The sequence below is a fragment of the Vigna umbellata genome, chromosome 6, assembly GCF_029865625.1.
Source record: "Vigna umbellata cultivar VRB3 chromosome 6, Vumbellata_1.0, whole genome shotgun sequence".
Lineage (NCBI taxonomy): Eukaryota > Viridiplantae > Streptophyta > Magnoliopsida > Fabales > Fabaceae > Vigna > Vigna umbellata.
Window position 1 is genome coordinate 25,463,611 of NC_142170.1, and position 72,089 is coordinate 25,535,699.

The following is a 72,089-nucleotide window of genomic DNA, read 5'->3' on the forward strand; positions in this document are numbered from 1 at the left end:
TATTGAAACTAAAATGAATTGACTAGAATAATATAAGTAAATAATTAAATAAATTTAACAAAATCTTAATTCTACTATTCATTTTAATTATATTACTAGAATTTATTCATTTTAATTTAACAAAATCTTAATTCTTCATTTCTCAAAGTAAATTTAACCAAAAAAATGAAACTCGTTCATAGAAGGTTCATTTTGGGCCATCCTATAAATGCTGGTCCAATGCTCTTGTTGTTATACTCCGTTAGACCCATCTGGTTTTTTAATTAAGAGTAAGTATGATAAATTTTTAATAAAAATTATAAAAATGTCAGATAAATATTATAATGATTAATAAATTTATCTATAGATTAAAATATAAAATTACTTTATAATATCTATATATCGACTATATTGTTTTAATTAAAATTATTTTGTAGCTGATTCTAATAGGCTTTTTTTGTGGCTTGTATAATCAGTATATTTCCTTTCTGTTATTTCTCCAACTCCTAGTTTTAGGCACACTCCAACTCCTAGTTTTAGGCACACTTTCTTGACATTGTTTCGTTTTTTTCAGAATAAAATTGAATACCCTTTAGGTATGATAAACTTTACGTGTTTAACTTTAACTCTATTTTTGACTTAACAGTCGTCTATCATTGTGTCTCGATATTTTGACTTAGTTGTTTTTCTGTTTCTTAAAATCCTAAGTGTTTTCCTAAGGTTTTCTTATGTTGGAGATTTTGGTTGAGTCTTATATTTCTTCCTGTGGTATTTCCAGATTATTATTTCGTTTAATGTTATTTGGTTAAACTTCAAAACATAAGAGCGTTTAGGCATATAAACAATTTTGTCTTAACAATCTCCTCCTTTTTTATGAACTTTCGCTTTCGTTTTCATTTTTTATGGGCTATAAAATGGTTGAACTTGTTGACTTTGTTTGTTGTTCACACACCATATACATCCAAACTTAGGGTAAAATCAATTGTATATTCAAAACAACTCCAAATGACCTAGAAATTTGTTCAAAGCACCAAAATATCATGAGAAGTTCCTACACAAAATTTTAGATCAAAATTCAAAGTCTAAGTATATGGAATATTTTTGCAAAGTTTGAAAAAAAAGAAAGAAAAAAACAAAATAAATTGACAAAAAATAAAATACAGTTTTTTTTATAATCTAGAAGGAACCACGCTCTACCATAGTCTTGGAATGTTTTTTCATCCCAAATTGATATATAATAATGTCAAATTTGCCAACCAGAAAAAAAGTTATGGTCGTTTAAGATCTACAGCAACAACTCACTTTCCAAATAATTTTTGAACTTCAGATGAAGCCATAGTAAGTACTCTTGGGATTTTTTCCCTAAAATAGGGGTTCCGTGGTAAAAAATTTTTAACCAAAAATAACTACTATAACTATCAAAACAAAAAATTACAAATAAATAGTCAATATACACTACTCATTATAACATCATTCACTTGTGATAACTTTATTTTATAGTTTATAGTTCATACCAATTTGAAAATGAGTTCTGAATATATTAAATGCCAAAACTAAGCTACATTTGCTAGTTTTCTACTTTTCGGGTTTGATAAAACTATAAAAATGGATAATTGTTTATTAGAAAAAAACAGAGGAGGGACGTTGAAAAATTATATTTTTTAACATTAACTAATGTCGGAAAATGACAATTTTTTATGTCAATTGACGTCTTTTTTTACTTCCAATGTCAATCAACATCTTCCATTATAACATCGGTATTTTTTTAATGTTAAAAATCGAAAATAACATACGTTAAAACTTTTTTTTAATAATGAAAGAAATTACATTTGCTAAGAATAATAGTATGAACATTTTAAAGTAGTTTGCTTCCGCGATTAAGGATTTTCTTTTTTGTAAAGATTTAGTAAATTAAAGCTTTTAATAATCAAAATCGTAAGAAAATATATCAGAATACATAATATACTTGCTTCATGTTAAAAAATTTCAAATCCCAATGAAATAACATCCTGCATAAAAGGAAAGACATGTAAAAAAAGATAAAATTATGTCTATATGAAATGCAATTTCATGAAAGACCACAAGAGAAAGATTCATTCGGTGTTCTGAAGGTGGAGGTTGGTGCATATATGCGCTTTCAAATTGTGCATTTTGTAAGGATATTGAAAAACTGCTTGAAGGATGAAAGTTGATCAAGTGACCTCTGATCTCTTGCATAGATTGTGTTTGAAAATAAAAGACATGGTACTCTAGATGGTTTGACCAAAGAGAGGCAACCCATTGATAGTGTTGATCACCTAAATAATTTCTTGATCCCACAAACCATAATATGTAACAAGGGAATGCTAATTTCAGTGTGTCTTACATTAGGGGAAGTAATTGAAGAACTAGCAGCCGAAACATTGAAATGTGGATTAAGGATAAAATTGGAGTATCTATGTTAAAATTTGGTTGGTATCTATCGCGATGTGTCATTCTTTGCATTATCCCACAAATAAAAATAATTAGAAAAAATAACAATGAACTTTGTAGCCATAATCATCCTCATTAATCAACTAAAACTGAAAAAAAGGAGAACAAACACTAATAGATAAATAACGTATAAGGTCACGCGTTCAACGTTTAACCATTTAATAACCAACTTTAAAAATGACATGTGACATTTTTGTAAATAAATGCAATTATTAGACGTCGTTTAGAACTTTAATTTGACGTCAATTTGTTATAAGACGTCAAATATTGAGAAGTCTGACGTCCTATTGGAAAAATTTTACAAAAATGTTTGGCCCGAAGGTGAAAATATACTTATGTATGTCGTCAAAAGGTTATAAAACGTCAAATGCCCTAGCGTTAGACGTCAAAAGGTTAGTGTATTCAATAAAAATTTGAGCTTTTCTCTGCTCAAACTTTTCTCGAACGAAGTTTGACGGTCATTACATGTAATATTTCTTTCATTTGATACAAATGTTTGTTAATTAACTACTTTAGGTATGATTTTCGTTTGTTTTGACCGATTATTTTCATGTTCTTGCCCTTCATAGTCGCATTTTGCTTTCTCTCTCACGGGTCACAACACTTTAATTCGATGAACCCACCTTTTGAAAGTTAGTTTTCGTTTTCGTTTTGAAGAACTTCTTTGCACTAGTAAAAAAACTGGTTTTAAACTCACGTTATAGGCACCGGTTTAGGTGAAACCGAAGCTTATTAAAATACGGTGACATTTTTGTAGTTTAAGCAAACTTATACGTCTCGGTTTAAAATCAACCAAAGCATATAAGACATATTACCTCGGTTAAAGAACCGACCGAAGCCTAAAAGCCCACATGTCCCCTGACAGTCTTTGAAATTTGAATTCTGTGCAGAGCCTATGGCTTCGGTTCGTTCAGAACCAGTACGAAATAGTGTTTATGCCTCGGTTTAAATGGAAACCGAGGTATATATGTTAGAAAAAGCTGACAAAATAGTATTTCCTGAGGCGTGTAGAGTCACTGTCCTTAAGGACTTATCCGCGGTGTGTTGCGCAAGTCCCCCAGGATACAACAGGAACTTCTCAGAATGTTTGAGGATCTCAGAACTAGCAAGGAACTCTAAACAGAGTATAAGAAAAACCCAGAATATTTTTAGAAGAGAGAAAGAGCTAAAGAAAGAAATTCAGAGAAGAAAAGAATAAGAGAGACTGAATTTTGGTGTGTCTTGAAATGAAGGAAGAGTTCTCTATTTATAGAGCTAGGAAAGAATCAAATAATTAAAAGAAATTAAAAACCATAAATAATTTAATTAAAATAAATTTGCACGTTTGAAAGAATATGAACGTTGCCATCCAACGTTCCAAACATTAAAGCTTACCATTTAATGTTTTTAACCACACATTAACTTTTGCAATAATATAATATTAATATATTATAACAATCCCCCACATATTGCAAAAGAAGTTGAAAGAAAATAGTCTTTGACTCAAATAGTTCAAACACTAAAAGAGAATAAGAAACTTTTATTCTGGGTATCATAGGATGTAATGCATCAGAGCTGGTATAGCAAGCTATATGAACCAGTCTTAGATTTAGAAACTTAACACACAATGTAGTTGGTATAGCAAGCTATATGAACCAAAGACATTTGACGTGTGTTAGAGGTTTATCAATCACAATACACCCCCACAATCCTTACTGTTATCGCTGTGTTGCGCTTACTAGGCCATGCGCGTGCCCGGTATTCATGAATGCTTTAGAGATCATGTCTAGATCTCATGCAAGCGGCCCCACTTGACACTCATATAGGTGATTTCATCAAGTGTATGCTGCAAATCATACACCACCCATAAGGGATATGAAAATCATTAAAACTTTGTTTAAGACAAAATTCTATCATCGTATAGAATTTTAATGACAAAGTTTATCCTCTCATAATGCAGTCTCTAGCACTTTCACACACACACCATAGGAATGGACATAATTGATTAAAATCAATTTAGTGCTATCAGAACTAACAAGTGACTTGTTTTTACCCATATGAACCTTATTCACGGGATCTCCAATCACAAAGGTTGGGTTACCATCACTTGTTTGTTTGCAAGTGGCTTAAGTCCCATTCCCCTCGATGTTTCTAATATCATTTGTCTTCCCATGGGTTTTGTCAGAGGATCTGCTAGATTCCGTTCTGACTTCACATAATCAATGGAAATAGTTCCACTCTTTAGCAGCTGCTTCACCAAATTGTGTCTCAATTGAATATGTCTATTCTTTCCATTGTAATTTTTGTTTTTAGCTATAGCTATTGCCGATTGGCAATCACAGTGTATTGACACAGATGTGGTTGGTTTCATTCCTAGTGGAATGTTTGCTAAGAAGTTTTTCAACCACTCAGCCTCACTACCAGCCATCTCAAGAGCGACAAACTCATATTCCATTGTTGATCTTGCAATAATTGTTTGTCTGGCTGATCTCCATGTAATCGTACCACCCCCAAGTGTGAATACATAACCACTAGTGGATTTTGTCTCATCTGAATCAAAGATCCAATTAGCATCACTGTACCCTTCTAGTACAGCGGGAAATCCACTATATTCAATGGCATAATCCATTGAACCTCTTAAGTATCTCATAAGCCTAGCAAGTGCATCCCAATGTTCCTGATTTGGACATTGAGTGTACCTACTTAGTCTACCTACTGCATAAGCAATATCAGGTCTAGAAAAGCTCATCAAGTGCAGTAAGCTCCCAATTATCTGGGCATACTGAGGCTGAGATAATGATTCTCCTCTATTTTTCATTAATTTAGAGTTAGCATCATAAGGGGTACTCACTGGTTTTAAGTCATAAAACCCAAACTTCTTAAGAAGTTTCTCAATGTATTGTTCTTGAGATAGTAATATACTATCTCCCTTCCTTATGATTCTAATACCTAAAATCACATTGGCTTCACCCATGTCTTTCATTTCAAATTTTGATCCTAGAAACAATTTAGTTCTAGCGACAATCTCATTGCATGTACCAAAGATTAACATGTCATCCACATACAAGCATATAATGACACAATCATCATTTTCAAACTTAGAGTACACACATTTATCAGCATCATTAGGTGAAAACCCATCACAAAGCAACACATTATCAAGTTTTTCATGCCATTGTTTTGGTGCTTGTTTCAACCCATATAAGGATTTTAAGAGTTTGCATACTTTATCCTCTTGACCAGGTACAACACACCCTTCAGGTTGAGTCATATAAATTTCCTCCTCTAAATCACCATTCAAAAAGGCTGTTTTAACATCCATCTGATGTATCACTAGTTTATGGATAGCTGCTAGGGCTAACAACACTCGAACAGAGGAAATCCTAGTCACTGGAGCAAAAGTATCAAAGTAATCTATGTTGGGTTTTTGAGTAAAACCTTTTGCTACTAATCTTGCCTTATATTTCTCTATGGATCCATCAGGGTGATACTTTTTCTTAAAGATCCACTTACAACCAATGGGTTTTGCTCCTTTAGGCAAATCTACTAAAGTCCAAGTATTGTTTTTCTGAATTGATTCAATTTCAGTCCTAATGGCCTTATCCCACTGTTTTACACCAGGAGCACTAGTAGCTTCTATAAAGCTTATTGGATCATTATCAACAAGATAAGTATAAAAGTCATCTCCAAAGGAAGTTTCCTTTCTCTGCCTTTTGCTTCTTCTCAAATCCTCATTTATGGTATTACTATTATCATTATCATCAACAGGTTGAGACATCTCACTAACCTTTAAGGGAAACACGTATTCAAAAAATTCAGCATTTTTTGTCTCCATTATAGAATTTCTCTCAAGTATGTTACTTTTAACAACTAGAAACCTATATGCAGCACTATGTTCAGCATAACCTAAGAACATACAATCAGAGGTTTTAGATCCTATTTTCCTTTTCTTAGGATCAGGTAACATCACCTTAGCTAAGCACCCCCACACCCTTAAATATTTAAGGTTAGGTTGGTAACCTTTCCACAACTCATAAGGAGTTTTACCGGTTTTCTTATGGGGTATTCTATTTTGTAAAAAACATGCAGTAAGCAAGGCTTCTCCCCAAAGGTTATCAGGTGCACCAGAACTAACAAGCATAGCATTCATCATTTCCTTAAGGGTTCTATTTTTCCTCTCAGCTACTCCATTAGACTCAGGTGAATATGGTGGGGTCACTTCATGTATTATTCCTTCTTTAACACAATAGTCATTAAAAAGCACATACTCACCACCTCTATCTGATCTAATCCTTTTAATTTTCTTATTCAACTGATTTTCTACTCCTGCCTTATAGGTTAAAAAAACATCAAAGGCTTCATCTTTATGTTTGATTAAGTAAACTTTGGTATATCTAGAATAATCATCTATAAAGGTCACAAAATAATTTTTACCTCCTCTAGACATGATTTGTTTCATATCAGCTAGATCAGTATGAATTAACTCTAATAGCTCAGTTTGGCGTTCTACAGAAAAACATGTTTTCTTTGTTAATTTAGATTCTACACATATATCACATTTTATACTCAATTTATCATGCATATTAATCAATCCTAGTCGTTGTAATTTCAAAACATACGAAGAATTCACATGTCCTAATCTAGCATGCCATATATCATACGAGTCAACAATATAAGCAGAAGAACTTGATTCATTAATATTTTCAGAAACATTTAGAATGAAGAGTCCTTGATCACAATATCCCTTCCCCACGAACACATTATTTTTTGTCATGATGATCTTGTCCGACTCAAATGACACTTTAACCCCCACCTTTCCCAATAGTGCTACAGAGATTAAATTAACTCTGATTGATGGCACATGTAGCACATCACTCAAGGCTAGAGTCTTTCCAGATGTGAGCTTGAGAAGAACTTTTCCTTTTCCTAGAACAGGAGTGGTCCTGGAATCACCGAGGTAGACGTGTTCTTCTCCATCCCCTACACTAGTGTAAGAGGTAAAAGCACTTTTGTTTGCACAAATATGCCTAGTAGCACCAGAGTCTACTACCCACTTGCTCATCAGATTCACTTGAGAAACGACCGCAGCAATAATGTCATCTCCTTCGGCTATATTGGCCCTAGGAGGATTGTCGTTTCTCGCTCTACGCCTGCACTGTGGTGCATGATGGCCTGGCTTCCCACATACGAAGCAATTTCCTTTCTTTTTAAAGGTGGGTTTAGATTCATGGGGACGAGATTTAAGAAAATTATTTTTCTTTTTGTGATCAGGTTTGTATTCGTACCTTTTTGGAGCAGGTTTTACTTCTACCATATTTGCTTTCGCAGATAAAGCTTTGGCCCTTGTAGTAGCAGACTCCTTCCTGTTGGTATCTTCAATTATTATGTGTGTAATGAGTTCTGGTAGAGACATTTGCTTGTGTCTGTGTTTCAACTGTTGTTTGTAATCTGTCCAGGATGGAGGCAATTTCTCGATCAGAAGTTCTGAAACAAATTCATCCGGTAGTAGAATGTTTTCTGCTTTGATGTCTTCAAGCAACTTGTGGTATTCATTGATTTGAGTTTTTATGTCCTTGTCTTCAATCATTTCCCAACGGTAGTAATTTCCTATGACGAATCTTTGTCTGACGACATCTTCGGCAGTGTATTTGAGAATCAACGAGTCCCAAATGTCCTTTGCTTCCTTGTAGGAACAGTACACATCGAACAAATCATTAGAAAGTGCACTAAGCAGAGTGTGTCGGCATACCTTGTTCGCGTAAGTCCACTCTTCAACTAGTTTTGAGTTTGAAGGAATAGTGGAGTCGGGCTTCGGAGATGAAAGAGCAGCAACAACTCCATACATGTCTAAAAGGGTGGAAACGTGTTCTTGCCAGCGTCGGAAGTTCTGTCCAGAGAAAATCTCGATTTTTGACACGTCCGGAAGAGATTTTGCGAAGACTGTCTGGGTTCCGGAAGCAATGGTTTGGCTCTCTGAAGGGATGTTGTTGATGTCAGCCATAAGTCCTTAAGATTGTTAGAAAAAGCTGACAAAATAGTATTTCCTGAGGCGTGTAGAGTCACTGTCCTTAAGGACTTATCCGCGGTGTGTTGCGCAAGTCCCCCAGGATACAACAGGAACTTCTCAGAATGTCTGAGGATCTCAGAACTAGCAAGGAACTCTAAACAGAGTATAAGAAAAACCCAGAATATTTTTAGAAGAGAGAAAGAGCTAAAGAAAGAAATTCAGAGAAGAAAAGAATAAGAGAGACTGAATTTTGGTATGTCTTGAAATGAAGGAAGAGTTCTCTATTTATAGAGCTAGGAAAGAATCAAATAATTAAAAGAAATTAAAAACCATAAATAATTTAATTAAAATAAATTTGCACGTTTGAAAGAATATGAACGTTGCCACCCAACGTTCCAAACATTAAAGCTTACCATTTAATGTTTTTAACCACACATTAACTTTTGCAATAATATAATATTAATATATTATAACAATATAATCATTTTATATTTTTTTTTTCATTTTTTTCTGAGGACTATATGCCTCGGTCAGGTGTAGAACCGAGACCTATATGCATGTATTGTTTCGGGAGAGAGAGAACCGAGTCATATGTGCACGTATCTTAACCAAAAAAACGTAACCTTTCATTTCCTTCTTCCTCCAGATCTGACTCCCACCCTCGCTCCCTCGCTCTCCCTCCTTTTCTTCTTCCTCCCCACCCTCGCTCCCTCGCTCTTGATGGTTTCGGAGGGGGTATTTTTCGAAGAGTATAGCGCAGCGGAATTAAAAACTCAGAGAGCGGAAAGCGTATTCGATCACAATTAAACTTAATTTGGTCCTTTTAGTAAAAATAATTTTCTTTCAAAAAATTAATCAAACAGTTGATATACGTAAAATAAAATGAGTGTAGGGAATAAGAAGATCAACACAGAATTTTTATCCTGGTTCGAATCAAAAGATTCTACGTCCAGTCGTTAATCACTATAAATAGTGATTAACCTTTTTCACTAAAAAATTGTTTAACAGATTACAAGATAATGAACAAGAATAAAATGAATAGAACCACTCTACCAACTTGAAGAGAACCGCTTCAGCAATCGACCAACGATTCACAAGCTTCTCCTTTCACAAGACCAGGCAGAGCACCTTGCTAACTTGAAGAGAGTCTGCTCCGACTATCGACACACACGATACGCGAGCCTCTCCTTTCACAAGACCAAGCAAGGGAACAATGAACAAAAAGCTCTCTAAGAACGTTCCTCTGACACACAGTGTTTTAAGCTTTCTCAGTTCAAAAACGTTGCTTTCTAATTTCTCCAAAACAAAATATATAGCCAAGTACACTGAGTGCCAAAGGTCAGCTCCCAACTGCCATGAATAATCGATTATTGTAAGTGATAATCGATTATTCAAGTCCGTTATAGGTTTTCAAAAATGTGATAATCAATTATATGAAGTGATAATCGATTATTCAAGTATGACTTGTGATAATCGATTATTGCTTAATCATAATCGATTATTGCAGTTAAAAATGCAAGTTTACAAGGTTTACAAGAATTTCCTACTACATTTAATTTCTACAAATTGCTTTTAACTAATTCTAATATCTTCTTCAACTAAAACTTCTTGTAGCATCATCAAAACAAATTTCTTCAAGATTTACCAATACTCCTTTTTGGTAACAATCTTCCCCTTTTTGATGATGATCAAAAATTCAATTTTAAAAGCAAGTTTGGCTTACCTGCAAAACATACAAGCTAACAAACAACAACAAGGTTAGCAATACCTGTAATAATTTATACTTCTCCCCTTGTATTATTCTTCTCCCCCTTTTTTATCAGAAGCAAAAAGAATAATGTAATAACCTCCCCCTTAATATGAGCTCCCCCTCAAAAATAGAATATATGCAAAAAATAAAAGCTCATTATATTAAGAACAGAAAGGAATTACATGAAATTCATTAAGAAACTAAATACCATAAAGAAAATAACATAACAATCAAACTTAGATTTTTATGGTCGTTTATAGCCGTTATGGGATGCTCCAACGGCTCTGTTTTTGAAATTGTCAGCGCGATAATCGATTATGGCTCATGATAATCGATTATCAGTTCAATAATTACTGCCCAGAATTGCATCATAATCGATTATGCATAATGATAATCGATTATCTGCTCAAGATTTTCCAGAATTGAAATTTATGCATGAATAATCGATTATGACTTGGTGATAATCGATTATGAAGCGTTAAGTTTACGAAAAATGCAAAAATTTGCATAGATTTTGATTCTAAGATATGTCTAACACTCCTAACTCTCTTCTAAGTTCATAAAGTAAAGATACCCCCTTAAATATGCAATTCAAATTTAGTTTTTAGCATACTCAATTAACCCACGAAATCAACAACCACTTTTCAAACAATTAAGATATCAATGATTAAGCAACCAATTTATAAACTAAAATGAATGCAACAGTAGCTTAAATGGAAATGATCACAGCTGCTACAGGTTTGACATGAAAGCATTTCAGCTAGCACAATCAGTTAAAAAAGTTAACTTTGACAACACAATTTACAACTTTCAAAACAACAACTATGATTCATGCACTCTCATATCCCAATTTGTTCAACTTCATATATTCAACTATGCATATCAAAACAACATATGCAAAAATTCAACCACAAGAGCTGATTCAGGTGCTATCTTTCAACATTTTTTAAACAAAATAATTTACAACAAAATTATGCAAATTTGATAAGTTCATTTTCTGCACCCAGGCTCTCAATGTATATTATCATAGCTCATTCATTATGCATTTGAACTTAAAAACAAATCTCCACAGAACCAACTTTGAAATAGAAATGACAATTTAATTTTCACATATCTTAATCATCAAAAAATTGCTAATGAAAATTTGTCAGCCAACTCATTTAAATGACTTTTTCATAGTTTTTGATGCTTGACAGAGATTACACCAAAGGTAACTTCAAAGTACTCATGAAATTGAATACTAAGCCAGTTAAACACAAATTCTATAGATAATTATCAACAAAGCACTGAAATAACAATGCACATGGCTTTACATGACATGAATGAAATTCAGCACATGAATATCTTAAATAGATGAATTTCACTTGATCAAAATGTGTAAACAGACAAGAACACACCACAGGATGAATGAAATAGTGATGAACATATCATTTGCCTAACCAGAAATGAATATAACAGTAATTAAATAATGAAAAATCAAGTAAAAACAAGATGCAACAACACAGTTTAAACAACACTTAGCTCAAATACTTGGTGCTTGAATGAAGGCTTTTGGATACCACTTGATGGAGTTACATCCTGGTTTGTAGCATCACTTCAAAGAGCATAATACCATAGAGCTCTCTTATCCTTTTGAAAACTTAACCTGCAAAGTAAAAACAATAGAGTTTTGGTCCCCATAATCTCATTTGGGTCCTTTGAGGTTAGAGACAATTTACTTTATAACAGGAATCCAAGCATATTTTCCATTTGGAACATCAAAATGTTTAATTCTACATTTGTTAGAAGTATGTCCCTTTTTCATACAATAAAAACAACAAACATCATGCACCTTGTTTTTCACAAAAGTCCCTTTCTCAACCCAAACTCTACGAGTTCTCTTAACTTTAGACTTTTTATGAAATGCATGTTTATATTTCTAAGATTGCTCTTCCTAAAAACATTTTGAACATGTGAGATAGGCTTGATTTCTTTAGAAAGTAAATTTTCCAATATGTCAATGTCAAACATGTGACTTTTACAAGATAAACACTCAACAGGTTTTTCATTTGAATTAGATTCAGACAATTTTGTTTCAAGATTACTAACTTTGTTTCTTAATATGACTTCCTCATCTAATGTATTATCATACTTAATTTGCAATTGTTTAAATTCCTTTTTCAAATTTTTATGAGCAACATTCAATTTTTCAGATTCATCAAGCAATTCAAGAAAAGCCTTTTGTAAATCAAATTCACTAGATTCATAGCTAGAATTACTTACTTGGCTTTCAACATCATCAAAATTAGCTGTCAAACACAAGTTTACTTCTTCAACAGAATCACTTGAACTAGAGGTGGTTGATGCATTATCCTCCCAAGCAATGTGAACCTTCTTCTTCTTGTGAATTTTCTTTTCTTTTCATTCTTTACTTCTTTTGTTGCTTGAACAATAAGCTTTCACATGGCCTCTTTCACCACATCCATAACATTTGAAGCTTGAAGAGGAACCTTGATAGTCCTTCTTTTCCTTCAAGATTTTGCTTTTAGATGATTTATCGTTGGCCATCAAGCATAGATTTTCTTGCTCATTAGAATCGCTTGAGCTTGAGGAGTTTGATGTAGAGCATGAGTTCGAACAAGTCAACTTAGCCACATTCGATACTTCATCATGAGTGACTCTTAAAAATTTCCACATTTCCTGAGCACTTTTATAAACAGATACTTTGAAAAAATTATCAATGGTTAGTGCAGATAAAATTATATTCCGAGCCTTAATATCAAATTGGGCTCGTCTATTTTCCTCAACAGTCCAGTTAAAATAAGGTTTTTCAGTCTCTACACCATCAACAGTATTCATAGGAATATAAGGGCCATTTTGTACAGCTTCCCAAATACCTCTATCAACAGACCCCATAAAAATCTCCATTCTAACTTTCCAAAAGGCATAGTTATCACCAGTAAACAATGGAGGTCTGTTAATGGAAGCACCCTCAGCATATACATGGTTTTGATTGTGACCTGCCATTTTCGCAAATTTTGAAAAACTATCAAAGCAAGCTCTGATACCAATTGATGGTTTCGGAGGGGGTATTTTTCGAAGAGTATAGCGCAGCGGAATTAAAAACTCAGAGAGCGGAAAGCGTATTCGATCACAATTAAACTTAATTTGGTCCTTTTAGTAAAAATAATTTTCTTTCAGAAAATTAATCAAACAGTTGATATACGTAAAATAAAATGAGTGTAGGGAATAAGAAGATCAACACAGAATTTTTATCCTGGTTCGAATCAAAAGATTCTACGTCCAGTCGTTAATCACTATAAATAGTGATTAACCTTTTTCACTAAAAAATTGTTTAACAGATTACAAGATAATGAACAAGAATAAAATGAATAGAACCACTCTACCAACTTGAAGAGAACCGCTTCAGCAATCGACCAACGATTCACAAGCTTCTCCTTTCATAAGACCAGGCAGAGCACCTTGCTAACTTGAAGAGAGTCTGCTCCGACTATCGACACACACGATACGCGAGCCTCTCCTTTCACAAGACCAAGCAAGGGAACAATGAACAAAAAGCTCTCTAAGAACGTTCCTCTGACACACAGTGCTCTAAGCTTTCTCAGTTCAAAAACGTTGCTTTCTAATTTCTCCAAAACAAAATATATAGCCAAGTACACTGAGTGCCAAAGGTCAGCTCCCAACTGCCATGAATAATCGATTATTGTAAGTGATAATCGATTATTCAAGTCCGTTATAGGTTTTCAAAAATGTGATAATCGATTATATGAAGTGATAATCGATTATTCAAGTATGACTTGTGATAATCGATTATTGCTTAATCATAATCGATTATTGCAGTTAAAAATGCAAGTTTACAAGGTTTACAAGAATTTCCTACTACATTTAATTTCTACAAATTGCTTTTAACTAATTCTAATATCTTCTTCAACTAAAACTTCTTGTAGCATCATCAAAACAAATTTCTTCAAGATTTACCAATACTCCTTATTGGTAACAGCTCTCCCTCCTTTCCTTCTTCCTCCAGATCTGACTCCCTCCCTCGCGTCGTCCAGTCTCGTTCTCGACCATTCCACCGGCGGCATCATCTACTCCGACTACGGCCTCGTCCCCGACCGCGCCACCAGCGACATCGCCTTCTCCGACTGCGGCCTTGTCCCAGACCACTCCATCGGGGACATCCTCTGCTCCGAGTGCGGCCTCGTCCTCGAGTCCCACTCCATGGACGAGATCTCCGACGGGCGACAACGACCCCAACGTCCTTGAGTCTAGATCCTGTCGCGACGATGACGGTTACGACACCCACACAGCCAGCACAGCCAGCACAGCCGCGAGATCGATGGTTTCCGGCGAGAGAGAAACGATGGTGGACGCGGCGACGGCGAGGACGCGGCGGCAGCGACAATTCCTCGATCTCCCTCACCATCTCTGTTTTCTCTCCTACCGTTTGAGTTTCTGTGATTTGAGTTTGGTTTCTTCGATTTGAGTTTGGCTTATGCGATTTGAGTTTGGTTGTTGCAATTTGAGTTCCGTTTCTCCGATTTTTGAGTTTCTGGGTTCTGTGTGCAGGTTGGGGTGGAGAAGATTGAATCATGGAGGCACGATTTGAGTTTTGGGTTGCTGTTATGGTGGTTCTGGGTTGTTGTTTTGGTTTGCAGGTTGTTATTCTGGGTTGCTGTTCTGGGTTATGGGTTGCGCTTCTGGGTTCTGCAGTTGCATTTTTGTGAATCTCGGTCACCAAATCCTCCTGCTTGAACTGAACTAGGTTACCTAAATTTTAAAAAAAAAAGTGTTACGGAATCGGTTATCTAAAATTCGGGGCATAATCTTACCACTTTTGTCTCGGTTCATGACCGAGGCATAAAACCTATATTTTTTTACCTCGTCTGGTTATGCATCCCGGTGCCTATAACCAATTTTAACCTGTGCTATATCCTCCTCCTGTACTAGTGTTGGTTGAAGTTGTTTGTTGTTGTTCTTTGGTTGAACTTGTTTGTTGTTGTTCTTTGGTTGAACTTGTTTGTTGTTGTTCTTTGGTTGAACTTGTTTGTTGTTGTTCTTTGGTTGAACTTGTTTGTTGTTGTTCTTTGGTTGAACTTGTTGTTGTTTTTTGTTGTTGTTTTTGTTTGTTTTCTGTTATTGATACAACACTGCACGTTCATAGTTCGTACTTTATAAAATACCAAAAAATAAAATTTGTTGTTTTTTTATTTTTAAAATACCAAAAACTGAAATTTGTTGTTTTTCTGTTTTTGAGGTCTTCATAGGATTAGGATTATAAAAAAGGATCACAATTAATTAGAAAAAACAAAAAAATTGATTAATGTCGTTGACAAAATTCGATGTTAATTAACGTAAATTCAACGTCAATTTAATGTCTCGTGATATGACGTGTGCCTTGAATTTAACGTAAAAAGCCAGAAAAAACACTTACTTAGTCATCAAGATAAGATTTTTCCTAGGTATTTAAACTAGATTTCAAAAACACGTGAAACTAAGAACCCAAAGAAAATAACACCAATGAAGACAAGGAGATAAGAAAAAAGAAAAAAAAATTATTAAATGTGTATCATTTGTAAATCTCACACATATTATTTATACATATACTAATTTAAAATAAAAAGAAATCTTTACTATTAAAGATAAATTCAAATTTTAAAATCCAAGTTTGAATATCTGCTATATATATTTGATATGGGTATCATTACTTAGATTTATCTTATAAAATTGAAATAAAATTAGTGTCATTACTTATATATTGGAAAAAATAACTAAATTTATTTTTACGTAGATTTAAGATAACTAAAAAAATCCTAAAAAATATAAATAAAATATGTAACTGATCTATATAAAATAAAGATAAAATATAAGTGCGTATCCATAAGATAATGACGAAGTTATCTTTTGATTTTATACTCGTTTATATCTTTAATTATTTTTCAAGCAGATTTATCATCATTTATTTATATTGGATTAGTTATATCATTTTTAGTGTTTCGATAAATTCAACGTTATTTTATTCAAGGAAAAAAATGTTTACTTATAATGTATTAAGCTTTTTTATGGTAACAAGATTGTGTTAATATGATTTTACTTTTATATATAAATATGTATCTATGGTCTTCTGATTTTAATATATATTTACAATATTTTAATTTTAAAATAATATATTTTTTTTTTAAGTTTAGTTCATGGATAAGATATATCTATAATAACTTTTCTGTTAGCAGACAAATATATGTTTTTCATTTTTTTATAATCTTGATTATCCATATATTTGTATCTTTTAATTTTTTTAAGATACAATATGCAAGTATAATATAATTTTCTTTTTAATGCTTAAGTTGATGCCGAAAGAAAACAAATCTACAAAACAACTAAAGTTATTTCTACAAAGTTTTAAGACAACTAAAAGAAATTCCATAAAAATATAAATAAAATATGTAATTCATCTATATAAAATAAAAATTATATATATATATATATATATATATATATATATATATATATAATTCTTTTAATATACCAATCACAAAATACTATAAGATACTACTAAAAAGATAGAATATAAATATTATCTTATATATAATAATATCTTTTACCTAATATAAGAATACTGCATTCCTTCCTCTTTATCATTAGTTAGTATAATTTATGTTTTAAAGTTGAAGAAATGAGAAGTGAAAAAAAGTAGTAGAGAAGGCAGGTGTTGAATCAAATAAAAATATTATTTTATTTTATTCGATAAAATAAATACTACACTTATTTATCACTTCAAAAATAGGAACAATAAAAAGAAATGCATAAGATATAAGAGTGTATCTATATAATAATGACGAGATAAGTTGAGCTGTTACTCTAATTAATCATTACATTTGAATAAGTTCTAATAAATCATAAAAATATATATAACTAAAAATACAACATATATATACGATAAATTCTATCCTCTTATACGCACTAATCAAACTAAATAAGATAGATTTAATTTTTTAATTTATTAATAAAAAATTATAAGATAATATACCAACCGTTAAAGATAAAATAATTATATATAATAGATACTATCATATCTTGTGTAGAATAATATCTTTTAAATAATGTAAGAATATTTATGCTAATTGGTTGATCTATATATATCATTCACATAGCATAATAAATCAATCAAACCTCACAAAAACACATTCATAGTGATTGTTTATTGCAAGCCATGTCGATGCATTTTGTAGATTCTCTGGCAATGTTTGCACAAAGGGATGCAGAAGAAATGTTTAAACTAGGAAACATCAAAGGGGCCATCACTTGTGCCACCATGGCCAAAACACTAGACCCAAAAGTTGATGGCATTGACGAAACAATCTTAGCATACAAGATCCACCAGGCAGCAATGAAAAAAGATGACAACGGTGCAACAAATTGGTACAAAGTTCTTGGCATTAAGAAGGGCTTTGAAGATGACATTGAGAGCATCAAGATGCAACACAACAAATTAGTAGTCATGCTGAATCCGACCAAGAACGCTTCAGTCGCAACTTTGGGTGCTTTTAGACTCATTTACAATGCTTGGAGACACCTAAGTGACTCAAATTATAAAAATGTGAATTTAAGAAGAAAGACGACTCCTAATCGCAACAAAGTTACCAAAAGTACATGTTTACGATGTAGAAAGTGGTGCAAATACCAAGTTCCCAAGATTTCAAGTGTACAAAAACATGGAGACCGCACTAAAAGAGTTTTATTAATCGAGTGCTCGTGTTGTAAATGTATATTTGATCCAATATCTAGACAGATTCCAAAGTCTAAGCTTCCCCACCTACAAAAACTTCTATAATAATGTTGTACTTGGATTCCATCATTTGATTGAATTTGTTCAGTTACACTTTTCTTAATTTTTCATAAATATAATGTTCTATCTATAGAAACGCATTGTTTACCAGGAAAAGAATGTTAGTGATATATATATATATATATATATATATATATATATATATATATATATATATGTAAAATTTTATACTAACCAATACAAATTTGTGTTAATAACATTTTATTTTAACTCATATTTATAACATCTTTTTATTTCAATGTATATTTATAATATTTTAAAGTTAAGATAATATTTTATTTAAAGTTTAGTTATCAACATTTTATTTTAAATTTAATAAACATAAAAAATAATAATTCAAAAATAATTCAAAAAAATCACGAACTGACACGTGTCACCTCAGTACGAACGTCAAAGTCTAAATTGATTCAATTTTCATAACACAGGACCTAATTGAAAACATTTACAATACGAGGACCTATTTGAGATCATCCTACAAAAATAGGGATGTCCGAAATTATTAAACCTAAATTTTATTACGAATTCAGCGGATTAAAAAATCTCACTTTTGGTGGTTTGAGAATATGTTAAAAATTGGTTTGAGAATCCCACTTTTAAAATAGAGATTCATTTTTGGTGGTTCTGTGAGTTGTATAGTGGTAGGAGAAGATAAAGGAATGGTCTGCTATGTTTTGTATATAAATCATGGACTGGTAATTATATTAATGTTAACAAGAAAGATTAATTTCATATGAAAAATGGGAAATTTTGGGACTTCATAAGTGGAATCTTGCAATTAAGGGAGTAAAATGTGAGATACATTGAAATTTTATCAGGTGAAATGGTGTATAACTGAAGCAAATATTTTTGTTATGAATTGTTTGCTTCTTTGTCATTTTTGTTCCATGTGATATATATGTGGAGGTCATTAAGAAGGAATTTTACTTGTTCAATAATTAAGCATATTTTTTATTTGGTTTTTTATTGACATTGCTATCTCTTTTCTGAAGGTCCTCGAGATGCATACTCTGGTGAAACCACTTCATTTTATACTTTGATTTAATTTTAATTTTGGTGTTTTTGTTTTGTGTGATTCTTACTTTTAATTTTAATTGGTCAATTATTCATATTTAGTATTTATAGTTTTTGATTGTTCGAATTATGTTTCTTTAAATTTCATTTAATGATTAATAAAATTATTATGGAAGTATAATATATTACGATATGTATAGTTTAGAAGAAAATCCGTAAAGTATTAAAATAATAATGAAATCTACATTTTATTAATTTTATTTAAACATTATTTATGTTTTCAAATGCATTTGTACTATTACATGGAATTTTAGATGAAAGATGGAAAATTATAAGAATTCTGTTTAGACAACTATAAATAAAGAATCAAAATTAAACACTGATATAAAGTGTTATTAAGCCTGTAATAATTTTGTAGACATATTATAACATTTATGTGCATATTTGATTTGATGTTTGGAATTTCAAAGTTTCTTTTTTGATATTTGCAGTCTCATGTTTACATTTACACAAGTAAATATTGAAATTGTTCAAAAATAATTTAAGTTGACATGTAATTATGAATTTACATTGAATTACAAATCAAATGTGTACTATAACTTTAATCCATACATTTACACGATGAAGTTTAGTAAAAGTTAAAAAATCAAATTATTCTCTAATGTTAAAATTTCAAAATATTTTGAAATAAATTATAGCAATTTTAAAACCTTCTCTAATAGCAACTTCAATTATTTTATTGTACCAATGTATTTATTTAATCCTAAAAGTTGGTTTTCTAAAACGTAATTTTCAAAATTGAAATTTCATCATTAAAAAAATCCCTTATGAATGTACAACAATTTTAACGTTGTGGAAAATAATTTGGTAAGTATTCAATAGTTTAATCTACTTGAGAAGTATTTTCCAGAATAATTAGAATAAAGACAGTAAAATTAAAAGATATAAATAATAATTGGTTTACTAAAGATTAATTTGGTGTTTGGATTCTCATACCATTTTATTTGTCGTCTTGTATTTATATTTAAGAGATGTTAAAATTTTTAAATTGTTTAAAGTAATTATTTTTATGCTTAAGACATGAAAAGTTAAAATTATTTAAAGGAATTTTAGACGTCATACGGATTTACATTATACTGGATTCCAAGTCAAATTAGATATTTATTAATGTAAGATCTGAAAAATACTTAAGAATAGGAGTAGATAATATTAATAAAGTTTTGATTACTTTTTTTATTAAAAGCTTGAGTTATAATTAGAAAACCAATTAATCAAGTTTTATTGTATAAAATTTACCATTTCTTTAAACATATTCCTCTTCTTTTCTCTCTAAAATTTTGACCAATTTATTCTTCATTTTGAAAATATGAGTGAACCATAGTTATGATGTAGAGAGCAATCATCTCAGTTAATCAAAGTCTAAATCAAAATAAGTTCATTTTTTTCCTTTCTTTTCTGTCATTCAATGTGTGGAAAAACTTGCCTCCATGTGATTCTTGTTTTTGATGTTCAAAATGAATCTTTGTGTAATAGGTTGTGTTAAAATAATTGTCCATATTCTACCATCTTTTATTTTTGAGTTAATAGCCTATTTATTTCAAGTTTTGCTGAATTTTTTTAATTATGTGCATCTTTTTAAAGTGTGTTAAATTGGTTTTCACTTAATAAATTTTGCGTCAGTGTCATCCCTTCAGTTAAATACGCACAAATAACGTTATTTTTTTTTTCTTCTTTCTACTAAACTAATCATTCATAACACTCATACCCTTTTGTTTCCCTACCTCCCACAACTCACTTCAACGTTCAATAATGAAGTCTTTCGATTTTTGTCACTGTAACCTTCCTCCCTCTCCGTATCACTTTCTTCACTAATTTTCAGTTGTCTCAGGTTTTTTTCTCTCACCCACTTTCTTCATAAAACATATGTTTCCCACTTTCTTCATTCATCAACTTCTAACCACCTTTTGCGGGTTCCTCTCTGCTCAGAATCTATGATCCTCCACAAGTCGTTTCTATTCCTTTATTCTGTCACTGTTACCTTTCTCTACTTTCTTTTTCTGCTATTGGTTTCACATTTTATACCCACTATATTTTCAGTTACAATACCTCTTCTGCCATGATGGATGGATCAACTATGGAAGAAATTGACTTCAAAATCGTCCACATCCCCTTGCAGCTTCTCATCTTCCCCTTGGAATCTTCTTCGCCATCTTCAGCAATCGGAAACATCGTCGCCGGTCCCCTCCGACTCTGTCTGTTTCTGATGTCTCTCAACTCCATCTCAGTAGTGCCAGACAACTTGGACATCTCGAACATAAACAAAAACCACCTAGACTTGGTGGTGCACCTCACTAGAGACACCTTCCCTGTCGACGTGTAGTCACATGAAAAACTCTTTGAACCCTTTGAACCGTGTTTTGCAATACCCTTTTGCACGTTCCTGCAAGCCGTGTTATTGCATTCATCAACACGCGGAGGAATATCCTTGAAGGGAACGAGTTTACCGTAGAAGATTATGTTCTCTGCAGCTGCAATGTTACTTGAAGAGTTGAATTCTTCACTGAAGAACTCGAACATGTTATAATCATCATCACCATCATCACCAAAGCTTTTTTCATCTTCTTTCGAGAAATCACCACGCCATTTATCTAAACTGAAGCCACTGTAAATAGGAAGGTCACAAAGAGAGAGTTTCTTCCTCTCTTCGTATGGATCTACCTATAATAGGGTGCTTTCTTCATTTCCTGCTTCTTGATCTGAGTGAAACTCTTTAACCGCCATTGTTATATAAAGTTAAAATTCTTTTGTCAATTAATATTGTTGATCATTATATTAATTTTTATGATATTAATTATTTCTTTAACATTCAGCCCTATCGTGAAACCAACTACAATTAGAGTGGTTCTATCTCTTGTGGTTTCTCTCAAATGGCAAGTGCATCAATTGGACATAAACATGGCTTCTTTTACACGGTGATGGTGTCACTTCTCTTATAGCTTCTCTTCATCAACATTTGGTTCTCAAAGACCTTGGAAGACTTCATTATTTCCAGGGTATAGAAGCTCACTGGACCACCAATGGTGATTTATATCTCACACAAACAAAATACATTCTCCAAAGCCAACATGTTGGACGGTAACACTAGTGTAGAATTGGCCTTTAACGTCACTCAATAGACGTCGGTTCACAAAAACTCCAACGTAAATAATTGACCGGTGGCATAAATGTAAATAAGTGAGTGTGTAGACGTCGGTCCTGGAAGGGCCCTGACGTCTATAATATTATAGACGTTCGGTCCCTCTAACGGACGTTTAAAAGACTGAAGCAATCAACTCTTCAACTACCCTGTCAGCCTCTTAGACGTCCGTTCTGGAGGCCCCCTCTAACGGACGTTTAAAAGGTTGACGGGGGAGTTGAAGAGTTGATTGCTTCAGCCTTTTAAACGTCCGTTAGAGGGGGCCAGACGTCTATAATATTATAGACGTCCGGCCCCCTCCAGAACGGACGTCTAAGAGGCTGAACGCAATGAACTCTTCAACTACCCTGTCAGCCTCTTAGACGTTCATTCTGGAGGGGGCCGGACGTCTATAATATTATAGACGTCCGACCCCCTCTAACAGACGTTTAAAATCCCTCGCGAATTTCAATATTTAAAACCAGAAGACGTCATATTAGTGACTGCCCCGACGTCTATAGTAGTATAAACGTCAGGGCCTCCCAGCAACGGACGTCTAAGGGCATATATACTAAAACGCGAACCCGCGAGGAGTTACGCTCACTGTTCATCGTCTTCCTTGCATTTTCCCTCTGCGGCTTGCATTTCCAGGTTGGTTTTTATCTGTTTTGGACCATTAAATCTTACTTTTATTCCGATTAAATTGTTCAGTGATGAAATATCTTTCATTTTGACCAATTAAAAATCGTTTTCGGTGCGTTTTGGTGCAATTTGTTGCGTGTTCTTGGGCGGTGTTTTTTGGCCTACGTTTTAGGTCGTGCAGTCCTCCATTTCCCTCCATTTTGATTTCGAATATGCTCTTCAGGTTAGTTTCTTCGTTAATAATTTTTTTATAGGGTATTGTGTATGCATGTTTTTTACTTTAAAGTTTGCATGTGTTATTGGCTTTTGAATATGCATCTATTAGTTGTGTTATTATAATTTTTATGTTAGATTATAAGTATGAAATCATTTAGTGACCCTTAGTTCCCATTTGAAATTTAACACAAACGATTAATCTTTTAATCGTTTGTGTTAAATTTTGAATTGTCCGATTGGACAGTTTGAGAAAATTAATTTTCATAATTTGCAATAACATGTGAGTTGGAGTCTATGGATAAGATTGATAAACTTTCCGTTCAGTATTTGTGTTGTTCTCCGGATGCATATTTGATTGTGGTCATCGTTGACTACTCTCATTTCGTGTATTTCGGAGACCAATGCGAAATGCTGCCGAAATTTTATCAAATTTATCATGTAGACTTCAATGCACGTGTCTTAGCAAATTATGAAAATTAATTTTTTTGAATGGGTAGGGCTTAACCTTGTGAGAGTTAAAAACTTAAACTGATGATTTCACGAACATAGAATGGATCGAAGCTGGATGAATGAACGTCGCATCAATGAAGAATATGATAAGGGTGTTTCGGAGTTCTTGCAATACGTTGAACAAAATGCTAAGTCTATGAACGGGACATATTTTTGTCCTTGTGTGCATTGTCTTATTCAAATACGGCAAGACTTAGGCAATGTGCGTGACCATCTATTCATGTTTGGCATCATGAGGACTTATACCGTTTGGACTTGGCATGGAGAAGTATTGGACCAGCCTACCACGTCACGAGGAACGAATTATGTGGAAGAATGGATGATTGATCATTTAGAGGACATGATACGTGATGTCGGTTTTTGGAAGAACTAATTTGTATGATTCTCTAAAAAATGATTCAGAGCAAATGTTGTTCCTTAGATGCTCGAACTTTACACGTCTGTCTGCAACTTTAAAGTTCTTTAGTTTAAAAGCAAGGAATGGATGGACCGATAAAAGTTTCACCGAGTTGTTGGAGTTGTTGAAGGAGATGCTTCTAGAAAATAATATTCTGCCTATTCGTAATTACGAGGCCAAAAAAATGAGAAATGACTTAAGGACCATGCTTCAAGGGTAAGTGTTTCTCCAAAAATGACTTTGAATTTGATGTTTACCTTAAACTTTTATGATCAATATAGTTATGATAATTTTACTTTGTGTTTTTAATCTGTATAGAGTTATTGGTAAATCTCGAGGTCAACTAGTTCAAATTTTATATCCAAAGGTTAATTGTCATTTATAGTTATAATTCATTTTGTATGTTATTGAATGATCTAAATTATTGACGATTTAGTGCATCATTTTAGTATAACCAACAGCAGGATTCATGGGAATGTGGCTTCTATGTCATGTGCTGGATTAAGATCATCATTCGAGCTGCCATTACAGATGATTGGAATGAGGTAATGATGCATACCTTGAAGACATTACAAATCAAATTCAGCTTTAAACATATATGAAACCATAATGAATCTTTCTTCAATTTTGCAGCGCTTCAAGTTAACATCTCCTATACTAGAGGAAACGATTAGGCAAATAAGGCAGGAGTGGACAGCTTATCTTCTGCAAAGATGGAGTTAGGAACAGTTTTATTTGTTGTTGAACATTGATTAATTTTAGTTTTATAAGTTTATATATTGATAGTTTTGGTATTGGATTAATTTGTACATTAAGTAGAACTTTCTTTATATGAAACACACATATACTATACTATATATTGTTCTGGGACAATTTTCTACTTTTCAGGTGTGGTTTTAATGCAAAAATAAATTCATTTTTAAAAACAAACGCCCAGTAGACGTCGGTTAGTGCACTGACGGACGTCTATAGACGTCTGATAGTGCACAAACCGACGTCCAAACCCTGTTACCCTAAAGAACTCGTTCAACCATATAGACGTCTGTTCTGGCACAACCAGACGTCTGGTTGTGCCAGAATAGACGTTTACATAGACGTCCGTTTGTGTCAGAATAGACGTCTATATAGACGTTTGGTTGTGCCAGAACAGACGTCTACATAGACGTCTGTTTGTGTCAGAACAGACGTCTTTATAGACGTCCGGCCTGGCACAACAGACGTCTGACTAACATCACCCACAAAGACGTCGAGTGCAGGTCGGACGTCAAAAGGCCAAAATAACATACATCTAAAGCCCTTTCTGCACTAGTGTAATCTACAACCATCACCCATGGTTTCTATAAAGCTTACCATTGATGCTTCTGTTGCTTATCCTAATCCAACTTTGTATCGACAAATCGTGGGCACCCTTCAATATATATATATATATATATATATATATATATATATATATATATATATATATATATATATATATATATATATATATATATATATATATATATATATATATTGGTTTGCTAACGTGCATACGCTGTTTTTCAGTTGATACATTTTAGCAATGTGTACCGGGTTTTAGTAGATAATAATACTCTTATATATCATAGATTTTAAGTTTTAAGGTTAAGGGTATTTTAGTAATTTTCATTCTCAAAACTAAAAAAGAAAAACCCCCCAAACTGTTACTCACCTCTCTCATTCCTCTCAACCCTTTCTCTTTCATCTCTCTCACTCCAACATTTTCTTTGTCATCCCTACTTTAGCCCAAACTGAAAAAATCAGAAACACTTGCATAATCCTAATTCACCTTCCTCACTTATCCGATTTGTTTCTCTCTCATCTCCATACTCTCCCTTACTCACACACAACAACCAACGACACCGCAATTTGTTGCTCTTGCTCTGTTCGTTCATTTATTTTCCACTTTAATAACAAAATAATTGATGATGTTGATGCTGATTTTTGATTGGAGAGTTGTGTTATATATTTTCCCTTCTGATTATTATTAAATTTCGTTTTTAAATTTTAGAATTTTGTTGTGTTACAAACTTTCCCTCTGCAGGCACACTATCATCAATAAACCAAGATCAAAATCAAACCAAGTTTAGCCAATTAAAAATTAAGTCAAGAGAATGTAATGGTAAATAAAACATTTAGCTTCACAAATCACATAAACAAATTAGATAAGTGAGGAAGGTAGATTAGGGTTAGGCGAGTGTTTCTGATTTTTTTCAATTGAGACTAATATAGGGATGACAGAAAAAATGTTGAGTGAAAGAGATGAAAGAGAAATGGTTGAGAGGAACGAGGAAGGTGAGCAAGAGTTTAGGGGTTTCTTTTTTTCTTTTTAGTTTTGACAATGAAAATTATTAAAATACCATTAACCTTGAAACTTAGAATGATGATATATTACTAAAACCCGGTACACATTGTTAAAATGTACCATCTCAAAAACAGACCTACATGCTTTAGCAAACATTATATATATATATATATATATATATATATATATATATATATATATATATACTTTGATTGATTGAGAATGGAAGATGTTTATTTATGCTGGTGTTTATCTGTAATTAACTTTTCATATTTGTAGGATTAATTCTCTAGTGTTTCATAAATGGAATCTTATTTTATTCACATAAAAAAAAAATGTTACCATAAAATGGTATTTCTTAATAAATAAAATGTCAATTTTTTGTACCGACAAGATTGTGTTAGTATGAACTTACTTTTATATATAAATATATAAGTATAATAATTTTTATTTTAATATATAATATTTTAATTTTAAGATAATATTTTTGTGTAAAGTTTAATTCATAATAAGATATATTTACAATATTTTTTTTTTCTTTCGGAAGAGAAGTATTTTTTTTTTTAATTTTAGTTGTGAATATATTCTATCTTATTATTTTGATGTCTGAAAAAGATAAATGAATACAAAAACTAAAATTATTTCTACATAACTAAAAAAATCCTACAAAATTATAAATAAAATATTAATTCATCTCTATAGAAAGATAGAATCTATAAATAGTTATTTCTACATAACTAAAAAGATCCTACAAAATTATAAATAAAATATTAATTAATCTATATAGAAAGATAGAATATATAAATATAAATATAATATATATATATATATATATATATATATATATATATATATATATATATATATATATAAAGATAACTTGAAGTTTTTAATTTTTTAATAACAAAAATGATAAGATAATCTACGTATTGAGATAAAATAGTTATGTATAATGAATACTATTAGATATTATAGATAATAATATCTTCTAGATAATATAAATATAAGATAAGTATATTGATAGAGATTAGTTCACCTATATATATTATTCACATAGCATAGTAAATCAACTCTCACAAAAATACATTCATAACGAATATCTACTGTAAGCTATATCGATGGGTTTTGTAAACTCTTTAACCATGTTTGCACAGAGGAATGCAGAAGAAAAGTTTAAAGTTTAAGATAATATGTTTGTTTAAAGTTTAATTCAGAATAAGATATATTTACAATATTTTGTTTTCTTTTATTGGAGAAGTATTTTTTTTTATAATCTTAGTTTGTGAATATATTCGTTATCTTTTATTTTTGTTAAGATAAAATATGAAGACGTCATATAATTTTTTCTTTTGTTATTATTTTGATGTATGAAAAGATATAAATCAATAAAAAAATATATTTATTTCTACATAACTGAAAAAATCCTACAATATTATAAATAAAATATGTAATTCATCTATATAAAAAATTAAAACTAAAATTTATCTTTATATAATATATATATATATATATATATATATATTATATAAAGATAAATTTTAGTTTTAATTTTTTAATAACAAAAATGGTAAGATAACGATAAAATAGTTATATATAATGGATATTATTAGATATTGTACATAATAATATTTTCTAGATAATATGAATATAAGATAATATTGATGTAGATTAGTTCATCTATATATATCATTAACATAACATAATAAATCAATCAACTCTCACAAAAGCACATTCAAAGCGAATATCTACTGTAAGCCATATCGATGGATTTTGTAAAGTCTTTAGCAATGTTTGCACAAAGGAATGCAGAAGAAAAGTTTAAAGTAGGTAACATCAAAGGGGCCATCAGTTGTGCGACCATGGCGAAAACACTAAACCCAAAAGTAGAGGGCATTGATGAAATGATCTTAGCCTACAAGATTCACCAGGCAGCAATGAAAAAAGATCGCAACAGTGCAACAAATTGGTACAAAGTTCTAAACATTAAGAAGGGCTTTGAAGACGACATTGAGAGTATCAAAATGCAACGCAACAAAATGGTAGTCATGCTAAACCCAACCAAGAATGCTTCAGTGGCAACTTGGGGTGCTTTTACACTCATTTACAGCGCTTGGACACATCTAAGTGATCCAAATTATCAAAATCTGAAGTTTCAAAGAAAGACAACACAACGTCCAACCAAAGTTACCAAAAGTCTGTGTTTTCGATGTTGAAAGTGTATCAAGTTCTTAATAAAGTATACACAAACATATAGACCACGTTAAAATAATTTTTGTAATCAGAAACACTCACCTAACACTAATCAACTTTCTTAACTTATCTAATTTTTTGTTTTTCTTTCATCTCCATCATCTCTCACATCCACATACAACAATTCACGATACTCCGCAATTTATTTCTCTAACTTTGTTTGTTCATTTGTTTTTCTCTTTAATAACAAAATAATTGAGGATGTTGATGTTGATTTTTTATTTGTATTATATTTTTTTTCTTTTGATTGTTATTAAATTTGTAAAAACTAAAGTCTACAATAATTTAAAAACTAAAAAAAAAATAAGAAACCTCCACGAAAAAAGGTCAACATCAACCCATAATAACTGTAAAAGAGTTAGTTTCTTAATACCAATTTTGATAAAATCATAGAATTGAAAGAAATAAAACTTAAATTCCAATTTATTAAATTTAAATTCTAATATGAAATTCAGTACTTTTTGTTTCACTTCTACCGCAAATATTAAATTAAAATCACAACATCATATTTATAATTTTGATAAAATGAAATTTTTTTTTCTTAATTTCACTTCCCGTTGGTTGAATTTGATTAGTTGTAATTCTTTTATAGTGTTTCAAAAATCTAATGGTTGATATTCTATGGAAAAACGTTATTTACTAGTAAAATTTTGTACTAACAAATACAAAATTGTGTTATAAACATCTCATTTTAAGATATTTATATTAATATATATTATATGTATATATAAAAAATGGATTTAATCCCATTTTACTCATAACTAAGGCCAAATAATATAGATTTCTTTTAAAATATTTTTTCTATATTTGGCTTCTATTATGACCTGAATCAAATCAATATACATTACAAAAAGAATATAATATAGGAAGGGTTTGTTTTCCACTGTTTCTAAAACCTTAAATTTCTCACAAACATATAGACCATATTAAAATAATTTTTGTAATCGAGTGCCCAGGTTGAAAGTGTAAACTTTTATCCAATATCTAGGCGTACAAGGTCTAGGTTTTTCCATATGTAAAAACGATATGCTTAATTCTACTAGTTTGCATTTGTACTAATTTTGTATCGCGTTCATCATTTGCATGGATTTGATTAGTTGTACTTGTTTTATAGTTTTTCAAAAATCTAATGGTTTATCTTCCATGGAAAACGTTATTTACATGTAAATTATATACTAACGAATACAGAATTGTGTTACAAACAATTCATTTTAAGATATTTATATATATAAATCTAGAGAACAAATGAACTTTACCTTTAGACCTATTATAGACAAGAAAGAAAGTCCAAAAACTCAACATGCCTCAACCAAGTGATTAACATAATTTGACTCAAATCGAGATAACGTTTCAAGCATTCATTTGATTGGTTTCTACAAACAGTAAGCGATACTGTGTACGTAAGGTTGTGTAAATTATAAAGATTAAATATACAAGGGCAAAAACCTAAAATATGGATAAGTAAACCTAAAATATAACAGGCACAATCAAATTTGAATTGATTCTGTCATTATTTTAAAATAATGCTCATGATCATCAAGTCCATCCTCGACTTAGAAAGTGATACTTTTAACTGCCTTTTATTCTATGGAATATTACACATAGCGGGCCAGTGTTTATTTATAGAGTCAACAAGTCCACCCTCCACTTAGAAAGTGACAGATTTGGTTGCTTTATATTGTTTGGAATATTACAAAAAAGAGTGTATCAGCACTAATCATACATCTAGAAAGAGAATAAAAGTAAAAGTTGGTTTAAAGATTCAAAGGAAAAAGAAATATGTAATAATTGTAGATAAAATTGAGATATATGGGTATAGTTACTCATCACAATCACAAGTATTATCAAAATGTCAATTTAATTTGACTCCCTTATGAGGGGTTGAAAAAATTTGATCCAATCCAACTTATTACACATTAAAAAATTAAATGAATTTATTTACTGATTCATTTAATGACAAGTAATTTTTATTTTTTAATTTCAAAAAAATAACAATTTTTTTTTTAATTTAAATCTAAGGCAATCCAAAATGAGTTAAATTAGAAAGAAAATTTAAAATAAAGAAAAAATATAAGAATAATCACAATTGATGGGTTAGTTAAAGTCAAGCCACCAATGCTGTCATGAATACGAACCATTCAATCCGTCATCTAGGACAACTTATTAGATTGGTTTTCTCATATAATATGTAGAATTGTTTTAAATAATGGCAATCAATCTTGTGAATTAAAATGGCATTAACTTCCTCAACTCTGGCATCCTTGACATCATTCCTTTGCCTGTGTACGTTTTGTGTTAATGCAGTCATTCACCAGGAATTTTTGCAAATAGGAGAATCAATGGGAACCTCAGACTCCGTTGTTTCTTATAACGGGAAGTTCGAATTGTGCTTTTTCACCAGAGTCAGAGATAACTCAACCAAGTACTACGTTGGTATACGGTATAACAGGGTCCCAAACGACAAGAACAAGATTGTCTGGGTTGCTAACCGAGACTACGCATTTCAAACACCATATGCAGTTCTTACCTTTAAAGATGGAAATTTGGTGATCATAGATGGAAAATTTACATACAATGTCAGCAATGTTTCAAACAATATCAGTGTCTATGCCATGCTCTTGGATTCAGGAAACTTGATACGGCTGAAAACCTCAAGTAAACAGATTTTGTGGCAGAGTTTTGATTATCCTACGGACACCCTTTTACCCATAATGAAACTAGGACATGACGAAGGAAACACTTGGTCATTGCGATCATGGAGAAGTGCAGATGACCCTGACCAAGGAGCTTTTTCCCTCGAATATGATTTGGGCAGGGTCAGCCTAATCATCAACAATGGTTCTAATGCTTTCTGGATTGACAACCACTACAACGAAACTATTGGCAATTTTACTAGCCGAAGTGGTGGATATCAGCACAACCACAACGATACTTATTTCAATGTCGGCGACTATTTCACTTTGCCAGTTGGTAATGACTCTAGGCTGGTACTAGAAGTGTCTGGTGAGCTCATCCAGGAGTATTGGTCTGATAAAGAACGACAATGGATTTCTATTCAGTCATCCAAGTGTGCTAACAATTCGTGTGGAGCCTTTTCCATCTGTAACCCGAAAGCTCTTCGCCCTTGTGACTGTCTTTATGGTTTCAAGCCCTCTGATGCTTATTCTTGGAACAATGGGAACAAATCCGCTGGCTGTGTAAGGAACAAAGACTTGTCGTACTGCAGTAACAGTGTTAAATCCAACGATAAATTCAAGCAACTTTATTATGTCAAATCACCAACTTTGGACAGTCTCACGAAAATCAATACAACAACAAGAGAGTGTGAAAGTACTTGTTCTAGAAATTGTTCTTGCGTTGCTTACGCTTACTATGTGAACAAAGATTGCCAGTTGTGGCTTGGTTCGGTATTGAATCTAAAGAACGTCTCAACAGATGTGGCCAATTCTGATGATAGCAATCCAATTTTTTACTTAAGACTTGCTGCCGCGGAAGTCGATACTTCGGGTAAGTTCAAGAAGCGTATTTTCCTAGACTTTGTGTGTTTCTCAGAGTTAGGAAGACAGAATCCTAAGTTCTTTTTCACTCAACTGTTACTTCTTTCTCTTTTTTAGCTAGACTGAAAACTTAAATAAATTTATCAGTCAATACATGAATTTTTATAGTTGATAAATTTTCTCTGCAGATTCGAACACAACAAGAGAAAAAGAATCACGACATACTTCTGTGAGCAAGATCCTACTTCTGATTGTTATATTGATCTCCTTTGTAGCTTTTCTTATATTGGGCCTTTTAGTTTACTGGATTAGAAAGAAGAGGAGAAAAGGTAAGAAAGACACAAGTTTTCCAAGTAAATTCAGAGTATGTTAACTTATGAACTAATTTTCCTCAATTTGCAGGGGAAGATTTGCTCCATTTTGATATAAGCATGAGCATGAAAGTTGAAGATTCTGAGCTTACTGAAGCAGATAGGAGTGCCAAAGTGAAGAAGGAAGTGAAATTGCCTTTATTCAGTTTCGAGAGTGTTGCAGCTGCAACTAATAATTTCTCAGATGCAAATAAACTTGGTGAGGGGGGCTTTGGACCCGTCTACAAGGCATGCTCAAAAACTCTATCCTCTCTATATAAACAGCTTTTACGATATAAACAGCTTTTACTACGCCATATATGTAACTTATACAAAAGATAAGAAAATACAGGGTACATTATTTAATGGGGATGAGGTTGCTGTGAAAAGACTGTCACGGAGATCTGGTCAAGGATGGGAAGAGTTGAGAAATGAAGCTTTGTTGATTGCAAAACTCCAACACAACAATCTTGTTAGACTTCTGGGTTGCTGCATTGATCGAAATGAAAAGATGCTGATTTATGAATTTATGCCTAATAAAAGCTTGGATCTTTTCCTTTTTGGTTTGTATCCTACAGTCTCTGAACTCTCTTAAATATGATCCCATCTGCCAAACTTTAACTTTTGTTATGACATCTTCAATGATGCATAGCAGATGCAACAAAGAAACAGATGCTAGATTGGGGAACAAGAGTCAGAATAATTGATGGAATTGCCCAAGGAATTCTTTATCTTCATCAGTATTCCAGGTTCAGGATCATTCACCGAGATTTAAAAGCTAGCAACATATTGTTGGACAGCCATATGAATCCCAAAATATCAGATTTTGGATTGGCAAAAATATTTGGTGATAATGAGCTTCAAGCAAATACAAACCGAATAGTTGGAACATAGTAAGTCAATTAACTTCAACTACTTTTCTTTACATGATCAACCATCTACTAATTAATGTACCTTATGCTCAGTGGTTATATGGCTCCTGAATATGCTATGGAAGGACTCTTCTCAGTAAAATCGGACGTGTTTAGTTTTGGGGTCCTTTTGTTGGAGATTGTAAGTGGCAAGAAGAATACTGGCTTTTATCAAACGAATTCCTTCAATCTTCTTGGATATGTGAGTTTCTAGATTCCATCCATTTGCTCTTCCTTTGCATTCTCACATTCAAATTGATTCCATGATTTTTGTGCATGTTTTAAGCCTTTTTACAAATGGTATGTTATGGCCTAATGAGTTTTCTATTTTGAGAAAGGATTCATCAAAGAGAAATTACATATATGTAATCTGAGTTCAACCCACGCAAAAGATTAATACTACTTTTAATCTAACATCAGAGAACGAGTTCAAGTTTAAATTTTCATCATGAGATGGAGTATACAAAATCATAGTGGCATACCAGAATATGCTCCAGACTTTCTAATTTTGAGGTTGTTTTGTGTTAAATCTTGAAGGCTTGGGATCTTTGGACAAGAAATTCAGGACTGGATCTAATGGACAATGCATTAGATGACAGTGATACTTTAAGTAATAACAGTCTGCATACTGTGCCAAGGTATGTGAACATAGGACTTCTTTGCGTTCAAGAAAGTCCAAAAGATAGGCCAACCATGTCTGATGTTGTATCAATGATTGGAAATGACACTGTGCTCCTTCCTTCTCCTAAACCACCTGCATTTCTAAAGGTAAGAGGTGATTATAGTTCAACATTGCCCTCAACATTTTCAGTTAATGTTATCACAAATACAACTCTGGAAGCAAGATGAGTGACTATAAAATCCTCCTCCTTGTTCTTGGATTAGACAACAGCTCTTTTCTATTGAAAGTTTTCTGTATCAATTTCTACTTCCCTTATATATTAACAACGGAATCAGGTTATACAAAACTGAGTCTGAGTCCAAAAGTTCAATGATTATTAAAATACTTATTTGATGATGGATCTTGTATATTTTTTAAAGATAATAAATGATGCAAGGCTGCCAGATATAAGTAAAATGTTGGAACATCGAAGTAATCAGGCTGATTTTGTAATACAGCTACGATTTTATCGTTTTCATCATTTTCTTTATTAAATTCACTTATTATATTTTAATACATGAAAAATGAATTGTAACCAAAGAATATATATGAAAAGTATTAATGAGTTATTATAGTTAACATAAATCACTTAAATCTAATTTCATATCTACACTTTGTAAAAAAAAGTAGGATGAATTAAAATGAAATTAAATTTCAAACTTTGTATTGTTTATCAGTAATAATGTTTAAAAAAATTAAAGTTTAAACTATCTATTTATATCAAAATAACGAGAGTAATTTCTAAAAAAGTAAATTTTCAAATATCTATTTTTTATATTTATAAATTTAAAGTGTCTCTTTTAAGAAGAAATGTTCATTTTCCAAAAAATTATTTTTATTTAATCATGCATTTAATGGATATAGTTACCTAATTTTGTTGTTTCTTTTACGTATAAAAGTTTGTCAAGTCAAAAATAAACAAGGTGGACGAGACAAACATACTAATTTGTCATTGGTAATAAATGGCTAAGAATATAAATATTAAATTCATAAAGATTTGTTGGTGGAAGTCTCAAACGAGGCTCTTCAAATTTGTAATGCATTTAAAGAAAAAAAAACTCAACTTTACACAAGTTTTACTGTGAAAAATTTGGAGACTTTCACTTTCAAGGAAAGATCCGAAGAATTCCACAAATAGACATAATCAATTTAAGTTCAAATTCAAGGTAAGGAGGTGACCTCTTTATGCAGTTTTTGAGTTTTTGATGGGTTGATGGTTAGCGCTACTGAACACGGACCCCGGGAATGAAATACCAAGTTGAGTGTTACTTTTTACACCACCACACAGTGCTTCTTGCACTTTCCCAACTTTTCTTATTTCCAAAACTAACCTTATATGAATATTTATTTTTTACTTTTACCTATTTTAATCTAAAACCCTAATCCCATTCTCATTCCCTTTTTCACTGTTGTAGTACTCCCACACGCTCACATAACCTTCATTTATGTGATTCACTATCTTTTTCCTTTCCTCCTCTTAGCTTTCTTATTTTTTTATTTATGTTTCCTCCTCCATTTTTGTTGCTTCCATTGCCACTGACTCATGTAATAAATCTGATGATCAAGGTTTGTTTATGCTCTTTGTAGCAATTGTTAAAATTGTGGTTGCTGATCAGGATGTCGCTACCTCGATCACCTCACTTGTCGGTGATGTCGCTGCCTCGATCACCTCACCCGTCGGTGATGCTCCAACCAGTGTAAATGAAACTATGGAGTACTTCCACCCATTAAAAGGACACTGAAACCCTAAACCGACCCAGTTACAATTACAATTTCAGTTTCTTCTTCCACAATGCCAATGGCCTATTGCATATCTCATTTTCCCAAGCTTCCGCTCCTCCCTTCTCTGCCACACTCCCCGTCGCGTTCCTTCGCTCTCCTCCCATCACCGAAACCATTGTCCCAAAACCATGTCGTTCCATACTTTATCTATATTTAAGTATTGATAAAAAAAATGTTCAATATTAAGTACACACATAATAATGTATTATTAAAAGAATACACCTAACCAACAAAATGAGAAACTAGACGATGAGCATTGAAAGAGGAGTTTGAGCTTAATAAAGTTGCAACTTTTGTTTGTGCTACAGATTTTGCTAGGGTATTGAAATTCACTAAGATGATTTCTGGGATGATGGTTGTATTAGGTATTATAATCTCTTCATTTCCATTTTTTTATATTAGTAATGACTGCTTCATCATTGCTCCTTTATATTCTGGTGGAAGTGTCATATTACTGTCGATGTTAACCAGGATGTGAAGAATGAAACTGAAGAAGATGAAGAGTACCAGGAAAGTGGCTCGATGATTGGCTTTGAAGGGGTTCCTAAGCTCGACTCAATTTCTAGTTCTGCTGAACGGATCTCTTATCCTTCAACGGAGGTAGATATTCGTCAACGGATGTTGATATCCGTTTAAGAATAAACGGATGTTGTTATGTTGGTGAAAATTAAAATTTTTAATTACAAAAAATTAAATATTTAGAAGGGTAAAAGAAGAATGGTAAGGTGGAGGGAGTACTGTGTGGTGGTGGAGGGAGTAATACTCTACCAAGGTTGATGTTGGAATGAAGAGATCACCTTCGATTTTACACTAAATGAGACCCATTTGGTATTTCTTTCTCTTTCGGTCTCCTTGCTATAACTTGAGTTCAAGACTTAATGTGTGGCCTTTCATACGGTCTTCATCAATCTAGAAGAATTTGTCTTCATGTAGGTATCTTTTCCATTGTCAACAACTCTTGTAAAAGAACTTAAATCAAAAACATTAATTTCATAATCAGGTGAAAGGTTTAATATATTGAGTATGTTTCCACGTGATTTAGGGTTGATGTATGTGTTTGAATGTTTAAATTATGTCCATAATGTGTTTCGCTCCAAATATAATAGATTATTATTAGTGATAATCGATTATCTGTGCGTCGAGGTTGAGTCTAGTTGCGAGAATAATCGATTATATATCTTAGATGATAATCGATTATCTGGGATGATAATCGATTATCCCTTTTTGTGTGATGTTTATGGGTAATTTTCACTGAGATAATCGATTATCACAGTGCATTTTTTTGAAAAATGTCGAATTTGATGAAGAATGGATGTAGACCAAGCCTGAGAAGTTGTAGAACGTGTTGGTACTCAGAGAATGAGAGTAATGGTTATATTTAAGGTCAGTTTTGACTTGTGATTGAGAATTGGAGCATGAATGAGTGTTGGGATGTACCAAAGTATGTGATTGATGAGCATGAGAGTGGAGGATAAGTCTACTAGTTGTACCTCGTAAATCCTAGTGTTATCTACGAATAGGTGTTTCCTCTTTGCCTTGTGTGCATTGGAAGGGTTATTCGGGTATTGAGCCTTCCTTGTGTAGGGGTGAAGGTGTTTTCCTTATCCTTGTGTGGCAGGATTACATGTTCTTTAGTTGGATTGCGGGACTATTCGAATGTATTTGTATGGAGAATCTATATATGAGGCTATAGGAGCGACTGTAGGAGCGGCTATAGTCAGTGAGGTAGGGTACAAAAGTGTGACTGATTCTTTCTACTGTGGTGTTTATGTTACAATGATGCTCATGATGTTGATTATGACTAGGATAGTCATGATAGTAGTGTATCTATGATGGAGATCATGGTATTTGAGATGCTCCAAGTGATGTTATGTGATAGCAGCAATACTATAATAGTTATAGTAAGTAGTTAGCATAGGTGTTAATGAGTGGATAAACCAAGGGTCTATCTGTGAGATGTTAGTGATGACATCAAGGGTTAGAGACCTAGGATCGAGGATCGAAGATCGTATAATTCGTTTTGAATTAATTGTTATGTTAAAGGACTAAGAATCTTATTGTTATTACTACTATGTATGGGGTGTTTGATTATTATTGATTTAATCAGTATGTTTATATCATGTTATTATGATTGTTTTACTGGTAGCTTACCCTATACGTGTTTGTGTTTGTGTGTTTGTGAATGATATTATCGGCGTTGATCGTATAATGTGTTATACGTGAGTAGATGATGTTGTGGATGATGTTGAGACATGATAGATTCGAGCGATGACGGGGGACAGACTTGGGATTTTATTTACAGTTATTACTTTTGAACTTTAAGACAATATAATTGGAGTCATTTTATTTCCTTCGTTGTTTGCATTGGGCAAATGTCTTAGAACTATTATGTTTTATGCACATTTAAATGTTGAGGTTTTTGAAAATACATTTTCGCATTATGTTAAAGTTTGAAATTTTACTGATTTTTGAATAACCCGCGACACCCTAGAAATTGAGGCGTTACATATAGACGGTTATGTCTTTAACAGAGATCATAAGTAATCGCTCCAAGAACCTCAAAGAACCTTGAGAGTATGAGCTTGGAGGAACTTGTTGGAATCCTAAAGGTGCATGAGCTAGAGCTTCAACAGGATGGACTACTGAAGGAAGAGAGGAACATTGCTCTGAAAGCACAAAGGTCTGTCAAAAGAACACCTATAAAGACTTTTATTGCTGAAGAATCCTCAGAAGATTCAGACAATAAAGACCCAATGAGTGATAAGGAGAAGGATGAATTATCATTCTTCTCAAGGAAAATATTCTCCATATGGAGGAGAAAGAGAGGCACAACTTCCAAAGGTAGACGCATTGGATCCACTTCCAGAAACGATCAGATAGATAACAAAAAGGAAGGATCAGTTGTCTACTACGAGTGCAAAAAGCCAAGACATTTCAAGTCAGAATGTTCAGATCTTAAGAATGCTAAGAAAAGGTAGTCTTCAATAGAAAATATATAAAGAAGGTTCTCGTGGGAACTTGGGAGGACCCAAAGTCTTCTGAATCTGAAGGAGAAAAGGAAGAAAATCTTTGTCTTATGGAAAACAACATTAGATACTCGTCAGACGACTCTGACGAAGAGGTAGACTTTTCTGACATTCATTATGTTATTCAAGCTTATCATGAATTATTGTCAAACTCGTCAAGGCTATCATAAGCCTATCAACTATTACGCAAACAAAATAAAAAGCTTTCAAATTGAGAAGCTTTTACAAGTGGTGAATCATCTTGCACTTATCCTTTGGTTCTTGAATTGAAGGTGACATGTTCTTACCATTTCTCTTCCTTTAGTCCATTTTTTATTACATTTCTTTACTTGTTTCTATTTTCTACTTCATATTCTAGCCTAACCCAAGGTGCTTATTGTATCTTCTATTGCTTCCGCCATTAATGGAGTTTCAAGAATGAGTTTCGTGTTTCCAACACCTTAAGAGGCAGATCTAGATCCTACCAAGGTTCTAAGATCCATATCATGTAGGGTCAAATTGAGTGTAAACAGACTCTTAATTACATGTGTTGATATATGGGGAACATATGCACTCTATCACACGATGGTGCCAAGTACTTCCTATTGATAGTAGATGACTATTTGAGGAAGTTATATGTCTACCCTTGGAAGATCAAATATGAAGCACTTAAGAACTTCAAAAGTTAGAAACGTCTTTTGGAGAACAAAATCAATAATACAATGAAGACATTTAAAACGAATAGTGTTACAAAATTTTTTTCAATTTTCTTTAATAACTTTTATAAGAAGAATGACATAGTGAGACATCGAACAAGAGCTGAGACACCTATGTAGAACGACTTATCAAAAAATTTCAATAGAATCATTTACAAAAAGAATATGTATGCTGTTGAGTGCTAGAATTCCCAAAACCTTTTGGGCTAAAGTTATTATTGTTGTTAACTATCTTATTAATAAATGTCCTTTAACAACACTTGATATGAAAACTTACGAGGAAATTTGTTCAATGTTTTTCCTCATCCATGAAAATCTAAAAATCTTTGGTTGTGTTTCATTTGCTCACAAAAGGAAAGGAAAGAAAGGATCATGTGTTGTTAAATGCATGTTTATAGAGTAAATATGAGGAGTAAAGACGCACAAGTTAAGACATCTTGAATTAGGATCGATAAGTATATCATTAGCCAAAATATCGTATTCAACAAATTGAAAAGACTTATAAGTCAAAAGTTATAAAATGTGAGTTTGAGAGTAGTTGTGATGATGAGAAGAGAAACATTAAGGTGAAGACTGTCAAAATATATGATTTTGGAAAAAGTGAAATGACTTACAAGTCAAAAGTTTTAGAATGTGAGTTTGAGGGTAGTCATGATGATAAGAAGAGAAACATTGAGGTGAAGACTAACAAAACATATGAGCGTTAACAAAATGATGAATTAGATGATAATGTAGAAAAAAAAGGGTTAAATGATGAAGATGGATGAGTTGGTGATTGTTACAATATTTGCAATGGTAGAACAATAAGAATTATTAGAGCTTTATAAATGTATCGATATGAAAAGCTTATAGTATTATCCTTAATAGGTCTTAGTGAGGTATTAAACCATGAATCGTCGAGTGCATCATTTGCTTTTGAAAGTTAAAATACTAAATATTTATATATTGTGATGGAGTTTGTAAAATTATGGGTTCTATAGTGATAAGTTCTAAATGTTTTTTAAACTAAAGGATGGAATTACAAGCACTATAAGAAAATGTTGAATGCGAGATTGTTTGTTACAGGCTTTACTTTGAAGGAAGGAATTGACTATAATATTGTATTCTTTCTAGTGGTGAAACATATATCCATTCAATGAGCAAACCCTCATGAGGTGGAAACCTCAAGCACCCACCTTTGAAAAGATTTGGAATGTAAATTTTACACTCGGGTGCAAAATGTGTTACTTAAGTCCTAAGAAAGACGATTTGGAAAGATCTGAAATAAAATTTGTACTACTCAAGCGTCAAAGCTGAAGTTGAGTATCGTCTTAGACAGTTTATAAATACAAACCCCATGTCCTCATTTTAGGCATTGAGTAAAGAGTTAAATATGTAGTAGTAGAGTACAAATGGTTTTGAGAAGCTCGAGAGAGATGTTTTCATTGTAAATCTTATGTCTAGATGTTGTTGGGATTGCACTGCAATATTCTATGGGTAGTTGAACTCTATTATGTTGAGGTTGAATGTAATCAATTCTAATTCTTTGTACTTATACTTCTTGATATTTATCTATGCTTTCATTCAATTTGCTTGTAAATTAATTTTGTGCTTGTTGTTGGATGAACTAATCACTCGTCTTATTTCACTAGCTTGGAATTGAGTGAGAACTGGTTTCAAGTTTTGGTCCAACTAATTCTCCTCTTGCTTTTAGATGCTAGGAACGGATCTAAGGCCTTAGCTAGTTATATAGTCTTAATCTTAATGCAAGTTATTCATTCAAGAAGTCACTAAGGAATCATACTGAAGTTTGATGATCTTAGGCTCTAGATATCAGGAATGGACCTAGAGCTACATTTAAAGAGCACTTCCAAGACAATGATAATTTGTGTAAGTACATAGACAATATTAGTAATGGTGCAGTGGAAAGGGATGAGATGAAATCCACTCATAGCCTATACTTTATTTAATCTATATAATATGTATTACTATCAATATTTTTCAAATACAAAAAATTCAAAAACAAACTACCAATATTCTTGTTAAATCCTTGTGGTATGGTAACCTCATTAGGTTGTACTACAAATGACTTGGTCTACTTGCCAATAGATTGCACAGGTAGATAAATATTTTAAAACTTGATATTGTGTGATGTTAGGGATTTTGGGGCTTAAGCCTAATGAACATAAAAATCACAACTCAAGTTTACCCTTATCAATTAAAAGGGATCTAATTTATGTTAGTGTTAGTGGCGCTCCGATTGAAAAAGTTGTAAACTCAAACTATGATAGAGGTTTGTACTTTAGAAAATCTCTCACTAGTTATATGTTTACTACATATGTCACTACTATTAGTTGAAAGACCAGTCCACAAAAGGTTTGATTTTTTTTTATAATTGAAGCCAATTACACTATCATTATAGAAGCGATGAAGGAAGTCTTGTTGTAGGGTCTAGCCAAAGAGTTGAGAGGAAAACTAATATATTGTGAAAGAATGAAACACATTGTTATCAAGCTACATTTTGTAAAAGAGGTGATTTAGAAGATATGTGAAGATGATGAAACTTTGAACAAATCATAATTACTCTAACAGGATTACAAAAGGTTTGTCAAGCAACAAGTTCTTCATTTTTTGGATTTAGTCTTATTGATTAGTGATTAAGCTTGCGATGAACATAATGTCAATTAAAGTAGGTTTCACTCAAAAGATTTGTTTTGAACTAAGGTAAAAAATTGTTGAAAGTTATCTTAGAGCCTAGGTGAAAATTTGTTGAAAGTTGTTTCAATAAAATATGATCAACTTATTGTATAATATCATATGATCAACTTATGATAAACTTGAATGATGTATCACTTGTTTATTTGTGTGATAAAGTGCATCTTATAGACTTGTCTAGTAAAAGAACATATAAGGTATTCAAGTCTTTTTTTTAAGAGCCAAACACATGTTTCACACATTGCAAATTTTATTGGTGGATATGTGATCTGATTCACGATCTGATAGCAATACTCCTAGCTAATTTGGGCCAAAAGAGATGCCATGAAGATGGTTGGAATAGTTAGATGGTGCGAAATTTGGTGGGTGAAAGGGCTAAGGCTCTCAACCACAGTGATATAAGATGGAAAGGAGTGGTGTTTGAAGGTGCTCTTAGAGAGGTTATGCCAACTTAGAGGAATGTGGTTAAAGGATACCACATGGGATAATCTAGTCTTTCGTGACCTAAGATGAGTGGGTGACACCTCTACTTATAGGCTAAGGGTGTTTCCAATTTGTAGAAGCAAAACCTAAAAACTCAAACTTGGCTAGCTTGGAGAACAAAGTGAAAATCCTCTCTATTAGGAAGAGGACATGTGGAAAAAATCTTCTTCATTAGAAGGAGGACATGTGGCCACTACCTACGAAAAATTCTCTCCAATGTGAAAATGACACATGACCACTAACACAAAGGTGAGACGCTCACTCCCTTGCTCACCAAGCTAGCTTAAAAATGTTGACCCCTTGGCCAAACAAGCTTTGGACGTCCACTTGGGTCAACATTGGGCCTTGGCCCTTTGTGGACTTAAGTGGTAAAAAACCTTATTCTATTTGATCCAAAATACAAGACCCGAAAATAAATCCTACCTTACTAGGCCCATAATACAAAGCCTAAATAAATCCTAGACTACTTGGTCCAAGTTAAAAGGCCAAAAAATTATTTATACTCTAAAAGCTTCATGATGACCCAAGATGGTCCAAGAGAGAGAATCTATACCCATTTTTCACATATGATTTCAACTCTTCTTGAAAGTGATTGGCCATGACTAGAGAGTATGTCATCAGTATTAGTTAGTCATTAATATTTATTGTGTTGTATAAATAGACATCTTTTATAAAATATAATGGTGTGATATTATTGAATTGTTTGTAAGCAAAAATGAAAATTTACTATATTTAAAAATAAATGATTAAATTATAATTCTCTAGTGAAATTTATCCATAAATACAGACAGAAGCTTATTAACACTTTAATTTAATTATGTTACATTTAGAGTTGTCAAAATGAGTCACAACCCGCGAGTCAACCTGACCCACCACGGGTTTGAGCCTAGTTGGGTTAGAAAAAATTGTATTTTTTTATGCGGGTCAGATTTCAACCGGCTCGTTTAAACCCGGCTCATGCGGGTTGAACCCGTGGTGGGCTGGGTTGGCCCACCAACCCACCTACCTAATTTTATTTTATTAAAATTTAATTTTAATTTTATAAAAAAATATTTATTATTTTGTTTTTGCTTGAAAAAATTATTTAAGTTCCTTATTTTCAAAATTAATTAAACACATGTTGAGAGTGAAATTTGGGAGTGAAATTTGTTTAGATTTGTATTATAGAAAGTTTGTAATTTTTTTTTATTTAAAAAAAATTGTAATTAAGTGAGCTAGTGAGCCAACCCGTGGTGAGTCGAGCCGGGTTCGAATTTTTCTGGCTCATTAATAAATGAACTGGATTGGGTTGACTCACTAAGTGACCAACCCGTGGTGGGCCGGGTCGGGTCGGGTCGGGTCGGGTGGCCTGTTTTGACAGCTCTAGTTACATTTTTATATATTAAATTCTCATGTTAATTAATTCTTTATTTTTTATTCTTTATACTTTGTAGTATTTAGGTGAAAGACGTTCTTGTATTGAATTTTGTTCATTAAATTTTACAACTACCTAAAGGTATATTTCTCTCTATCATAAAAGCATATACAATATTCCAAAATGCGTACCTTAATTCCCATTAATGTGACATAATATATTGTTGACATTTGGATTCTACAAGTCATTTACCTATTGTTGTCGTATTAATTATTCTGAATAGAGATTTGTACAATAATTATTGGTTAGTTACTAGTCATTATAGGGGCCGTTTGGTCATTATCCAAGACTAAGAGATAATTAAATTATTAATTCGTTGATATTGATATGTCATGGTTTAGATTGATGGCCATGTGTATGCTACATTCATCATTATTCATCATTTTGTCAATGAATTGAATGAACACAGAATATGCATCCCCACATATCCTCATCCTAATAAAAATATTGAGGATTTTATAAACTGATTTAATCCAATAAAAACAGAGAACAAAAAAGTAGAATAAACCAAAACTTTAAAGTTAGTTTTTTATAGGATTAGGTCTGTCAATTTTTTTCTTTTAAAATCTAATTAAAATTCCAGTTATTATAAATGTATTTTCACTTATAAATTTATAATATATCTCATATATAAACACTTTTTTTCATAAATATATGTATACAAGAATAAGTGATACCCAAATAATTTTTTGATTAGTAGAGACAGAATATAATCATTACGGTCTCTTAATTTAATTTTAGTAATATAGATTTCAAGAGTTATGTCATTATTTGTTATAAATAGCTTATAAATAAAATAATATTTGGTATTTTAAAATGTTTCCACCATATTTTCTCTTACAAAAGAATATTAAAGCTATATATGAATTGATGAAATCAATATCGCTTTAGATTGTATGGCATAGACTTGAACTCAAACAAGTAAATAAAAATAAGAAAATCTAATAAGTTTAAATGGTTTTTCAATTTGATATCATCCAATCTAATCTGCACCCGAATTCTCTTGTACACATCACACGTGGCTTGTTAGCAACTACCTGTCTTTATTATGTCTTGTTTCACCAATAAACAACCCTACTTCTATGGCATGAACTTGTTGTACAAAATCATGACACGTAAAGTAGTTTCTTTCATAAAAATATATGGAAGAAGTATTTTTAACACCACCCTCTTTTTTAAAAAAAAAAATCTTAATACTTCTGCATTTTAATATTAAAATGGTAAACATAATATTTTAATTGAAACATAAATCATATTACTTAACAAAAAGATAATAAAATTAATTATAAAGTGAAATTATAATTATTTTCTAATTATTCATGTTCATCATCAGAATATCTTCTAATAACTAACTCCACAGTTTCCTCTATTTTCTAATTTATAGTAATATTAATCATAAATTATTTTTTTATTGTATCATTATCGAATTTTTTTCATCTGATAATAAATGTTTTTCACTTATATCAGCAAAAAAAGTCTCTTCATTATATTTGTACTTTTGGTCGTGTTTATTGAGAATCAAATAGATTCTTTACTGTCTAATAGATAGTACTGTAATGTATATTTTAGGTTTTATTATATTCCTTTTGTCTAACTGTTTTTGGTTTACCGGAGCTCTATAAATAGAGCTCCTCTTTATGTTTTCGCAGTATCAACAGTAATACAGCAATTAGAAAACAGATGAAGGAAGAGAGAAAAGGTTACGTTTTACTTACTCTCCTTGTCGCCCTCTTCATTTTTTCCTTCTTCACCATTGTCGTCCGACGCCTCTAAGGCCGCCGGACTGCCTTGTCGTTGCCCTCTTCTTCAATCGCCTGAGAGAGCTCTCTGGAAGTTTCGTTCTCTCTCTTCTCACTCATAGGGTCGTATGCCACGTTTGCTGGCTTCTTTCAGTAAAAGGGTTTTACCCATATCACGTGCCATGATGGATTGGGCCATTCTCTCACCCACATGCTATTGGGCCTCGTTTTAATATGGTATCAGAGCAGGTCTAGTACCTGCTCTGCTTCCGTGCCTCTGCTAATAATCTTGGGCTATTTCTTGTAATCTTGGACTGTTTCTTGGGATACCCTCATGGATCAGGCGAATCAATCATCCAGCCCTTACTATCTTCACCAGGGTGAGTCCTCCAATCCATCCAGCCCTTACTATCTACACCCATGGGAGAACCCGGGTCTCACTCTTATCACACAAATCTTGAACGAGAGCAATTATTCTTCTTGGAGCAGAAGCATGAGGAGAGCTTTGCTTTCCAAGAATAAAGTTAAATTCATTGATGGGTCCATAAAGAAACCCCAGAAAAGTGACATCCTGTTTGATGCATGGGAGAGATGCAACATGATGATATTATCTTGGATAACGAAGACTCTTTCCCCACAAATTGCTGATAGTGTTATATACGTTGATGAAGCAAAAGAATTATGGGATGAGTTGAAAGAAAGATTTTCCAAGGGTGACTATTTCAAGATTTCCGATTTACTTCAAGACATACACTCCATTAAACAAGGAGAAAGAGGGGTGAGTTAGTTCTTCACTGATTTAAAAATCCTATGGGAGGAGTTGGAATTCCTAAGACCCATACCCACTTGCACATGTAAGATACCATGTAATTGTGATCTTTAAAGAATCTCCTTGAAGTATAGGGAAATGGAATGACTGGAGTTCTGCCAATGCTAGCCAGAACATCACTGGACCAAAGGGGATTCAGAGCACACAAATTGCCAATAACAGCAATGTTTTTACTACTATCACTTCATAACAGATGCAGAAGCTTCTCTGAATGATAGACAATGTTGATGAACCAACTCACAAAGTCAATCAAGTTCAAAGGGATGACACTGAGAATAAGCAAGGTAATCTCTCCTGGATAATAGATACTGGTGCTACAGACCATGTGACACATGATAAAATGAACTTTATTACTTTCTATGAAATTAAACCTATCTCTATAAGATTGCCAAACAACACTACACTTACTGTTAAGAATGCTGGAACTGTACAGTTTTCTAAAAGCTTTATCATTTTCAATGTCCTATATATCCCTGAGTTTTGCTTCAATTTAATCTCAGTTCAGAGTCTCATTAAGGACCTGAATTGCAGTCTGACTTTCTCTTCTAAGACTTGTCAGATAAAGGAGAACCATACATTGAAGATGATTGGATGTGCTAACTCTTGGAAAGGGCTCTATTACCTACAAGCTTTTCCTAAACCTGATCAAAGATACATCTCAAAGACTGCTTTTTCTTTTAAAAATGTTGATGTAAACCTGTGGCACTATAGATTAGGCCATCCAGGGGACAAGGTTATAAAACAAGTATGCGAGAATTTTCCCTATGTTAGAATAGGTGCTAACACTGTTTGCGACACATGCCATTATGCTAAACAACGAAAATTGCCTTTTCTAAAAAGTGCTTCTATTACTGCTGAATGTTTTGATATTGTGCATTGTGATATATGGGGTCCTCTCAACACCATCTCTGTTCATGGTCATAAGTATTTTCTTACCATAGTAGATGACTATAGTAGACACACATGGATTTTTCTGATGAATAATAAAGGTCAAACTAGAGATTTACTACAGAATTTTGTTATTAAAATTAAAAATCAGTTCAACAAGGTAATTAAGACCATTAGATCTGATAATGGCCCTGAATTTAAGTGTGTGAATTTCTATAAACTGCATGGCATCAATCATCAAAGGAGTTGTGTTGAGACCCCTGAGCAGAATTATGCTGTTGAAAGGAAACATCAGCACATACTCAATGTGACTCGCGGCCTCCTTTTTCAAGCCAACATACCTAATGCTTACTGGTCCTATGCTGTTGGACATGCAGTTTATCTTATAAACAGGCTGCCTACCCCTATTCTCAATAACAAAACTCCTCATGATCTTCTCTACAACTTGCCCCCTACATATTTAAACCTCAAAACCTTTGGATGTTTATGTTTTGCTTCAACCCTTGAGCACAATAGAGGTAAACTTGACCCAAGATCTAGAAAGGGAATTTTTCTAGGATACAGAACTGGTGTGAAGGGTTATATTGTGCTTGACATAAATACCAAGGAACTTCTTATAAGCAGAAATGTTGTCTTCCATGAAGACATTTTTCCTTAAAAAAATCTGCAAGGCAACAGTGAAAATTCTGATAGTGAAGAGGACAAAGCTGATTCACTCAATGACCTTCTAAGAGATCACTGTCATACTGACAATGACACACATGCCGAATTGAATGTAGCTGACCAAGAAGAGGCACAACAACCCTCTGATAACGAAGGAAACAGTGACAATACAGGAGACAGTCAAGAGATTCAAGGGCACAGAAGGTCTGACAGACCCAGAAGGACTCCTGAGTATATAAAAGACTATGTACATCAGGTCAATCAATCCCTATCTGTGAAGAATGGTTTTAAAACTCCATATCAGATATCTAATCTATTGTGTTGTGATAATCTTTCAGAGAAACATCTAAAATACACCATGGCAGTCACTGAAAATAAGGAGCCCAGGTCTTACAATGAGGCAAAAAGCATGAATGAATGGGGAGAAGCCATGCAGAGAGAGATCAAGGCTCTGCAGGACAATGATACATGGGTTTTAACCCATCTTCCTCCAGGAAAAACTGCTATAGGATGTAAGTGGGTGTACAAAACAAAATACAAAGCTGATGGTAGCATTGAGAGATTCAAAGCCCGTCTAGTGGCGAAGGGTTACACACAGCAGGAGGGAATAGACTATCTTGACACTTTTTCCCCTGTGGCTAAACTGACCACAGTTAGGTTGCTCATTGCTCTAGCTTCTTCTAACAATTGGTTCCTACATCAACTGGATGTAGACAATGCTTTCCTACACGGAGATCTCAATGAAGAGGTGTACATGGAACCACCTCCAGGTCTGAATAACCACAATGAAGGGCAGGTTTGCAGGTTAACAAAATCCCTATATGGCTTGAAACAAGCCAGTAGGCAGTGGTTTGAAAAACTGTCTTCTTTCCTACTATCTGTCAACTATACTCAATCTAAATCTGATCACTCCTTGTTCACTAGAACAACCCCTATAAGTTTTACTGCTCTACTTGTATATGTGGATGACATTGTGTTGACAGGAAATTTTATGATGGAAATCAACTGCATAAAGGAACTCCTACATAAGAGATTCCGAATAAAGAATCTTGGAGAACTCAAATACTTCCTAGAATTGGAAGTGGCCAGGTCAAAAAGAGGTATTCATCTATGTCAAAGGAAGTATGCTTTGGACATACTGGAGGAGACAAGGATGTTGGGATGTAAACCTTCCTCTACTCCCTTCCTAAGTGACACAACCTCATTGTACAAAATGGACAGCTACTTGGATGATCCAGGCCCATACAGAAGGCTAATAGGGAAGTTACTCTATCTTACCAATACAAGACCTGATCTATGTTTTTTTGTTAATTTACTTAGTCAGTTCATGCAATCACCCACTGACCACCCTTATCGTGCCATTCAACACATTCTTAGGTACATTAAATCCAAGCCCTCTGAAGGGCTATTTTTCGCTGCTGACTCTCCCATGCACTTAAAGGCCTTTAGTGACTCTGACTGGGCCACATGTCCCAACACCAGAAGATCCACAACAGGGTTCTGTATCTTCCTCGGGTCCTCTCTCATTTCCTGGAAATCTAAGAAGCAGAAAATTGTTTCCAGATCATCCACTGAAGCTGAGTACAGAGCACTTGCTGCCACTGTATGTGAGATACAGTGGCTTTGCTATCTCCTACAGGATTTTCAAATTAAAGAGTCAAGGGTCCCTGCCTTGTACTGCGACAACAAGTCTGCAAGACACATAGTCCACAACCAGAGCTTCCACGAACGCATCAAGCATATTGAGCTCGATTGTCATGTTGTTCGTGAAAAGGTTCAGGAACATCTCCTAAACCTCCTTCCCGTGTGATCCGACGAACAGCTTGCCGACATCTTCACCAAATTTCCTCACCGCGTCAAGTTCAAGTCTATCGTCCCCAAGCTTGGACTGGTGACCATACACTGTCCAGCTTGAGGGGAGGCTATTGAGAATCAAATAGATTCTTTACTGTCTAACGGACAATACTGTACTGTATATTTTAGGTTTTATTATATTCATTTTGTCTAACTGTTTTTGGTTTACCGGAGCTCTATAAATAGAGCTCCTCTTTATGTTTTTGTAGTATCAACAGTAATACAGCAATTAGAAAACAGATGAAGGAAGAGAGAAAAGGTTACATTTTACTTACTCTCCTTGTCACCCTCTTCATTTTTTCCTTCTTCACCATTGTCGTCCGACGCCTCTAAGGCCGCCGGACTGCCTTGTCGTTGCCCTCTTCTTCCATCGCCTGAGAGAGCTCTCTGGAAGTTCCGTTCTCTCTCTTCTCACTCATAGGGTCGTATGCCACGTTTGCTGGCTTTTTTCAGTAAAAGGGTTTTACCCATATCACGTGCCATGATGGATTGGGCCATTCTCTCACCCACACGCTATTGGGCCTCGTTTTAATAGTGTTTAATCACTTTATTATTAGTTTTGAGAAATTGAGATAGAAAGTATGTGTTGTAGTTTTTGTGTATTTTGAAAGACATTGAGTGGGTGGAGTGAGCAAAGAAGTTATTGAGTTTTCTTTGAACTTTATGGATAGTTTCAATTAAGATTTTGGTTAGTTTTTTTATAATTTTTCCAAAACCCAATATCACTGTATATTATGACAATTGAGTTAAGCTAATATCTTAAAGTATATCAATTACTTACTCATCACATAAAAGATATTATTAAAAAATTGTTTTTGCCAGCTGAATATAATCCAAATTCCGTGGTTATGTCTTTTTTCACTTTTTTTTTATCTTCCCTTCTCATGCTAAACCAGTCGGTGGTGGTGTGGTCGTTGGGTTATCGGGTCATTTACTAAAGATATTCAACGTTAAGTAAGTATTGGGCGTTAATATGGTCTAATAAATGTAGATGTTTGGAGTACGGGTCAAAGTCAATTATTTGATTTTTAATGACTAAAGTTTAAGTTTTGTTCACGAAGAGTTTTTTGTACGTTGAAATTGTTTGAACAGTAGATGATATTAATCAGTACAATATTAATATAGTAATGCATGTTTTTGAAAGTCATATTTTAAAGTTTTATTTATAGTAGTTTTTTATTGGCTTAATCATGATCCAATCATACTTTATATTAGATATATTGATATCTTATCTTTATCTTTTATCTTTTTTTAGTTTGATTGCTCTGAATCGCTTTCAAGTTCATCGTGTGTGGTTACACGTTCCATCTCCTCTCAGGCAGTTATTCAAAATGTTGATGTCGCTCTTTTTCCTCTTTCATGTGCCTGGATTGGAGAATTTGATTTTTTAGGGTTTCTCTGTCCTGTTCATCCGTAGTTTTTTACATTGTTGTTTCTTTTGACTTCTCTTTTGTCACTAGTGCATTTGATTCGTCCACATATGTTTTTTCTTCAATGACAAAGATGTCTTTTGTTAGTTTATTTATAATCATGGTGGCTTTTCAACAATGGTCTCTTTATCCACTAGATGTCAAAAATGCATTATTAATGGCGATTTGCAAGAAGATATTTATACGGAGCAACCTCCCAGATTTGTTTCTCATGGTGAGTCTTCTAACTTGCTATTTCATCTTTTATGTCGTCTTCTTAAATCATTAACAATTTGGTATCACTCGAGTGCTAAAACAAATATTTTCACTAAGTCTTTATTGGTTATATTAGTAACAAGCTTGGAACATACAATTTGAATGTACTAACTTGAGGTAGAGTGTTAGATATATTAGATTATTAGATATCTTATATGGATATCTTATTTTTATCTATCTTTAGTTAGTTTGTTATTATTTCTAATTTGGACTTAGCTCGTATTCCTTCTATTATAAGTAAAGTACCTTGTATGTATATTCAACATAAGGGAGATTAATTCCATACATAGGTTTTATTATATTGAATTAGGTTGAATGGCCAAGTTGAATGGTTAAGGCCGAACGAGGCTAGGTTGAGGCTGAAAGTGGCAAAGCCCCCGTTGAGGCCGAACAGTCGAGTTATCAAGATTAAAAAGTCGTCAGGTTGAGACAAAACGACCGAGTTGTTAAGACTAAAAAATTAACAAGTTAAGGCCGAAAGAGACTAAGACGCAGATGAGGTTAAACAGGAGAGTTGTTGACTGAAAAGTTGACAGGTTAAGGTTGAATGAAGCCAAACAGGCGAGCTATTGTATGAAAAGTCGATAGATTGGAACTAAACGAGACCAAGACGTAAATGAGACCAAACGGGTGAGTTGTTGACTAAAAAGTCAACAAGTTGAGGCAAAAAAAAAAAGAAAAAATGATGCTAACTTTCAACATTTTAGCAATCAATTTCTCTATTTAATTTTCCTATTGGTGAGAATATTTGTAAGGTATCAAGTTGAAAATTGAAGATCCTTGCAAAAGATGAATGTTGTGTGATCGTAATGACTTTTTAGTGGTAGCCCTTGTAAATTCTGGAAAATTTCCTTATAGGAATATAACACTTGATTCACTTCAATTAGTATTACTATATATTGATCCATATGCCGAATTCCCATTAATTACTTCAACCAAAATAACTCATATCTCCTTGCTGCAATTCAGTGATCAATCTTTTGAAAGAAATAGAAGTGGTAAACAGAGTTGGATCTCCTACCACTTGACTTGATTAACACCTCCCCCAATAGTGAGCTTTAGTTTGCTAAAATCAGCTTTCACCTCTCCCAGACTAAGTAGTCATTCAAGGCCTAAAACCACATCATCCCCTCATATGTCAAAGATGAAGAAATCTTGACATATCTTTAAACCTTGAATTTCCAACACTAAATCTGTGCATCTCCCTTGGCATTTCAGCTTCCTCCCATCACCTACTTCCACCACATACATAGAGGTCTTTACATAAGTCAACCCACACCTTTTTATCAAATCTTTAGATAGAAAATTATTGAAATCGCATAGTCTATCATTACAATAATCTGTTCCTTCCCAATGCATCCACAAACCTTCCATGACTTCTTAATGGTCATACCAGTCAATCTGAACATAGACAACTACATTGTTTACCCTTCTTCCTTTTGAATCTCCCCATCTAGCACTTCCTCCAATCTTGCTCCTTTTCTCCTTATTTATGGGATGAAAAGTCATTTTGATTGGACCCAAATGTTGTAGTATATGATATCTTTTCCACCACCCCTATAATCCACTGATTAAATTTTCCATCCCCTCCATACGTTCATTCTGCTCCTGCTTTTTCTCTATCACGTACTAATTCTTGAATCAAGCGTTCAAAGGTTTCTAATCTTGAATTCATTCTGGTGTTAACAATAAGCACCTACGCTGCTACCACAAGGCCAATAAGACAACTCTAAATACCAGTTGATAGAACACCCAAATGTTTTAAACAAATTGGCCTTTCAAGAAGACCTAAACTTTCCCACCCTTTTTTCCTCCTAAACTCCATAAAATTGAAACTAACAACACCCTACACACAAACTACTTATAATAGTATGTTTTACAAGGTTACAACCTAGAAAGTTATGCTCGACAACCCAACTCAACATCCTAGTCTAACAATCCAGTTCGACAATATAACTAGACAACAAAGCTCAACACCACGTAAAAGATTAATACTTTGAAGTTTCACTTAACTTATAAGAAAAAAAATTCTTCTTCCAATTTGTGATAAAGAAGTTTAAGTAATTTTTAATATTTATTTTATTTCCTGTCTTTTTTATCTTTCATTAATAGTTTAAATATTTATCCAAAATTTTGGTTTTCAGCTATATGAAGTTAACCTTAGTCCCACGTTGTTTGAGACACTTGTTTCCCATTGATTCCTCACACGCTGAGTGCTTTAACCTTGTTTCTACGAGATTCACCTTGTTATTCTTCTCATATTCTTTATTCTTTCTTTTTGTTTTTGTTACTTTTGTTAGTGCCGAAAAATAGGTTTCGATTGTATTTTAATATCTTACCTGCTATACAACAAACAAGGCCTCAATAAGAAGTCTTGTTTGTCTTTTTCTAATAATATATATATATATATATATATATATATATATATATATATATATATATATATATATATATATATATATATATATATATATATATATATATATATATATATATATTATGTATTTTTTTTTCTTATTAAAAGGAATAGAATTTAAAAAAAAATGCTGTTTTATTCCTTAGAAGTCTTTCTCCCATGCCGTGGGACGTAGATGGATAGCGTAAAGGTCATAAGTGTATGGTTGTACCTATCTTTACCACACCACATGTCTTCTGACTTTCCATTTCATTTGGAGGTACTATAATACTTGTTTTTGGTCTAAATCTAAAGAGTAATTAATAATAAACTATACATTATAATGTGCCATAAAAACACACAAATGTACACAGAAAATCGTTACCTAAAAAGGACTACGACATCCTGCCCTTAAATAAATTATTTTGTTTTCTATATATTAAGAGTGCCTTTAAATAAACCTAAAAACTACTTTTTTTAATGATATAGCTTTTAAGATGTTTTTCTAGATTAATTTTCTTCAGCTAACACTAAAAAAATTCACGTGACTTTATTGAAATTACCTTTTTAAAATACAATCTCGACAAGTTAACCAATAATATTTCTAACTACGATAATGCTAAACTTTGGTGGAAACAAAATTTGATGAAAACGACACTTTTTTTTTTGTTTTTGTTTCATTAATATTATAGCGTAACAATTTTGTATTTTAAATTTATTTTCAAACTATGGTTCGTCATTTTTTTTTTACTTTTTCTACCGGTACATTAATTGTATATATCCGTACCAGTGAATACACTTTTCCATTCGGGAAACTTTCTTTTAACAACTTTCCATGATAATATTTTGACAATTATTTAAGTCTCAGTTTTTTAATGCTGTATTTAAAATATTTTTAAAAAAATTATTTAAAATGAACCAATAAATTTTTGACATATAATTATTGTTAAAAAGTTATTAATTTTTAGTTGTTAAAATATCATCATCCATTCCATTATGATATAAATGCCTCAATAATAATTATTGGCAATGGCATTATTTGAAACTCCAAACCCATACATTTTTCATCAACAATGTGAAAGCAATTGATTTGCCACCATCATTAATATGAAACAGGAGTTGGCACTTCTGCATCTTATCTTATACAAACAACAATGCTGCTGCTATATATTCATCATATGGTTTGGTTTGGCTTAGCATCCAAAAACAACATTTTCTCAAGTCTTACAATTTCATTCTCTTTTTCATACACAGAAACTGTAGCTCAATGGATCAATTATATGAAGAGGTTGAAGAACCAGTGAGTCCGGCAGGTCAATATTTCAACAGTTCTGTGATATGTTCGTATGTTTTTGGCTTTCTTGAAATAGAAATTCCAATTGATGACTCAATGACAATACCTTTGATTAAGGATGTCTTCCTCCCCATCAACCCACGTTTCTCCTCTATCATGGTTCTTTTCTCTTCCATCCTTTACTATATTTTCTTCCTATAATTACATTTTACATTTATTTTGGGAATATAGACTTTGGTTTTTTTAAAGTATCACATGCTAACATGATAGCACAGATATGATCCCTCGCTTTCTTTCTTTTAGAACATAAAGAATGTCAAATAATGATAAAGATACAAAGTAATTCTTTTAAGTTTTTCAAAAATAAAATAAAAAGAAAATAATAATAAAAACTCTCATAAATTAAATATGTTTTTAATTTATGTGAAATTATAATTTATTTATATCCAGAACTTTGATATATATATTTTTTATATATTTTGATTCTTAAATTTTAAAAATAAATAAAATATATAGCTTTTTAAAACTAATGATATCAGTTTTTTTCAATTTTTTAAATTATGTTTCAGGTTATTTGAGTTAAAATTTGTCTAATGATATAAATAAACGTAAATATTATCTTTTAACATGTTAAAAAATTTAATTTAAATTAAAAGAATTATATTTATTCATTTTTTAAATTTAAAAATAAAAAACATAAAATAAAGTAAGAATTTTAATTTTTTATCAAAGTTTAAATACTACAAAAACACAGTTAACTGTTACTAATAGTATGTTGTGATTGATAAGTTGATTGCTTCACAACAGATAAGAGACGAAAATGGTAAAAGGAGATGGAAAAGGGTAGAAGTGAAGCCTGAAGAGCACGTAAAGATTCCGAAATTTCCAGAATCTGAATTGTATGATCAGTATTTTGATGAGTATGTGACAAGGATTCTGACTGAAAGAACACCTCAAAACAAACCACTGTGGGAAATTCATATCATTAAGTATCCAACCAGCAAAGCTGCAGGCACAGTAATCTTCAAGCTGCATCATGCTCTTGGAGATGGCTACTCCCTAATGGGTGCGCTTCTTTCTTGTCTTGAAAGAATCGATGACCCTTCTCTTCCACTAACTTTTCCTTCAAGAACATCATCAACTTCACAAGCTTCAAAGAAAAACGTGATTCAGAAGTTACCTTCTTTTGTCTCTTCCTTTTTTAGCTCCATGTCAGATTTTGGATCAAGCTTAGTGAAGACAAGAATGGTTGTAGATGACAAAACACCAGTAAGATCTGGATATGAAGGAACTGAGTCCATGCCTTTTGTCTTGTCAAGCATATCACTGTCTCTTGATCATATCAAAGCAATCAAAACCAAGCTTGGAGTGGTAAGATTAGATCATTCAAAAGAAGTTCTTACTGGTTTCTTATATGACTAATGAATATGGTGATTGTCTGAAAAAGTTGATTTATTTATTTATTTTTGCATGCATGCAGACGATAAATGATGTGATTACTGGGATGATTTTCTATGGGATTCGATTGTACATGGAAGAGATTGAATACGTGGCTAGAAAAGCAAAATCGACTGCTGTGGTAATGCTGAACACAAGAAATGTTAAAGGGTACCAATCAGTGAAGGAGATGCAAAATTCAAAGGTGAAAGGTTTATGGGGAAACAAAATTTCTTTCCTACAAATACCTATTCCAAAGCTAAGTCAATCCAAAAGCTATAACCCTCTTGAGTTTGTTTGGAATGCCAGAAAACTTATAAAGAAGAAGAGACGTTCTTTCAGTGTTTATCTCATAGGTTTGCTCTTAGATTTGGAGATGAAACTAAAAGGCCCCGAGGTATGTAGCTGTTTAAATTTATAAAAATACTTTAGCCTTCTTTTCACTTCTTTTTAATTCATTTTATTAGTATATATACATTATATATATACATACATACATACATACATACATATATATATATATATATATATATATATATATATATTTGAAAAAATAATATAATGATTAGAATGTGAGATTAAAGTAATTTGAACTAAAACTAAATTATAAATTTTGATTTATTACAAGGTGTGAAGTTGATTTTAAGCTTAATTAAAATTTTAGTATATATTTCTGTATTTTTAATTCACTTCTTATTAAACAAAATTAATTTATTCATTATTTAAAATTTTATATTTTTCAATTTAGTTTTTTTTTTCTAATATTTTCATTAATTAGATAAAATGGTTATTATTGTTACATCCCAAAAATATAGTTTTTAACTGTATAAACGAGTCATCACAATTTCAATATAACAAGAACAATTGACAAAGACAAGAAAAAATAAAGTAAGGTTTAGAGTCATCCAAAATAACTATAAAAGCCAACTTTGTACAAATTGGCTATACAAAACTATTAACAATATAACTATCTAATGCTACTACACATCAGTTGTTCCTCCGTCTAGTGTCTGCTCCAAGAAAACTTCATCTCTCTCTAATCACACCCATTTGATGATCATAGCAAAGAAGAGACACAAAACATACAAATAGAAACAAAAGCAAAAGGGTAAGCTAGGTTACAAAACAAGTCATATATCATTTATAACATATATATATATATATATATATATATATATATATATATATATATATATATAACATACATAAATCCAAACATCTTAATATATGAATACCTAAACCGATTGTCCAGACTTAGAATAAATGTCAAGCTATGGCGGGTTTCACCCTACCACCCACACAAGGTTAGTTTATTATCGCGTCATAGGCCATATTGGAAGCACCTAGATAAAGACATTCTGCTACTCTCACCACATGCGTTAAACCTCTCTATGTGAAAATGTATGACCATTAGAGTGTTAAGAAAACTCCCAAGACTAAGCTACTTGCATTCATTCTAACATACTTGAACTAAACCAAGAAGTTTCACCTTGGAACTAACCATACAAACCTTGAAATCATATATATACATATGTCCAAACATTTCCATATTTGAATACCAACATATATCATCATTGATTGTGCATCAAAGTACTATAAACCACCAAAGAAGTCATCATAAAGAAATTAAAACAAAAGCATTGAAGCACATAGGGAGGCGCTCAGGCACCCAGAAGCTTGCGCTCAGTGCCCTAGCTTTTGTTTCCTCACACTCAGTGTCAAGAAGTTGGCGCTCAATGCCCTGGCCATTGGAATTGGGCACCCAGCACCTTGTTTGGGCGCTCAGGCTCTATCAGCAGAACTCTAACCTTTTTAGATTGTTTCTCCCACTTATCCCACAACTTCTAAAGATCCCTGAGACTTTCCAAACCTTGAGAAAAACCCTACTATAACTCAAATTAAACCCTTGAAACTCAATTTCACTCCTATAAGTTACCTAAACTCAATTTTAAACTTTTTATCCCCTATATCAGTTTACCAAATGCATAATAAAAAGTATAATTACACTAGATAACACAACACCTCCAATTGTCCACAGCTATTGTGTTTCAAGTTCTCACCCTATAAAACCTCTAATTTGTATTAAAACACCTAATAACTCACTTTAGACTGTTCCTAATAGTTTTACACTAGATTTTTCTCTTTTAACTACTTAGACAAGTCAATATATAGCTAATAACAGACTCTCAATGTCTCAAACCAATTTACAAACGTTACCTCAAAATTTCACTACTAAACACCTCGCTTTTCACACCAAAACACTACAAAACTCTCCAATGAACTTACCATATTGTTTCATAATAGATTTTTAGTCAAATAACACCTCAAACAAGTCCTAAATACTTCATAACAGCTCCTAGACAATTACTATCTCACCTCAACCTCTATTTCACAAACGCATCCATCAAAACCACTTTTTTTAGCATAAAAACTCAAGAATGTAACCACCACTCACTACGAACACTTAAATTCAATATTTCAACCACCAAACAACTTCATCACACCCAAACATGATAGTATCAAGCATCCAATCACACAATTCCAATTGTACTCAACATCATACTATCAAAATCATCAATTAAATATACATAGTATACATAAGATCATACCAACTTCTCAAAATCATCTATAATTCATAGAGATACCAAATTTATAATACAAATATAAACTAAAGCACAAATTCTAACTTCCCATACCTCACAAGAAACCGACTGACTTTAAGAACGTTCCACTGATTGCTTGAAATGTAAGGATTTTCTAGGGGAACCTACGAAACATCGAATTGGAGACAAAAGGAGTCCTTAGGACCTCGATTTACCAAACAATCAAGGAAGAAACATATATACTACATGCAAGGAGTGATTCTTGGACAAAATCACAAACTGAGAATAGGCAGAAACAAGGATAGAAACTTACTTGCTCTATTCTTGAAATTGATCAGCTAGATGTGAAGATAACTCAATTGTGATATCCTGAAAACTTCTTGATCATCAAACAGATGATCAATCGATGATAAATCTTAAAGAGATGTGAGAGAAAGAAAAGAGAAAGAATTTTACAGAGATAGACCGTGTTTTAAGTAATAAGACGAGTTTAGAAAATACTATTTATATTATTTAATTATTTTAAAATAAAATAATCGATCTCATTATTTTAAAATATCTACTAACTCTGATACCCTGTTTTTTTAGGTTCTTACAATTATCTTATCATGTCATTTTGAATAGTTGTTTCCATGTATTAAGAAAAAAAAATTGTGTTTATACACTACGATATAGTGATTTCAAAACAACTAACTTTTACTATTTTGTTGAAAATAAAAAAGAATAACAAGAGATTGTTGGAGTCACTTGCATTAATAGTAATGATCAGGATAATCTCTTGATCATTGTAAATGTATATAAATGTTATTGAATAGTATGCTTTTATTATTAAATATATTTTTAATAAAAATAATAAAAATCATTTGTTATTTTACATTAATCATGATATTATTTTATTAATTACAAAAATATTACATTTTTAATCACATGAAAACAAGTAAACCAAAATGACAAGATAAAATAATAATCATGTCATCCATTTAATATAAAAATAAAATTAAACAATAAATACTCAATTCAAAATAAAAATAATAATATTCAATAAACAAAATAAATTCAATAGAGACTAGAGAAATAATATCAAAATTTAATTAGGTGTTACATGCTGTTTAAAGAGAATGAATCCTTTCTTTAAAAAATAATATATATTTCTTGTTTTCCAAAATAATCATAAACTAAAGAAAACATAAAACCTTATTAAAATTTGAAGCTAGGTTGAATAACTACCAATAAAGTAAATGACTTTTATTTCGGGGAAAAAATGTGTGTGAAACAAATACAAATCAGTTTATATTATTTAATTACTTAACTATTTCACATCAAAATCATTTCTCAATTTGTATAAACTATACCCTAAAACAAGCCGTATATATAGCATGAAGAATCAGCCTTAATTATTAGCATGAAACGTGTCTGCTATATTCTTTTGAACTGCTCTGATAATTTTATGTTGGTGTCTTAGGCTGTGGCTAAAATCATCTACAAGACTCTAGGAAACTGCAGTGTTGTTGTATCAAACATTTTTGGGCCATTGGAACAAATGGCTCTGGCAAATCATCCCATAAGTGGTTTATATTTCACTATGACTGGTGGACCTGAGGTATTTATTCAACTACTCTTTTCTTTTTTAGACTTAAATTCATTCGAGAAATTTTGACACATAAGACATTCTTCTTCTTTTCTATTTCTTTTTGTAAAAAATTATGAAAATTCACTTTTTTTATTTTTTTATAATCATTTTACTTTTATAATGTATTTTTACTTTTATAATGTATTTCAAATGAATGCAAATGTATCTTATTCTATCATTGCTTAATTCATTTACATAAAAAAAATACATCAAAATCATTAATTTTGCAACGGATTTTGAGATTTTTATTTTTCTTTCACGTACCTTTAAGTATATTTTCATATGTTAAGTGAAAAATATTTCAAAAAACAATTAAAAATAATAATAAAGTTACACTAAAATTACGTGATTTTTTTTCGAAAAAAGTTACTAAATCCGTCAACCTAACTTTTTAGGTTGTAACATGTTTTTTTGTGTGTTGACAGAATATAGACATAACTATTATGAGCTATGTGAAAGTGTTGAGAATCACCTTCAGAACACTAAAGGGATTCATTGATGAACAGAAGTTCAAGTTTTGCATAGAGAAAGCCTTTGATGTGATATTCAAAGCTGCCATGGAGATTTCTCAAACACCCAATAACAAATAATTGAGACAAATATATTTGTGACATTGTCATTGCACAATGAGTCAAACATTCAAGTTAAAGCATGTAGCTGCTGATTTATTGAACCTTAGTTTTTAAAACATTGAATCTTCCCTTTCTTTTTATGAAAGTGAAATATGAATGCTAATTAAGGCAATGAGTTTTTAAAACATTGAATCTTCCCTTTCTTTTTATGAAAGTGAAATATGAATGCTAATTAAGGCAATGAAGATATAGAAATCCATTGGAACCATTCAAATGTGGTTCTTCTTGATTTTCAAAATCTTGCCACGTTATGCTCATAATTTATTTCGGTGTGGAAATTCTGTTTATTTTCACAATTAAATTTTATTTTCGTCAAGTCTATGTTATGGAGGAAAAGATTAAAAAAAAGTAAAAATTAAAATTGATTCTTTCATAAACTAAAATTATTTTATATTGGTTAAAAATCATAGTTTTTAAAAATAAGTAAAAGTACATTTCACAAATTAATTACTGAAAAAATCATTTAGAAAGTGCTTGTAAGGAATTTTCTCAGAAGAGAACTTAAATTTCCTACGTTTCTATCATATCAGGATACTATATATACCTTTTTCCTTCGAAATATTACTATATGTTTAGAGTTGAAATTGATTATCTCTAAATAGAACATATCTTCTAGTTCTCTCCACAGTTTCCAAATGGCATATATATATATATATATATATATTCTCTTGTTGAATAAAATGTAGTTATGAAGGAAAAGTTTACATGCAATAATAATTTGCATAACCAATAATTTATTAATTTCACAATCAAATCAGTGAGACGTGTATACAAGTCAAATCTCTAACAACACATTTCATTTAATGCATTCACCAGTATAAATAGCGAGCAAATATTTTCTGTCTCTGGTGAGATACCTTCTGTGTGTCATTGTCATGGCTATAAGCACAGAACATCAAATTGAAGTTACCACCATTTATGAGTGGAATGTGAACTCAAACTATAATCTTATCAATGAACGGCATGTTATAGTTACAATTATTGACAGATGCAATTTATGGTTGAAACTATAATTGAGTTTCCAATTCAGCATTTTAAAAGAATTAGGGGTGTTAATTGCAATGGTAACATGCAATTCCAAACAGTACTTTAAATCTTCCTCTGTAGTTTATGTTGGCTTTGAGGGAGGGTGTTAAGTCCATGACCCCTTTGAAAATTCCTGAAATATATGTAATCAAATACAAACTGACAAAAACAAAACTTCTTTTTCTATTTTACCTGTTTGTTTGTAAATGTTTTGAAGCAGTGAGTCAATACAAGATCTATTTATTGAATCAGCATGAAAGAAAAACAAAGACTGAATCTAAGACTACAATATAAGAGGAAGCTCAGTCCAAGACACTCTTCCTTGTGCAAAAGAATATGACTAAATAATGAAAAAGTTACTGTTCTTCCTATCCTTCGTTTGCAATTTCATCCGTGATCAAATCCTCCCTTCTGCTACGCTGTTAGTTTAGCAGTTGTTCAATTCAAAAAAGGTTACAAAATAGGCATGTTCAGTATTTGCAAGACATCTTTGAACTCAAAATCACGTGTCTCTTTGTTGAACCTCTCAACCAGCTTGTACCTTGCATCATTCAAATAAAAAGACTGAGCAGTTTCCAAAAGCCATTCTGCCTCTGAATCAGTAAGCTTGCTGGTAAATACGACATCCCCACGGATCAGTACCAGATCCTTGCTCTCTGCAAATTCAGTGTAAAAGGAGACAGTAAAATAGGGTGATGCTTGTGTTCCCCTGGCCTTGTAATCTTCAAGACCTGTAAAAAGCATGTGGGGCGTCTGGACTGCAAGAAAATGATGAATATGTATGTGAGACAACAATGAAAATAATGGTTTCTAATTGAGGCTCTTTAGTATGTCTAACCAACAATCATTCTCAACAATTCAGAAGATCTGACATCAACATAAATCTCTAAAACGTGTCATTGTCATATTGAAAGTTCCGTAAAAACGCTAAAGACTACAGGTAATCAAAACAATAAAAAAAGGAATATGAAAAAAATATTTCACTGTAGACAGTATAATAATGTTGCAAGTAGAGATATGAGGATTGATGGGAAGAAAACAAGTGAAAACAGCCAACCCCAACTAGTTATACTTATCTGTGGACAGGGTTTCAACCAGATTCAGACATTTATAAATGCAATGAAGATTATAGGTCTTGGAAACTACTCGTTCACACTAGATAAGCCGGTGAAAATAGTTTCTCAAACAAAATGGGTAAATAAACCAACCAGAAAAGAAAAGAAAGGAAGGAAGAGGACAACTATCTTATCAAATATCAAAGATAGCATAGGAAGCATGTAAAATCTCTAATTTGTTGTGTTTTGAAGTAGCACTTCTTTTTGGTATAGTTTAGTCTTAATTTTCTATTTTTAGAACAGATTTGGTTTTTAAAATAAATTTCCTTGTTTTTACAAAGATAAGTGTTGATAAAATGTTTTTAACTATAATTTTAGTTTAGTTCTGATTTTAGTTAATTTCTAGTCTAGTAAATAATAGATTTTAGCTTTGATTCCTATTTCTAGAGTAGATTTTAGTTGTGCTTTAGTTAATTTCTGTTTTAGTCACTTTGATTAGTCTAAGCCAGTTTCTAATTTGATTTTTAATGAGTAATTCAGCCCTCTAAATAGTGTTTCTAGGTACTGTTATGTGCTTCTACAGTTCACTTGAGAGGAAGTCCAGCTTGTGAATTTCTGTACATTGAAGAACCAATCCAGTTATAAAAGCTGCGTGTAAACATGCTGAAGAAGCTGCCAACGTAAATACAGCTGCAGCTCAACGTGACTAAGCTCAGGCTGTGATGAGTGGAGAAGTTTGCAAAGGAAGCTGACCTGCTGCCAAAGAGACCTGGCTGGAACTGGTCTAAGCTGTTGAAGCAACCTGCTGCCAGCAGTAAGGAACTTAACTGGATAGATTGGAGAAGACAGAGTGACCTGCACTAGTGATATGTAGCCTGTTGGATGAAGATGCACTGACTTGGAGGACTGGCTACTTGAAGAAGCTGGATACGCATTTGCACTGGCTGGAACAGTTTGCAAATAAATCTAACTTGTAATTGGAAGTTAACATGACCTGTTGTAGACAGTTTTAACAGTTTGTAGGTTCCATTTCTTAGGCTAGAGTATAGTAGACTAAGTCAGAAAATTAGAAAGAGCTTTTCAATTTCTGAGTTATCAGTGTAAACACTTACATTTAGAGCAAGTAGAGTAGAGTTTCTTTGAAGTGCAAGTTTGTCTTGACTGCAAAATGAGTTGGACAATCAAGTTCTTCAGGTTCTTTGTTCTACCGCTGCTATTTCTTCAAATTGCAATTAGCTTTCAATGCAAATATACCTTTCTTGAAATCTTTTACCAATTAATCTACTGTTTTCTGCTTTTAGATTCTGTCTTACGAATTCTACTTTTGTAACCCACTAATGCTGAGGCTTTGTGAGTACAAAGTGACCACTTATACTCCAAGGAATCAGAAATGATCCTTGGCAATCAAAAGCAGAACCATATGAATCATTGGGGAGTGTTTTCTGGTGTAGATAGTTTTCCTTGCTTTGATTTACTGTTTTCTTTACAATTCCACTTCTGAACTTCCATTTACGTTTTAGCACTTGTTTTACTTCTGTTTGTATGTTTAATATTGTCCTTTAATCAATTGAAATTTGTTCCAATGCATGTTTGCTGTTTTTACAGTTTAGTTAGTTTATTCAATTTTCTAGGCTAGGTTAGAATTGGGATTTTTAATTCTGCATTTTGTCTTGTTAAATTTTTCATTCCATTAGTTAAGTAGGATCCTTGTACACTTGTTTACATTTGCATTTGATCAATTTACTCAATTTTGCATTAGTTAAGTAGGCTGGAATTTTCTCAGGCCAACAGGACAGTTTTAGACCACCACAACAGGCTTGGACCAATCAAAGTCAGAAACAGCAGGCCTACAACCCATTTTCAAATACGTATAATCCAGGATGGCAAGGGCACCCAAATCTGAGATATGGACCACCACAGAATCAGTCCCAGCAACAAAACAGCCTAAGTCAGTCATATAATGCTAACCAGAAGCAGAGGTGTACACCATCACCATCAAGACAAAATGCAGCACCACTGATGGGCAGACAACATGTGAGATCAGACCCTACAATGGAAGCCACTATTCAAGACTTGAAAACACAAATTGGTTCAACTGGTTGCTGCTATCAATGAGCTAGTGCAGCAGAAGTCTGGTGCAATACCTGCACAGCCTTTGATCAATCCAAAGGGGGGCGCAGAACCAGTGATTGAAATCCCTCTAAACTGAGCTTACTCCTCCTTTACACTTTACTTTCTTTTATCTCAGAACATTTTGCCTTTCGTTTTCTGCTTAACTTTGCTGAATCAGTTTCACTCCCTTACAAATTGAGGATAACGTGTGTTTCAAGTGTGAGGAGAGAGCTGAAAATTTCCGAGAACTTTTTTTTTCACTTTTGCTCTTAGTTTCTGCATGATACATTTGCTCTTTTTAGATTTTTAAGACATTTTTTTTATAGTGTCAAGGTAGTTTCATATGATGTTTTCAGTTTGCTGAATTTTTTTTAGCTAGTTTCTGTTTTAGTTTCTTTGAAAACCTTTGACAAAGCTGTTTAGAATTAATCTTTTTACTGTTTTTTGCTGATTTTCCAATGAGTTCTTTGATCTGCACGCATAATTAGAATTGTTGACCTGTTTAGAATAGTTTGTTTGAGGTAAAATGCATAATTTATTGTGATAACCAGTTCTGAATCAGTTCTGACATATTTGAACTAAAGTGAGTTTTGCACCTTTGCTTTTTGTTGGTGTGATTGCACGTAGGATACTAACATTCCAGAACTTGTATCATCTCTTGTTGATTCTGCTAGTTGTATGATGCATTCTTGACATTATATAGCCATTCCTTGTTTTTAACTCACTAGCAAAATAGCCTACCTTGATCAGATTTTCCACTGCACCCAGTTTCTACCTTTTGATTTCTAGCTCACTACAACCCTTAGACCAGAAAAATCAATGATCACCTAACCATGGATTTGTGAGGGGCTGTGAAAGTACTTTGGAAAATTCTGTGAAACTCAAGTGTGGGGGAAGTGTGCCAAAACAGTTTGATCAAAGGCAAAATGCTGAACAGATGTGAAAAGAAGTTTGAAACTGAGAAAAATAGAAAATCTGAAAAAAGTTGTGGTCTATGATTGGAAAGAAAGAAGAAATAGTTAAAAAAAAAAGGAAAGTGGAAAGTAAATAAAAAACAAAAGGATGTGAAGGTCTGACTTGTGATGAAGCTACTGAACTCACACGTGTGTTCTAGATTTTCCCGATGGCTGCCTCATATTTCCTTGGTTTTAGCTCTGCAACCTTTCCTCTATCCTACCCCTACCCGAGCCACATTACAAGCTTTGTAAAGACCTGTTGATCATGAGTGCACTGTTCTAACATGGTGATTGATTTGAGAGATTTTCCAAGCCTATGACAATGTTGGTGCTCCTGATGTGCTGAGAGACAAATACTTAACCCAAACACACATGAGAGCATGAGGGTAAACACTATCCAGTGGGGTCAGTTCTGTTTCTAGAGTTTAGTTTGATCAATTCTTAATGTATTTGCCTTATTTTAGCAAATTCTGACTTGGTTAGAGGTTCAAAGTGTTGTTTTGGCAGATTCTCTGGATGCTCACGGATTCCAGCTATGCATTAAAAGTTTTTTATTCTGTCCAGAGCTGTAATATGATGTTTTGCTTGTGTTGTTATCTTCTTTGTAGTTTTCCCACTAATGCAAAGTTTAAGTGTGGGGATGTGTTAAGTCCCTATTTTGTCTAGTTTTAGGTAGTTAGTAGCACTCCTTTGGGCATTGTTTTGTGTTAATTACCTTCTTTTAGTTCAGATTTAGTTTTTGGTAGGGAAAATTTGTGTTTTTGTAACAACTTGTTAATAAAGTGTTGTTAAAGGTGTTTTTGGTCTAGATAGTATTTTTGGTCTTATGATAGCTTTTGTAGAAGTACAATTCTGTTCTAGGAGCTAGCTCAGCAACAATTTCAGTTATAGATTCTTAGTGCAGTGGTGTTTCTGAGTTTTGATGTTGCTAACTTGGATTCATAACAACATTCCACTGTCTTAGAGGTGGGCTACTCTTAATGCAGCAGAGTTGGTGCACAAGACAGTTCAAGACCAAGTTTGAAGGTGTTTGGAGAAGCTGAACTTCTCATGAACCTGAATAACGCATATGGACACGAGTAAAGCTGCCTTTGAAGGTGTGATGGGCTGAGGAGTCCAAGTCAGAGCTGTGTGATCTTTTGCAGCTTGTTGCACTGCATTTGGAAGCTTGGTTCTGTAAAAGTCAGCCTTGTAATGCTGAGTTCGGCCAAGACAGTTTTGGTCTAAGTAAATAAGCTGATACAACCTTGTATTTTTTTTAGTTTTTAGCTTATTTAGCTTTAGCATAAATAAGGGCAGTAGAGAGAGATATAGAAATGGATGAAGACAGATATTGAATAGCTTTTCAGACTTGAGCTACGCAATCTTCTTTTCTCTGCAAAGTCGGATTTTGGTTCAGAGTTCTTGGCATGCAAAGTAATGACAAGAGATGGAAACTGATGCGTGCAGCTGTATAACCCTTCAGTAATTCAATTTTGCTTCCCTTGTTCTAATCCTTTCTTCAATCTTTAATTTCCAGATTCAATCTATTTTCATTCTGCACTGTTTATTTTCCTTTTTACTTGCTTTATTGTTGTTCTTGATTGTCTTTACGTAATGCTTTCTTCTATGTTTGATGAAGTTGATTTTAGAACTCCTAATAATAGCTTGATCTGACTGAATCTTTAATCTTGCAGCATTACAGTTTCGGGTTTTTGGTTCAAATCTAATTCCAAAGCTACCGAAGTGATCTTTACGTTTCAAGATATCTTCTCTTTCCTAAAGGATCAAAATAGTCTCAAAACATGATTGAGTATACTCCTTACTGCTTCACTTTTGGTTGATTTGTTAATGGTTATGGTATGTTATTTGAAGTGTACAGGCAAGCCATTTAAATTTGCTATAATTGCCAATTAGGATATATCCCTATTTGCTTAGCGGATTAAAAAATAGTCCATATATATAAGTGGACACATTACAATATCTTTCCCACATTCTGTAGATATTAATATCAGCAAGGGGAAAATTCCCTATCCTGACCTGTATACATATCTCTATTTGCGGACAAGAATAACTGTCGGTCCATGCATAAGTCTAATACTACTAAAATAGTTTTATTCAGTTCAATTGTATATTGCAGTGCATTCTGAGTGCAATCAAGGTGGTTATGTACTTGTTGCACGAGTATGTGTTCTAGATCGTTATTTATTAATTATTAGTAGAAATAGAAATATGAGGTCAGTGTCATGTACTGCAACTATTCAGACTCTCTTTCATAAATCATACTTACTAGTGCTCCTGGTCCATCTTTGTCTGCCTTTCCAATTTTCCATCTAATTCTATAATGTCAACAGTTTCCTAGAATGATCTTTTTCTTTTTCTCAGTCTTTCAAGTTCTCTCATATAATCACATCCAAGAAATAGATAATATCATTATAATACCTACATAAACTGGGGAAATAATATTTACATTTTCATCTTTCCCAAATACAAATCATCAATCAAGTGTAATATAGTTTTAATTGAAAACAATTATTAACTTTTTACAAGCAAATAAATAAGAGTGTTTTTTTGTCAAACCTTGAACAAACATTGTAGTGTATCCACTTCCCCTCCACAAAGGAATCACAAAGTATCGGCTGCCAAGGATAAAGAAAGCTGAGAACATGAAATCTAGAATACAACAAATTCATAGTATCAATATTGATAAAATATAAATACCACTCTGAAGCTCTATGTTCCAGCAAGTGATAAAGTTTTGCTTTCATAGATGCTCCAATATGACCTCTTCCTATGTGATACTGGAAAAAAAAACAGTCAAAACATGTATTTAAAAATAAAATAACGAAAATATATGTGAATAAATAATACATAAGAGCAACAAAACTAAAAGTAGATTCAAAGAAAAATCCTAGAGGCCCACAAGAAGAACAACTCAATTGCTCCAACAGAGATCATCAGCATTCTTCTATGTGATCATGGACATTTTGCCTAAATCATACTAATCACACACAAGAAAGGCCTCTTGTTTCCCATTAATCAATTAACTGCCCAAATTTTAATTTGTTGTTTCCTTTTCCATTCTTCCTAGAGATTATATCCAAGTTATCTATCTTGTCCAACTAATTTTTCACTCCCCAAAACTCAAACAAGTTTAACAAGAAGAGCAAATGACAAGGACAAACAAACAAATTGTTGCTCTTAATGAGAACCATGAGAAGCTTCAGTAAACTGAGTTATGAATAGCAACAGAGTCTACAAATCAAACAAGTTTAAATGAACTAAGAACAAGTAATCAACGAGACATTACATCATCCCAAATAGAAGCAATATCTTCAGGATATCGATCTTTCAACCTCTGGATATCTACAATAGAATCCAAAGGTTTCGGTTGCAGAGGTTTGAACCCAGAGGCGAACTTCGACGTCCTACAGAATCCAATCGAAGCCCATTTCTGGAAATCGCACGGAATCTCCGGTTTATACAATTTTGTGGCTGCTGCAAGGGGAACCGCAGAGAAAGACCGCACAGCAAAAGGGTCATTGATGAAAAACAAGTTTTTTCTGACCTTAGAGGCTATGCCCCTCCAAATTGTGCAGTTTGGGGTTAGCCTTTGCATTGTGGAATCGGAGAATGAGGGAAAGAAACGAGCTAACCAAGGTAGTCAAAATCGCGTTTCAACCAGTAAGATTTTACGAGTCCACAATCTTCTTCTCCTTCTCCGATCTCGAGTCGCCTAAAAGTCACTTTTTTTGGATCGACGTTCAAAATCGCAACTCGCGTGGAAACAGCGAATCACGCGATGCAGTCTCGCCTACCAGCGGGGGAAAGCCGACAGACCTCGTGGCGGCACTTGTCAGGGCAATGTTACTTGTGGTGGTGCTTCTCGCGGAGGTGACTCTTGCTGCAGCGGCACCTCAACGCTGGCCTCTTGTACAAGTCTTGTTCGTGAGTGGTGACAGATGTAGGTAAAATGGCCGCTGTTTAGAACATCAGAGAAATGACTTTCTATCTAATGATGATTTTGGGTGTAAACCAGTATTTTTACGGTACGTTGCACGGAGCTTTATGAAAAAATAAAATAAATTTATTATATAAACTTAAATTAATGAATAATAATTAAAATTTATATAAATATTTTATTTTATAAAATTAAATAATAACATTTTACTATTTTTTATTTTGGAGCCTTTGAAGTAAATCAATGTCTTGCCAGCTTCCGGAGACAATAAGGTTCACCCAGTATTCCACATCTACTTACTGAAGAAATTCATTGGTTTACCGAATTCGGGCCAGCTTTGTATGTGTAACATATGCCTTTCTCACTTTCTCTTTTGTTATCCTTTACCATATTTTCTTATTATTCTCTTCTCATTCTTAGGTTCCTCAGGTTGAACCCTCTCACATCTGTCTCAAACATATAGATGAGAAAAATACTCCAGGTCGTGAGTATTTTCAACTAAAATTTGGAATGCATAACTATTTGTGATTATTTATTATATGTAAATAATAGTTAATGGGTATTTTAATATTTGTTTATAAATAAGGTTGGTGTAGCTATCATACTATTTTTGTCCCTAATAGAGGTGTTGAGGTTGTAATAAAAAAAGGTTGATCAACTTTAAGATAGAGCATAAAACTCACTATTACGCAACTTGATGATTCTCTTCTTCAAGTTGTCCTCCCTCCAAATCATTTTGCTTGAATTACTATAAAAACCCTACTATGCTATTTTAGGAGTTTGTGACATTAAAAAATATGTAGGGATAAAATTTAGAAACTTTCATGTTGCAAATTTCTAAAGTTTCAATATGTAGTATATATATATATATATATATATATATATATATATATATCACAAAATGATAACATATCACAGAAAAAGTTAATTGTGATTTTGTACATATAGGCTTAATAGTCTCTTTTATCCTCAGTTTTGCTTGATTATGTCAATTTGGTTCATGGTTTTAAAAAAATGTCAACTTGGTCCTCACTTATTAAATTTTGCATCAAAATTATTCCTTTCGTTAAATAGAAACAAACGGCATTAAGGATGAATGATATGGTAGTATTTAATGATAACGTGTCATTACATGTTGAGGTGGATATTAAAGATATAAGTTTTTTAATTGGGAAAAAATTGATTCAGAGTATTTTGATTTTTGGGAAATTAGGGCATTTCCTCAACAGAGTAGAGAAAGTGCGATGGACAAGAGACTTCATCCGCAGCGGAAGAATTCAT

The 72,089-nt window shown here is 32.6% G+C and overlaps 5 protein-coding genes and 2 pseudogenes across 7 annotated transcripts; 4 read left to right on the top strand and 3 right to left on the bottom strand.

Moving 5' to 3' along the window:
• Positions 1-1,001: 1,001 nt before the first annotated feature.
• LOC148197051 (uncharacterized) lies at positions 1,002-8,431 on the bottom strand. Its single transcript, XM_088093587.1, has 3 exons — positions 7,346-8,431; positions 6,049-6,760; positions 1,002-1,030 (listed from the first exon to the last, which is right to left on the bottom strand). The coding sequence occupies exons 1-3, from the start codon at positions 8,429-8,431 to the stop codon at positions 1,002-1,004; spliced, it is 1,827 nt and encodes a 608-aa protein (XP_087949713.1).
• An 8,942-nt stretch (positions 8,432-17,373) lies between these two features.
• On the top strand, positions 17,374-18,018 carry LOC148197052 (uncharacterized; the record flags this gene model as incomplete). The annotated part of the gene is made up of 1 exon (XM_088093588.1): positions 17,374-18,018. A coding segment is annotated over one exon (645 nt), but the record flags the coding sequence as incomplete, so codon positions are not given.
• A 3,123-nt stretch (positions 18,019-21,141) lies between these two features.
• Positions 21,142-21,825, bottom strand: LOC148197053 (uncharacterized; annotated as a pseudogene).
• A 2,650-nt stretch (positions 21,826-24,475) lies between these two features.
• Positions 24,476-28,520, top strand: LOC148197054 (uncharacterized; annotated as a pseudogene).
• Positions 28,521-30,766: 2,246 nt separating this feature from the next.
• LOC124839235 (G-type lectin S-receptor-like serine/threonine-protein kinase At1g11300) lies at positions 30,767-34,330 on the top strand. Its single transcript, XM_088092305.1, has 7 exons — positions 30,767-32,064; positions 32,243-32,383; positions 32,457-32,653; positions 32,757-32,967; positions 33,060-33,297; positions 33,370-33,517; positions 33,853-34,330. The coding sequence occupies exons 1-7, from the start codon at positions 30,789-30,791 to the stop codon at positions 34,162-34,164; spliced, it is 2,523 nt and encodes an 840-aa protein (XP_087948431.1). The 5' UTR covers positions 30,767-30,788; the 3' UTR covers positions 34,165-34,330.
• Positions 34,331-55,300: 20,970 nt separating this feature from the next.
• LOC124827817 (wax ester synthase/diacylglycerol acyltransferase 4-like) lies at positions 55,301-61,844 on the top strand. The gene is made up of 5 exons (XM_088092474.1): positions 55,301-55,576; positions 56,225-56,788; positions 56,898-57,251; positions 60,920-61,057; positions 61,513-61,844. Exons 1-5 carry the CDS (start codon positions 55,391-55,393, stop codon positions 61,675-61,677), a joined length of 1,407 nt encoding a protein of 468 aa, XP_087948600.1. The 5' UTR covers positions 55,301-55,390; the 3' UTR covers positions 61,678-61,844.
• A 1,061-nt stretch (positions 61,845-62,905) lies between these two features.
• Positions 62,906-70,885, bottom strand: LOC124827816 (ATP synthase F1 complex assembly factor). Of its 3 annotated transcripts, none has more exons than XM_088093070.1 (5): positions 70,158-70,878; positions 69,569-69,648; positions 69,428-69,486; positions 64,554-64,744; positions 62,906-63,498 (listed from the first exon to the last, which is right to left on the bottom strand). In XM_088093070.1, the coding sequence occupies exons 1-5, from the start codon at positions 70,464-70,466 to the stop codon at positions 63,199-63,201; spliced, it is 939 nt and encodes a 312-aa protein (XP_087949196.1). In that variant the 5' UTR covers positions 70,467-70,878; the 3' UTR covers positions 62,906-63,198. The 3 variants fall into 3 exon arrangements, with proteins under 3 accessions (XP_087949196.1, XP_087949195.1, XP_087949193.1); XM_088093067.1 differs by having other exon boundaries at positions 63,244-63,503; positions 70,158-70,885; XM_088093069.1 differs by lacking the exon at positions 64,554-64,744 and having other exon boundaries at positions 62,906-63,503; positions 70,158-70,870.
• Positions 70,886-72,089: the final 1,204 nt, after the last annotated feature.

Bases quoted from the DNA above. Each gene is read 5' to 3' on its own strand.
- LOC148197051 (XM_088093587.1), bottom strand. From the start codon at position 8,431: ATGGCTGACATCAACAACATCCCTTCAGAGAGCCAAACCATTGCTTCC. The intron at 6,761-7,345 runs GTTCTTCTCAAG...TTAACCTATAAG, and splicing joins CTGTTCTAGGAAAAGGAAAA to GCAGGAGTAGAAAATCAGTT. The intron at 1,031-6,048 runs GTGTAAAACAGT...AATTTTGTGTAG, and splicing joins AGAAGCTACTAGTGCTCCTG to GAACTTCTCATGATATTTTG.
- LOC124839235 (XM_088092305.1), top strand. From the start codon at position 30,789: ATGGCATTAACTTCCTCAACTCTGGCATCCTTGACATCATTCCTTTGC. The intron at 32,968-33,059 runs GTTTGTATCCTA...GATGCATAGCAG, and splicing joins CTTGGATCTTTTCCTTTTTG to ATGCAACAAAGAAACAGATG. The intron at 33,518-33,852 runs GTGAGTTTCTAG...TAAATCTTGAAG, and splicing joins CCTTCAATCTTCTTGGATAT to GCTTGGGATCTTTGGACAAG.
- LOC124827817 (XM_088092474.1), top strand. From the start codon at position 55,391: ATGGATCAATTATATGAAGAGGTTGAAGAACCAGTGAGTCCGGCAGGT. The intron at 57,252-60,919 runs GTATGTAGCTGT...TTGGTGTCTTAG, and splicing joins TGAAACTAAAAGGCCCCGAG to GCTGTGGCTAAAATCATCTA. The intron at 61,058-61,512 runs GTATTTATTCAA...GTGTGTTGACAG, and splicing joins CTATGACTGGTGGACCTGAG to AATATAGACATAACTATTAT.
- LOC124827816 (XM_088093070.1), bottom strand. From the start codon at position 70,466: ATGCAAAGGCTAACCCCAAACTGCACAATTTGGAGGGGCATAGCCTCT. The intron at 64,745-69,427 runs GTTTGACAAAAA...AAACTGTTCCAG, and splicing joins CACTACAATGTTTGTTCAAG to CCAGTGCAAATGCGTATCCA. The intron at 63,499-64,553 runs GTCAGCTTCCTT...CTTGCAGTCCAG, and splicing joins CCAGGTCTCTTTGGCAGCAG to ACGCCCCACATGCTTTTTAC.